This window comes from Capsicum annuum, chromosome 8, assembly GCF_002878395.1.
Source record: "Capsicum annuum cultivar UCD-10X-F1 chromosome 8, UCD10Xv1.1, whole genome shotgun sequence".
Classification (NCBI taxonomy): Eukaryota; Viridiplantae; Streptophyta; class Magnoliopsida; order Solanales; family Solanaceae; genus Capsicum; species Capsicum annuum.
In genome coordinates this window covers 137,054,283-137,126,371 of record NC_061118.1, presented here as the reverse complement: position 1 = coordinate 137,126,371, position 72,089 = coordinate 137,054,283, and positions in this window count along the sequence as shown.

The following is a 72,089-nucleotide window of genomic DNA, read 5'->3' as shown; positions in this document are numbered from 1 at the left end:
ATTGTTAGTTTTGCTTATAGAAATCATGAAAATGAAAATGTTTTAAAGAATGACATGTATCTTTTTGAGTGTGAACTTGTAGGCTTCAATTTCTTACCTTTGAATACTAATCTTCTCTCAAAGAAAGATGTCTTGTGTGAAGTTAATGTGATTAGTCCTTGCATGACCCCTAGTGATGTACAATGTTATATGTTTAAAAGAAAAGGTGATATGATTAAGATTCACTTATTGTCCTATTACTTGAGATCAATCAAATAATATAGGGTTGAGTTAAGATTATGTTAAATTTTCGATTCTTGATGTTGTTCTCCGATTTTTGGTAAAGAATTGTCAATTGGGTGATAAATACCTTGATATGATTGAATGTTCAGGAAACCCAATTAATGATTGTTCTTGTGAAAATGGCCTTGATTGTGATTCCTTTGATACTCATGATGGTTTGTTTTTATGTGAGGATTACTCCCTTGAAAAAAAAGGTAGTGTATATGTGGAAATTCCATCTAGATCTTCTATATATTTTTCTTATATTAAGCATACTCATTGTGAGGATTTTAACATTAGTAGTGAGTACATGAATGAGAACACTATAGTTGAAGTTGACTTGCGGGGCACATTTCTCTACCTACTTTTTGCTCATGATATTTCTAATGGTGATAAAGAGAGTATGCCTAATTTTGGGAATGATACTTTGGGGGACTGTGAGCATAGCTTTGGCCTAGATCCTCGGCTACTTCCTCCATTTGATCCTGGTGCCCCTCATAGTGACTTGATTTTGATTGGGAACCCCTTTCTCAAAGGTGGTTTCATATTTGTGGACCCTAAGGCAAATCTGTCATTACCTCTTTGGGGTATTGCTTATACGTGTTCATCCTTGTTTAACACACTTGTGCTTAAGTTACTTGAATCTTAACTTGTCGATGCCAAGTTTATGTTTCATTTGAAAGAAAGGAGTTGTATGAGTTTAAATGACTTGATTCCATCCTTATATGCTAAACTTTTTAAATCCATTGTCATTCTTATGGATGATAGCACCTTGGATGATTTCTTTACACTTGATGCCTTCCTATACTACCTATTTGCTTATGATGATATCCATGCTAGTGTTGGATTTGTTTTATGTAGGGGTAGGACATTTGTTTATTGGTCCTTTTGGAGTTACAATTCTTCATGCTTTTGTGGACCTTTGTAGTTGCCTTACCTCTTGATGTGTATACTGAACCATGTGCTCCTAAGATTAGCTCACTACTTAAACATGATAATAGTATGATTTAAAACTTTTAAGTTAGCGTTGTTTATTGTAATGATGATCTTGATGTGGAGCATAGTCCTTTGAACATGTGTAATAAGATCCATGATATTAGTCTTTTTCATAGTGGCCTTGTTTATGTCAAAATTGTGAGTAATGTCTTTAATGTTTGTTAGCTTAGTATCCTAGTGAAAGGAGAGGGTCATCTCGGCTTAACCACTTGTCTTCTACTACCATTTTACCCTGAAATACTTTTGAGATGTAAAACTTGTAGTTTCATTTTATGTTCAATTACTCTTGATGTTGATTCTCTTCATGTATTTAGTATCCTTTATGCTAAGTTTTTCATGTCGAATATCAAGGATAAGTGGGTGTATGTCAAGTGTGAGCAACCATGGGTTGATGGTATGAGTGTGGTACTAATACTAACCCTCCTACCAAGAGGATTGTGTACTTGTTTTTCTCTCTCCTTGGTTTTGTAAGATCTAAATTTAAGGGCAAATTCCTTTCAATATGGAGAGGATGATTTAAGAACAAGGAGCACCAAGAGCACAAGATATGGTCCAAGACTCAAGCTTCAGAATTGGCAAGTAATTAAAGCCCTTTTGGAGAATTTTGAGGCCTTGTTCAAGAATAAAGTAGGAGGACTTATACACTCCAAATTAACACTCATGAGGCGCCTCCTTTGAGCTCTTATTAAAGTCATTTTAGTCTTTTGTTTGTACAAAGTATAAATAGGCACTTCGGCTTGTATTTTCATTAGTTTTTTAAGAATGAATTAAGTGAATTTTTCTATTGTAATTGTAGTCTTGTTATCTTGTAGTCTTCTCCTTCTCTTTAAGAGAGAGAAACTGAAACTTGAAGGTTCTATGAAAGTGAGGTAGTTCTTCACTTGTGTTGACCATTTGGCAAGAAATGTGGGTTTTGAGGAGTGTGAATTCCCTTGGTCCACCTAAGAATGAAGTGTTATCTATCCATGGGGAAGTGTGTTTAGTTGTTTGTTACATAATAAGGTGCTAATCACTAAAGGTGGTGTATGTTTCATTATCTATATTTACATTTATGCAATCTTCTTATTCATCTCCTATCTATCTGTTGTTTTCCTTTTTGTGTAGTTGCTGATTTTTGTTCCTTTATTCCTTAGATTTGGTTTTCAACTTTTTTTAGGCTATCTACTAAGCTACTGAAAAACCAGGATGTCAAGCATAAACTAACGGGTGACACCTGGGCGGAGTCAAGCCTAATCTGACGGGTGACCCTTGGGAGGTAGTCAAGCCTACTCTGATGGGTGACTCCTCATCCTATATACAATTTTGGAAGATAAGTACTTCTACTAATGACTCTGCCTAACTAACGGGGAAGCCGCCATCTCTGTATTTGCTTGGTGATAAATCCTACTCCCAACTAAAGGACACTGAATTCCAAACAGATCTAAGTTTAACTTATTATGATGACTGCCAGAAATGATAATGCTCATGGTATATTCTGAAATAATTCTATGGGTACTAAAAAATAAGTAAAACACCTAAATTTTGGCTATTCAAACCCCCAGTACTCGATAGCAATAATAGAAAAATTATACTAAAATATTGAGGACATGACATGTAGTAAATATTCAAAATTCATTCTTTAAGGTATTTCATCAAACACTTGCAATGCATGACTTAAGCACGGGAATAGTGTAAAACATATGATAATCATATGGATATAATACTAAACCATAATTTATGGATTTAACATGAAAACATCATCAATCCAACGTTTAAAGTTTAATTTCAATAACAACTCCTTGTAAACATTATGTATAATCAAAAACCATAAGGATTCATGGAGATAGTTTATTGTACACATGTAAACTCATGAATTAAATCTTAATAATGGATTTTTGGACTTCATGGGTGAGAAGGGCCCATGGATGAATATCTAACATACCTTAGAGCTTTACTCTTGAAAGAGAATTGACTTTTCTTGAACGTTCTTGGATTGGGAACTTTAAATTCTTGATAATATTGTAAAGAGTGTAATGGAGTCTTGAAATTCATGGGAGATTACCTTAAGAATAAACCCTAATTTTTTTCTTGGGAATAAATAGTGTTAAATTCTTTTGAAAGATCAGTCCTGTCTAATGGGTGATCTTGAAGTCTAATTATAATGATAAGGATTGACTGTCTCTAACAATACTGAATCTGTACTACTGAACTGAGATAACTATATCTGACAGTCCTGAATCTGTAACTAAAACTGTGGAATGTGTTCATCTAACCGACATGCCCCAAGCTAAGCTAACTGGGGTCCAATCTCTGACCTGACTGGAAGGGTGTCAGTACAGCGCCACCAGTAAAGATAACTATTATGGAGTCAGTCCCAATCTAGCGGGTGACTCCTGGGATCTGTCCTATACATATAAATGTGCTAATGGGTGACCCCTGAGTATGTCAGTCCTATCTAACGGGTGACATCTCGTACCTACACTGGCTACATAGTTCTAGAACTTAGGGATTGGTTCTAAGGATCTCAGTCCTAATTTAGCAGGTGAGTCCCTATCCGTAGGCTCACTCGGTGCTGAATCCTACTCCCATATGAAAGGCACTGAACTGAATAACTGCGATGAACTAAATAACTAAACTTAACTGATTAGCTGAAGTGTTACTAGTGGTATTGTTTAGCGAAGATAAACTGAGTTTACTGAGTTCCGATGAATAATGAAATGTTCTAAGTTTTGAGGACTTATTGAGAGTACTGAAGTTACTGAGATTGCTAGGAATACTGATGTTACTGAGAACACTATGATTACTGAGTACTGAGGTTACTAAACTTCTGAGACTGCTGAGATTTTTGAGTTTTCCTGAGTCACATGACTGACTAAATTCTATAGATCATGGCTTAACTAAGAGTATCGTGATAACATGACACGGCTGTAGGAACATAATAATATTTTTGGGTATGAATACCCCCAGGACTCGATGGAAGGAAACTGAAACAACATGACTGACTTGATCATAAGATTGGAGTCCACAATTCACATTATCATAAGTAAGGGATATTATACTTCATATAGTTCTTCAATATCTTAATCATGGTAGGGAGTGCATGGATATATTTCATGTACATATTGGATATCTCCATTATCATACATGCTTCATACCACAACAATAGCATGGAATTCATATTGAAGTATATAGGTAACATGGACTTCTCATTTAGATATGATGGACTCATGTAAACATGACTTTCTATCATCCTAAGCATTTTATCAAACACCTTGCATGCACTCTTTAAGGCATAGGTGTGCTTATCAATTTGGAAATCTTAATCCATCCAAAATTCATGGGTTTTAATTAACCTATTAACATGCTTCATGAAAGACACATCAAGATACATCCTTGAATCCAAACAATAATCATGAACATGAATATAGTCATAACACAACAAGGAAATCACAATTTATAATTTAAAACATGATTCGTGAGCTCCACGGATGAAAGGGACCCATGGATGAACACTACGTATACCTTAAATCTTGGTCTTGGAAGAGATCTAATATTTCTTGAAGGTTCTTGAAGAAATCCTTAGGCTTGCTCTTGAGTTTTTTTACTAGGGTTTAACCCCTTTGGGAGAGAATGTTCTTGTTCATGACGAGATGATCTTGAGAGAAAACCCTACTCTTGTGGTTGAAAGTGTATAAGAGAGCTTTTTGAGATGTTTAACTAAAGAGAATAGAAGATAATACGCTCCTTGAGGGTTATCAGTCGTGGGAAGTGAAGGTAAAAGACCAAAATACCCTTACTAAAATGTCCCTTTAAGTTCTGGAAAGAAAAGCTGACGACATTCGTGACAAGGCATCAAAAATGTGACAGGCCGTGAAAAATGTCATCTCACAGAAGCTGGTTTCTTCCTAAGTCTGACGACCGTTTTGACAGGGCGTCACAAATGTGACAGGCCGTCAAAATTGTCATCACACAGTTTCTAGCCCAACATGCTGGAGTAAAATAGGCATAACTCCTTGCTCCAATATCAGATTTAGGAGAAATTAGTATCGTTGGAAATATAATTCAAAGAGTTTTCATTTGATATATAGTAAGCCACCTAGTTCATCATATACAATGAGTTATCATTGATTAAAGTTGACTCAAGTTTTGACGCTTACTAAAACTTGAACGATAGGAAAGCTTTCAACTTGTAATTGAGTTAAAGGACCTGTATGATCTAAATTAATGCTCAAATAGATTCACACACTACAAAATTGATTAATGAATTAAATTTACATAAGATTCGAGGCTTTTAAAATATCTACGAATAGAAATGATGGATTTTTATTCAAGTCCAAAATATGGGGTATTATAGTGGGATATCTAGTCCTTATCCATTTTTATATTTATTACCCCAGGAGGATTCTTGCTAGTGTTGAGGTGAGTTCTACCTTATTTTAGCGGATTCTAAGCTGCCAGTTTGAGTGGTGAGTGATTAGGTGTTGAGTGGTGAGTTCAAAAGGGACATCATAGATTCTGATGGTATTCTATAATTTAATGGCTGCATTTATGTTTTAGGGGTTGGTGAATTGATTTAGTCAATATTGCGTGAGGCTCATAACTCTAAATATTCAATTTACCCTAGTCCAACTAGGATGTATATTAGTGGAGTGGTTAAAGAGAGATATGGCCAACTTTGTAGCTCGTTGCCTATGTTGTAAGTAGGTGAAGGCCGAGCATCAGAGACCTTGTGTCTTGATTCGGAGATTTCCAATTCCCGAGTAGAAATAGGAGTGGATCACTAAGGACTTTACTAGTTTTCACCTTGCACCTCTCATTATTCCAATTATATTTGAGTTATTATAGGTCGATTGACAAAGTTTGCACATTTCATTCCTATCTGGATGTCGTTCAGTACCAACAGGTTAGCTTCTATCTATGTTCATGAGATAGTTCGGTTGCATGGAGTGCCTATATCTATTATTTCAAACTGAGGTTTAGTATTCACTTTAAGATTCTAGAGAGCTTTTCAGGATGAGTTGGGTACTCAGGTTGATCTTAGAACAGCCTTCCACCCTTATACAAACAAGCAATCAAAATGGACAATTCAAATTCTTGCGGATATGCTATGAACATGTGTTATAGATTTTTGAGGCAAGTGGGAGCAACACTTAGCTTTGGTGGAGTTTGCATATAATAATAACTATCTATTGAGTATTGAGATTGTACTATTTGAGGCATTATATGGTAAGACTTCCCATTCTCCAATTGGTTAGTTTGAGACCTATGAGATTAGAACCCATGCTACTAACTTGCTTTAAGAGTCGTTGGATAGAGCCAGTGTGATTCAGGATAGGTTGAGTGCAACTCAAATTAGGTAAGAGGCTTATACAGATCATAGACTTCATGCCTTGAGATTTGGATTTAGTGATCCAATATTCCTCCAAGTATCATCTGTGAAAGATATGAAGAGGTACGGGAGGAAATGCAAGCTCAATCCTAAATATATTGGACCTTTTGAGATTCTTCACGCAATTAGAGAGGTAGCTTATGATTTAGCCTTACCCCCAGATTTTGCTATTGTTCATCAAATTTTCAATGTTTCTATGTTATGGCATTATATTTCTGATGTGTCTCATGTGCTTCAGTTGGACTCAGTTCTGTTTGATGAGAGATTGACTTTCTTGGAGGAGCTTGTGTTCATAATAACTAGGGATGTCAGGTGGTTGAGCTCTAGAGAGATTCTGGTGATTAAGATTCAGTGGAGATATCTCCTAGTAGAGAAGACTACTTGGGAGTTTGAAAGTGAGATATGGGCCTAGTATCCTCACTTGTTTGATGCTTCAGGTACATCCTAGTCCCTTACTTTCATTAACAGAAGTTCTTTTGGTAGTGGATATTGTAATGACCCTCCAGGCTATTTTCTACATTTCCATTCATTTTTGTCATTTAAAGCCTTTATATAGCTGTACCAAGTCATTGTAACTTGCTGGAGCTGATAGTTCAATTACTGGGCAATTTATTTTATTTTTATAGTCAATTCCTTATTTGGAACTCTTTGCTAGTAAGAATTTTCTATCGGAAAAAAATTTCAGTGTAACGACCCCGTATTCTATTTTTGATAGTTCCATGAGCTCTAGAATTTTAAATTTAGGCTAAAGGGACCTTTGGTTTGGATCCCAAGGCTTTTGGACTCATTTAGGCTATTGGAAAAAAAATTGAAATGACCCACGGATGTGGGGCTCAATTTTCATTGAAACGATATTGGATGGAAATTTTGAACGTGTTATTAAGTTCGGAATGTTGAATTTGTTAGGGTAGCATAATTTGTTTACATTCACAGGATTCTTGATTAATCTAGAGGGGACAGTGGAGACTTGGAAATTTCTAAAGTCCACAGCTTGTACACCACTCAGCAGGTGGATCCTCTTAAGTGGTACTTGGGTCGCTTAAGCGGAGGTTAGTGACGTGGTCAACCAGATACTTAAGACCAGGATTGAACATTGATGGCTGCTAAAGTGAAGCCATGTCTGCTTAAGTGACTGTTGGTCCATTTAAGTGTCATTAAATGCCTCATTAGACCAATTTTCTCACCATCCTTATGTTCAAGATCATGGAACCATAGAGAGTGGAAATTGAGGAAATATTCATTAAGAGATTTTGAAGTGTTTTTTCTAGCTTGGATTACTCATTTCTTTCTTGGATTCTTGGTACCTTTCCACTAAATTCATGGTTAACTTCTCAATTTATTTCCAAATTTCCTATATTCTTGTTCAATATATTGAGGCATCATTTGAGCTCAGAATTTACTAATTCTTGAGGGTAGATGTTTCATGAACATAGAGGTACGTGTTGACAATTTTACAAATGTGATTCTGCAAGCTAGCCCCATATGGGATTTTTATGTAATTTTGGATATGAAGCATAAAATGCAATTTGGGTATCATTGTTCTTATAATGAGGAGTAAATTATTATTTTTAGAGTATGGCATCATGCAAAAACTTCCCAAAAGGGGAAATCACTAATCTAGCAGATTTCACCAGGCTTGCTTCAGCTTCCAGATAGGCTAGGTTTACCTTTCTCATAGATTGGTATAAATTGTAGTATAATTATGATAATGTTTTGTATATAGGTTGGAATTTAGGGCATGGAGTTACTTTAGCATGAGTTGGATCTTTTGGCCAATTAAGGAACCTTAATTAGGTATAATTGACTTAGTTGCTCATTCTCTTGATAGAGTTGTTGTCTTAGGAAAAAAATGGGGCTTAATTAATATCTTGAAGTGAATTTAGATACCCTAACCTAATTTAGATAGAATTTTCCTTAGAATGGATTTCAGGGATTTGAAGTCGGCCCTTCGGCCTACCTTATGCCAAGACTACTAGATTTTATAGACATGTTACATCATCTATACAAATAGTTTAGAACTTGATAAGGTTTATAAATATGATGTTGTATTTTAGATTGATTCTTGAGGTGATTTATGATATTGAGTTTTGGTTCAAGACTAGCAAATGATGATATGAGTTTCAGTTCCAAATAAGATGAGTTTTGATTCAAGTCCAGCACTGAAAGGTTCTTTATGAAGGTTATAGAACCGATTTGAATTTGGTGTCTACAGTACAGAAGGGTCTATAGTTATGGTTTTGAGATATGGTTATTTAGTATAATTTTTATTATTACTTATCTTTGATTGCATCCTTCAGGCTTATGGAGGCCTGCGTTGGATTATTTACTTTAATACACTTACGAGCTTATGGGGGATAGTTTTCTAATGATATTTATGTTCTCTTTATTATTATTATTCTGGTCATTTATTTACTGTATTTAGAGCATTATTCTAGGTTTACCCTTTTACTCAACTTAGCTTTATTCATTTCGCATCTTATTATATTCATATTATGATTTACCTCAGTTGGCCGATAATACCTACTCAGTACCCATGGCTTTGGCACTCATACTACTATGTTGAACCTTTATGGTGCCGACTCAAATATTTATGGTATCCGTTGGCGCAGAGATTTAAGATGGTTAGAGTATGAGACATGGTAAGATCTCGGAACTGGAGTTGACCATTTATCTTTCTTATGTTTTTACTTAGTCTTTCTATATTCAAGACTGACGTATATTTGACTATGATAGTACTCGTATTCATTTGGTTTAGGAGCTATTGTACCGACACTACTAGGTTGTGGGGTGTTATTATTTCTCTTATTTATATTCAGTCTTATTATTATTTAACGACTTATTATTTGTAAGCCTATACTTACATATTTCCAGAAGTTATGTCATTCTTCCACAAAATTAGACCATTGCTTATAGCTATGAGCTATGATTTTCTTACCTATTGGTGGAATAATGCAGGTGCCAGCATGATCCAAAAATTAGATCGTGACATTTAGGGTCCCAAAGTGATCAAAAATGCATTCCAAAAATTATGAAACAATTCCTAATAGTCCTGTTAATATTCCTTATCATAATTCAACTCAGAAATTGCATTACAACATGAAATATGTATCATAATAAAAATTATTGAAATTTTGGAGTCAAACAAAAACAAAGTGAAGAATATAACTAAAATACCAAGTAAATGAAATCCATCTGTCCCAAAAAAAATGAAAAAACCTACATAAAGATGATCCAATTCATCCTTAAATCGATGTATAAATCATGAATTAGAGTCGGCATCTTGACTAAAATGCTGAAACAAGTTCTGTACTCAACAAATAAAAGAGTGCAACTAGTACATTAAAACAACCAAGTACTGGTAGGCATCACTGATCGACTCAATCCAACACCATACAAATAAGTAAGTAAAATGCAAGTAACATTAATCAAAATCATAACTCATAATTGGTTGACAAGAAGGTAAAGTCATAACACTTCATCTAATCAGATTATAGGTATATAAGTACATCCATGCCACTTAGGTAGGTTCGTTCAACAATGGTGTAATAACTGATTTGGGAAGTGTTACTTTTTATGTGATTTAACCATTTTGACCTTCTACGTTGTTGCTACATGTTGATTTTGAACTTTGGGGATGGTTGTCATAGTTATCAATACCTTCGGGAGAATTTTTGAATAGTTTAATATTTATAGATCCTTTAATTGTCTTATAGTCAACTTCGATCAACATTAGATGTTCTGAGTGTGGGATAACAATTTGAACAGTTCCATTAGATCTAGAATGTCAAACTTAGAAATACTATCAAGTTTGGTTTGGATTTAAAATCTTTATTTTACAATTTGCCCTCTATTTGGAAGCTTGTTTAAATAAGCTTTTAGGATTCCTGAGGGTTAATTCGATGAAGCAATCCTTTTTTAAAAATCTGACGCTGCTATTAAGCTAAAAATTCAAAAATATCCTAGTAACATATATGATTGATTTTTGTGAGGTCTCAAAATTCTCGTGGATTTATTTGAAAGTTTTGGTAATCATGCAAATCAGCATTTTTGTTGATATCTGGTGCAAGTGGAATATTTAATCTCAAATGCAAGCCTTAGGCACCGAACGTGGAGAAATAATTAATAATTCTTCGAAATTAAAATGATGGTAGCCACAATCGCAAAGTATAGTCGAGTTAGGTTGGGTATTTTCCTTCTTCACAAAATGACACGGGTTGTCATGAACGTGATGTTTCGGTTCATAGACCTTCATAAATGCAAAGGCCAATTAATATTCCAGTCAAAAGTTGGCCCTCACAATCTTGAGGTAGGATTCACAATCTCAAGGCACTATAAACAAAATAGTATAAATACCCCATTCCAAGATTTTTCACCACTTTTGGATCAATATGCTTCAGAAAATGCAATTTTTGAGGGTTTCTTCATAGATTTTTGTGTGGGTAACCTCTAAACTCATATTTCCATTATTTCTCATTGATTTATACTATTTTGAAAAAGGTTATTTATACTATTTTGTAAATAGTTCCTTGAGATTGCGAACCCTACCTCAAGATTGTGAGGGCCAACCTTTGACTGGACTATTAATTAGCCTTCGCATTTGTGAATGTCGATGACCCGAAACATCACATTCATGACAACTCCTATCACATTTGTGAATAAAGAAAATTTCCTACCTAACTCGACTATACTTTGCGATTGTGGCCACCGCCATTATAATTTTGAAGAAGGATTAATTCTTTCTCCACGTTCGAGGCCTAAGGCCCGCATTTGGGATTAAAGATTCCACTTGCACCAGATATCAGCAAAAATGATGATTTGAACGATAACTAAAACTTTCTAATAAATCCAGGAGAGTTTTTGGAGACCTCACAAAAATCAATCATATATGTTACTAGGCTATTTTTGACTTTTTGACTTAATAGAAACGTCATATTTTTTAAAAAGGATTGTTTCATCGAATTAATCCCCGGGAATCCTAAAAGCTTATTTAAAAAAGTTTCCAAATGGAGGTAAAATTGTAAAATAAAGATTTTAACTCCAAACCAAACTTGATACTATTTCTGAATTCGATATTCTTAAACTAATGGATCTATCCAAATCATTATCCTACACTCATAACATCAAATGTTGATCGAAGTCGACTATAGGAAAATTAAAGTCTTTATAAATATCAAACTCTTCCAAAATTCTCCTGAGGGTATTATAAACTATGCCAACCATCCCCAATCTCTAAAATCAACATGTATAAACTATGTGGAAGGGAAAAATGATTAAATCACATAAAATGTAACACTTCACATATCGGTTATTACGCTATTGTTGAACAAACTTGCCTAAGTGGCATTGATGTACTTATATTCGTATAATCTGATAATATGAAGTTTTATGACATCACGTATTTGTCAACTAATTGTAAGTTATAATTTTGATTATTGTTACTTCCATTATGCTTACTTATTTGTATGGTGTTGGATTGAGTCGGTCGATGATGCCTACCAGTACTTCGTTATTTTAATGTACTAGTTGCACTTATATTTGCATTATTTCACATTGATTATTTCTCATTTTTGTTGTCTCATAGGTTTCAGTCGTAGATTCCCATAACTTTGGACAATGTATTTCTAAAATAAAATTTTGGGTATACCCCTTCCATTTTATAACTCATTTTTCAAACCCTTTTTAGATCAATCTTAAACATAGTTTATATAGATATCATTATCTTTTTTTTAACATGTGGATGCTATATTTGAATGTTTTAGTTGATTTTGAGGTTTTTTGAAAGTGGAAAGCTTTATGTTAAAGGAATTTAGGCTCGGGTTTTATTATTTTTAGATAGGTTATGACTTAACTTTCTTCAGATTGGGATGGATAGTTAATGAATAAGTAAATCATGCTATGGGTAGAGGGAAATAAATTTAGGAATTGCATTTCATGAGAATTTTGTCATTGTTACCCCATGTGGACGCTTATATTTTGTAGTGATTGACTTGAGATATCATATATTGTATGTTGCCGACGCGGGAGCTTTATTTGACATGATTGGCTTTGTGCATTTATATATTTCATTCTTAATGCGGTGCCCGTACAGGGGCCATTGTAGGCCTTATTTGAGCACTAATTGCCTCTATTATTGTAACAACCGGAGAACCTATCCTGAGACATCACATGGTTCTTAAGACCACACATGGCCTCAAGCTAACCCTCTAAGCCTGTCGTCACTTTCAGAACTCACTACGAAAAAAATCAAGCTAGAGTAAGAAAGAATAATCATACCAAGAACACACTGGAATATGAAGAGATACTGTCTTGTACAATCAAAATACTGAAGTTATGCACATACTGGTACTCTAGTTTGACAAGGCCTCTACTACATAAGACTGAGGAGCCATTAGGCCAGATCGTCCAACTGACTCGTACTGATCTGAAAGGAAACAACCATCTATTAACAAGACAAAATCAAGGACATAGGTCCTCGAACCATGACGACTCACCAACTGCAGAAATATAGATGAAGTTACTCAAAGATCACTGTCGCTGCTGAGACTGAGCACCTGAACCTACATCAAGAGGAAATATAGAGTATGGGAATCAGTACTTAGGAATGTACTGAGTATGTGGGGGTGTATGCAATATTTTTTAAAATAATATCATAAATATAATATAAAATCATGTATGCTGACAATAATGACTCTTTTCGCTTAAATTTCCTGAGACATAATTTCTATAAATCATCAATAATAACACATGCTTCATAAATATCATAAATAATTGGACTCGACTCAAACTCTTTGACTTATGACTTAGAGTGACTTGGTAACTCAAGAAACTTAGACTGCTATGGACTTGGGAGTTTCTTATAACCAAGATAAATTAAACCATGTAAGTCGCATGGAGTCCAACATTTTACCGTCCAAAGGAGAGAACCCCACATTGGTGGGAGCATCGTACTCTAGCCAGGGAGTACAACCTTAGCTTTGTGATCACAAACTCACACTCGGCCTCTAGCCCACAATTACCAATATCAATAGTACGGTGGCACGTAGTTTCGAGAAAATACCATATTTCCTTCGCGGTGCTAAATACTCCTCCCAGACTCAGCTCATAACGCATTAGGAAATTCACCTTAATCAATATCAACTCAAGGTTCTATCATAAAGACCAAAACATAAATATATCTCATCTACAAATCATATACAACTGTGGATTCCTAACTCGACTCAAAATCAAAACAATCATTCTTAACATCAAGTACGCTTGCTTATCAAATCATTTCAAATATCAAAAACTTCAAGGAAACATCATAGGACTCATCCTTGTCTCTCAAGCACAATATCAATATATATTCAATAATCAACTTCTCAAGGAAAATCTTAAAATCATAACTCTTATCATTATCACTTAGAAATCATCAATTCATAGTAGAAATGTACAATTCATGGCATAAGTTCTCAATTTAAGAAATAAGATGATGAAATAATCATGTATATCAAACTTGAACAACTCAAATCTCATAAAATCATTAATAAAGCAATTTGGGTGTAAACCCACTTTGCAATTTCACGGTAATAAATAATAAAAATTAAATCTTTGGTAACAAGAACGAAAGGATATCTTTGTTCAAGCCCCACATACCTTGGATTAGGAATTTAATATGAAGAGATTTGTTTTTCACTCCTTATTACACTCTTGACTTAGGGTTCTTGAAGCCTTTGACCGGGAGAGCTTGATTCTTGAACCACTTTGAAACTCTATGGAAGATTCTTGAATTTTCTTGGAAGAAGATTGGATTTTGGGATGGAGAGAAACCCTAGCTTCTAGATATTTCTTGGAAGAGAAATGAGAGAAAATTAGGTTTTCTCATCTGCTTGGATATATATATATATATACAAGACCAAAATGGTTAGAAAAGACCAAAATGCCCTTTTAAAAAAAGATGAAAATTGCTGATCGGGGTCTGTGACGATCGATCTGACGGTCCGTCAGAGCAACTAACAATCAACCAGATCGTCCATCACTCGAGTGCCAAAATAGGGACATTATACCTCAATATGATCGTCGAAGTGACTATCCATCAGGAAATTGACGGTCCACCAAATCATCCATCACTCGAGGGTCAGAAATGGGACATTCTGCCTCGACTTGATGATCTTCTTAATGGTCCATCAAATTTTTGGCGGCCCACCATTTTGGCCATCGCACGATGGCAAAAAAAAGAGGTTACTGCCTTGGCTTGATGGGACAACTGACGATCCACCAAAGACTTGGCGGTCCTTCAGGTCTACTATCAGGTCTGGGCGATTCCGACATCGCTTAGTAAAACGGCCATAAATTCCTTGTCCTATGTCAGATTTTGATGAAATTTATATAGATAGAAAGATTATTCAATGCTCTACATGAAAAAAGTAGAAATTCGAGAAATACAACACAATATAAATGCAAATCACTTTGAAAGCCACCCTATACACTAAGAAGATAGATTTAGGCTTAAGGAACGATCGAAGTATTACAATATCTCCCCCTTGGAAACATTCGTCCTCAAATATTGACAGATAAGTCAAGAACAAGATAAAAAAATAAGGACTCACAACTTGAATGAGCCACTCGAAGGTCTTACATTACTTTAAAATTTTGGGTACTGCATAGAATGCACGAATCATAGAGAGAGTAATCATATAGATGAATGCACAACTTAATTGAGGAAGAATAGTAACTTCGGCTAGATTTTAACTTGTGGAGAAGAGATGAGGGTAATTAGATCGCATATCTACTTCTACTTCCCAAGTATCACCCTCAACTAATTGATTTCGCCATAAAACTTTAACCAAGGGAAGTTTCTTGTTCCTTAGTTTTTGGACTTGATAATCTAGGATCTCGACTGGAACTTCATCATAAGAAAGAATATCTCGAACATCGAAGCTCTCTGATGGATCAACAACAACAGAATCACCAATCTGCTTCTTGAGCATTGAAACGTGGAAGAGGGGGTGGAAAGCTGACAACTCCGCAGGCAACTCAATCTCATAAGCTGCTTTCCCAACACAATTCAACGCGCTATAAGGGACAACATAGCGGGAACTAAGCTTTTATTTCTTTCCAAATCTCTTCACCCCTTTTATGTGAGAAATTTTCAAGTACACCAAATCATAAACATCAAACTCAAGAGCTCTTCTCCTCATATCTACATATGACTTTTGACGACTCTGAGTTGTTTTCAACCTCTCCCAAATCAACTTAACTTTCTCCATAGCCTTAAACACAGGATCAGGTCCAATCATGGTAGTCTCACCTACTTCAAACCAACCTATGGTTGATCTACACCTTCGACCATACAAATCCTTTAATGGAGCCATTCCAATGCTAGCATGAAAACTATTGTTATACGCAAATTTAATCAATGGAAAATATTCATCCCAACTCCCTTTGAAATCAAGAACACATGTTCTCAACATATCCTCCAAAGTTTAGGTAGTCCTTTCAGCCTGACCGTCTGTCTGTAGATGAAAAGCGGAGCTAAGATAAAATTGGGTGCCAAGACCCTTTTGGAAGGCTATCCAAACCTGAAAAGTAAATTGACTACCTCTATCGGAGATGATAGACAACGGAAATCCATGTAACCTGACTAATTCTCAAAGGTACATCTTAGCATAGTCCTCAGTGGTGAAAGATGCATGTACTGGAAGAAAATACGCGGACTTAGTCAACCTGTCTACAACAACCCAAATAGAATCATGATGATGATTAGAAAGAGGTAAACCAGTGATGAAATCTATGTTCACCTCTTCCCACTTCCATGTAGGAATGCTAAATTCTTTCATCATTCTACCGAGTCTTTGGTGCTCTATCTTAACTTGTTGGCAAGTTGAACATTTCTCTGCAAACTTTGCTATATCCTTTCTCATGCCATTCCACCAAAATATTTCCTGCAAATCGCGGTACATCTTGGTAGCACCGGGATGAATCGAATACCGCACACCACGCGCTTTAGCCATAATCCTCTGCCTCAAATCGTCATCATCAGGCACACACAATCTATTTTGAAATCTCAATACACCATCTCCCCTTTGGGAGAAAACCTTAACCTTTTGGTCTTTAACTAACTCTTTCAGTTTGATCAATCGAGGATCCATATGTTGCTTATTCTTTACTTCCGAAACTAGAGAAGATTCAGAATGACTCTGGACCCAAACATTACCCTTAGCTAAATCAAGCAATCTAACTCCCAACCTAGCCAGGCGATACACTTCACGAGCTAACTCCTTCCTATCTTCCTCGACATATGCTACACTACCCAAGGACGACCTACTATAGGTATCTGCCACTACATTTGCCTCTCCCGGGTGATACAGTACATTCATATTGTAGTCCTTTAGCAATTCTAACTATTGCCTCTATCGAAGATTCAACTCTCTCTGAGTAAAAACATACTGGAAACTCATGTGATCCGTAAAGACATCAACATGAACACCGTACAAGTAGTGTCTCTGAATTTTTATGGCAAAAACCACAGCAGCTAATTTGAGATCATGGGTCGGGTAATTCTTATCATGCGGTTTTAAATTTCGGGAGGCATAGGCTATAACCTTACCTTTTTGCATCAACACACAACCCAAACCAACTGTCGAGGCATCACAATAAACCATAAAATCATCTATACCATTAGGAAGTGTCCACACAGGGGCTGAAGTGAGTCGAGTCTTTAACTCCTGAAAACTCTTCTCACAGGAATCTAACCACAGGAATTTAACTTTTTTTGGGTTAACTGGGTCAAAGGAGAAGCAACGGAGGAAAAACCTTCTACAAAACGACAGTAGTAACCAGCTAGGCCAAAGAAACTCGTAATATCAGATAGAGAGATAGGTCTAGGCCAATTTTTCATAGCTTCTACCATTTTAGGATCAACTCGAATACCTTCAGAAGAAACAATATGACCTAGGAAGGCAACTGACCTTAGCCAAATTTCACACTTTCTAAAATAGGACTCACAACTGGAATGAGCCACTCGAAGGTCTTACTTTACTTTAAAATTTTGGGTACTGCACAAAATGCACGAATCATAGAGAGAGTAATCATATAGATGAATGCACAACTTAATTAAGGAAGAAAAGTACCTTTGGCTTGATTTGAACTTATGGAGAAGAGATGAAGGTAATTAGATCGGATATCTGCTTCTACTTCCCAAGTATCACCCTCAACTGATTGATTTCGCCACAAAACATTAACCAAGGGAACTTTCTTGTTCCTTAGTTTTTGGACTTGATAATCTAGGATCTCGACTGGAACTTTATCATAAGAAAGTCTATCTCAAACATCGAAGCACTCTGATAGATCAACAACAATAGAATCACCAATCTGCTTCTTGAGCATTGAAACGTGGAAGACAGGGTGGAAAGCTGACAACTCTGCAGGCAACTCAATCTTATACGCTGCTTTCCCAACACGATTCAACACTCTATAAGGGACAACATAGCGGGAAATAAGCTTTTATTTCTTTCCAAATCTCTTCACCCCTTTTATGTGAGAAATTTTCAAGTACACCAAATCACCAACTTCAAACTCAAGAGCTCTTCTCCTCACATCTGCATATGACTTTTGATGACTCTGGGCTGTCTTCAACCTCTGCCGAATCAACTTAACTTTCTCCATAGCCTTAAACACAGGATCAGGTCCAATCACGGTAGCCTTACCTACTTAAAACCAACCTATGGGTGATCTACACCTTCGACCATACAAAGCCTGGAATGGAGCCATTCTAATGCTAGCATGAAAACTGTTGTTATACGCAAATTTAATCAATGGAAAATATTCATCCCAACTCCCTTTGAAATCAACAACACATGCTCTCAACATATCCTCCAAAGTTTGGATAGTTCTATCAGCCTGACCGTCTGTCTGCAGATGAAAAGCGGAGCTAAGATAAACTTGGGTGCCAAGACCCTTCTGGAAGGCTATCCAAACCTGAAAAGTAAATTGACTACCTCTATTGGAGATGATAGACAACGGAAATCCATGCAACCTGACTAACTCTCAAAGGTACAACTTAGCATAGTCCTCAGTGGTGAAAGATGCATGTATTGGAAGGAAATGTGCGAACTTAGTCAACCTATCTACAACAACCCAAATAGAATCATGATGATGATGAGAAAGAGGTAAACCGGTGATGAAATCTATCTTCACTTCTTCCTACTTCCATGTCGGAATGCTAAATTCTTTCATCATTCCACTGAGTCTTTGGTGCTCTATCTTAACTTATTGGCAAGTTGAACACTTCTCTGCGAATTTTGCTATATCCTTTCTCATGCCGTTCCACCAACATATTTCCTGTAAATCACGGTACATCTTGGTAGCACCGGGATGAATTGAATACCGCACACCACGCACTTTAGCCATAATCCTCTGCCTCAAATCATCAACATCAGGCACACACAATCTATTTTGAAATCTCAATACACCATCTCCCCTTTGGGAGAAAACCTTAACCTTTTGGTCTTTAACTAACTCTTTCAGTTCGATCAATCGAGGATCCATATGTTGCTTCTTCTTTACTTCCGAAACTAGAGAAGATTCAGAACTACTCTGTACCCAAACATTACCCTTAGCTGAATCAAGCAATCTAACTCCCAACCTAGCCAGACGATACATTTCACGAGCTAACTCCTTCCTATCTTCCTTGACATATGCTGCACTGCCCAAGGATAACCTACTAAGGGCATCTGCCACTACATTTGCCTTGCTCGGGTGATACAGTACATTCATATTGTAGTCCTTTAGCAATTCTAACCATTGCCTCTGTCGAAGATTCAACTCTCTCAGAGTAAACACATACTGCAAACTCTTGTGATCTATAAAGACATCAACATTAACACCGTACAAGTAGTGTCTCCGAATTTTTAAGGCAAAAACCACAGCAGCTAATTTGAGATCATGGGTCGGGTAATTCTTATCATGCGGTTTCAATTGTCGAGAGGCATAGGCTATAACCTTACCTTTTTGTATCAACACACAACCCAAACCAACTCTCGAGGTATCACAATACACCATAAAATCTATACCATTAGGAAGTGTTCACACAGGGGCTGAAGTGAGTCGAGTCTTTAACTCCTAAAAACTCTTCTCACAGGAATCTGACCATAGGAATTTAACCTTGTTTGGGCTAACTGGGTCAAAGGAGAAGCAATGGAAGAAAAACCTTCTACAAAATGACGGTAGTAACCAGCTAGGCTAAAGAAACTCGTAATATCAGATAGAGAGATAGGTCTAGGCCAATTTTTCACATCTTCTACCATTTGAGGATCAACTCGAATACCTTCAGAAGAAAAAATATGACCTAGGAAGGCAACTGACCTTAGTAAAAATTCACACTTTCTAAATTTAGTGAACAACTGATGATCTCTAAGGGTCTGCAAGACAATTCAAAGATGATCTGCATGGTCGTTTTTATTTCGGGAGTACACAAGAATGTCATCTATGAGTACAATAACAAACATATCCAGGTATTATCTGAACACCCGATTCATAAGGTCCATAAAAGCTGTTGGGGAAATTTTTAGCCCGAAAGACATGACCAGGAATTCAAAATGACCATAAAGGGTGTGGAAAGTTGTCTTTGGAATATCACACTCTCTGACTTTAAGTTGGTGATAGCCAGATCTAAAATCTATTTTCAATAAATAACTAGCGTCTTTCAACTGATTGAACAGGTCATCAATTCTAGGAAGAGGGTACTTGTTTTCGACTATAACCTTGTTGAGTTGACGATAGTCAATACACATACGCAATGAACCATCTTTCTTTTGCACTAATAGAATGGGTGCACCCCAAGGAAATACACTGGGCCTTATAAAACCTTTATCGAGAAGATCTTTGGGTTGCTCTTTCAAATCTTTAAGTTTTGCGGGGGCCATATGATACGGAGAATAAAAATAGGCTGCATATCAAGAAAATAATCAATCCCAAATTCTATATCTATATCGGGAGGTACCTCTAGGTGATCTTCCAGGAAAATATTAAGAAATTCATTAACAACGCTAACACACTAAATAGTCAAAGTCTCGGACTTAGTGTCTTTAAATCAAATCAAATAATAGACACAACCCTTGGATATCAATTTCCTGGCTTTAAGGTAGGATATCAAATAACTGTTAAGAGCTACAGAATTTTTGAACCACTCAAAACCTAGGTAGTTAGGAAACTGAAACTTGACTACACGAGTACGACAGTCTATAGATGCATAGCAAGAGTAAAACTAATCCATACCTAGAATAATGTCAAAATCAACCATATCTAGCTCAATCGAATATGCAAACATGATTTTGTTAAGGACAGTGATAGGACACTTCTTATACACTTGCTTAGCAACAACAGATTCACCCACTGGTGTAGAAACTAGAAAAGGCTCAGGATTTTTTTCAACACTAATTTCAAAATTCACATCCACCAACAGATTCACATAAGAAAGACTTGACCCAGGGTTCATCAATACATACACATCAAAATGAAATACACGAAGCGAACCTGTAACAAAATCTTGTGAATCCTCCTGCTCCTGGTGGGGTGGTATAGCATTAAAGTGATTTTGGTGCGGACCACCTGCGGTACTAGACAAGGCACCCTGAGGAGAAGTAGGACGAACTAAAGAGGATGGAGCACTAATAGCCTGACTCTGGGGATGAACATCACGACTCCCTTGTCTGGCATATGGGAAATCCCTGAACCTGTGGCCCAACTTACCGTAACCAAAACAACCCCTCCGATCGACAAAGCACTCACCAAAATGGTCTCTACCGCACTTTGGACATACGGAAGGACGAGGTCTGTTACTCGCACTGTCCTGGGACCTGGACATAATAGGACTATTACCCTGATCCTGCCAAATTCTAAATGTGGGAGTACTGACTGATGAAGGCGCTGACACAAGTGAATGACTTTAGAACGGAGGACGGATCCCTCTCAAAAATCTAGTCTGACTATGCCCCTGTAGGTCTGATCTAACCCTCTTATTTACCTTTACTCTTTCTCTCTCTTTCACCTTGTTTGCTTCAATCTGATAAGCATGTATCATTAGTCTATAAAGGTCCATGTCCCTATTAAGAATAGCAGACCTATACTCTTTCACAACATAACCAGATACACCAGCAAAAACTTACTCATACTAGTTCTAGAATCGGCCATCATACCGGGAGCATACTTAGATAACTGGTTGAACTTATGAAAATACTCCTTAACTGTCATAGAGCCATGTCTCAAGTTCATAAATTCTTCTAACTTTGCTTCCATCAGCTCTAGGGGAAAGAATCTATCTAAGAACGTGTCCTGAAATAACTGCCAAGTCATGGGAGCGGCATCTTCCCATCTACTTTTCCTCCATATCTCTACCCAATCATAAGCAACACCTTTCAATCAATAGGAAGCTAACTCCACACTTTCTTCCTCCATTACATGCATAATTTGGGTGATCTTTTTTACCTCATCAAGATACATCTATAGTTCCTCACCTGTCTTTGACCTATAAAACTCTGGCGAATTCATCACTATAAAGTCATGAACCTGAGTTGCCATTGAATTACCTTCTTGCGGAGGTAGAAATGCGGCTTGAACATTAGACTGAGCATTGGCGGTAACCTTCTGGGCTAGTGCCTGAAAAGATGCCAGAAACTCAGCGTGGGATACCGTCTTACCTGAAGGATCAATGGGTTTAGGACATTCATTTTTTTTATGAGCTCTACGAGGAGGAATTTTCTGACGTAAAAGAGTTTGAATTAATAGCAGAGAGAAATAGTCATAGGTAGGATATACTTTTGAAAGAAAGAAATAGTTTTTCTTAAAACACCCCATAGCCTCTTGCTCATAGATATGGTGCGCTACATACCGATGATCAAAACTCTACGTAACACAGCTTGTCAGACTCCCTAGGAATCTTTGAACCTTAGGCTCTGATACCAAGCTTGAAACGACCCGAGAACCTATAACGAGATGTCACATAGTGCTTAAGACCACACGTGGCCTCATGCTAACCCTGTAAGCCTGTGATCTCTTTCAGAACTCACTACGACAAAATCAAGCTAGAGTATGGAAGAATAATCATGCCATGAACACACTGGAATATGAAGAGATACTGTTGTACAATCAAAATACTAAAGTTCTGCACATACTGATATTCTAGTCTGACAAGGCCTCTACTACATAAGACTGAGTAGCCATTGGAATAGATCCCCTAACTGACTCGTATAGATCTGAAAGAAAACAATTATTTATTAACAAGATAAAATTAGGGACATAGGTCCTCGAACCATGAGGACTCACCAACTATAGAAATGTAGATAAAGGTACTCGAAGATCACTGTCGCTTCTAAGACTGAGCACCTGAACCTACATCATGAGGAAATATAAAACACAGAAGAGTATGGGAACCAGTACTTGGGAATGTACTGAGTATGTGGGGGTGTATGCAATATTTTTTAAAATAATATCATAAATTTAATAAAAAATCATGCATGCTGACAATAATGACTCTCTTCGCTTGAATTTCCTGAGACATAATTTCCATAAATCATTAATATAACACATGCTTCATAAATCTCATAAATCATTGGACTCGACTCATACTCTTTGACTCATGACTTAGAGTGACTCGATAACACAAGAAACCTAGACTATTATGACCTTGGGAGTTTCTTATAACTGACATAAACTAAACCATGTGAGCCGCATAGACTCTAATATTTTACCCTCCTAAAGAGAGAACCCCACATTGGCGGGAGCATCGTACTCTTGCCAGGGAGTACAACCTCAGCTTCATGATCACAAACTCACACTTGGCCTCTGGCCCACAATTATCAAGATCAATCCTATGGTGGCACGTAGTTCTGTGAAAATACCCTATTTCCTAATTTAGTGCTAAATACTCCTCCCAAACTCAGCTCAAAACGCGTTAGGAAATCCACCTTAATTAATTTCAACTCATCGTTCTATCATAAAGACCAAAACATAAATATATCTCATCTGCAAATCATATACAACTGTTGATTCCTAACTCGACTCAAATTCAAAACAATCTTTCTCAACATCAAGTACGTTTGCTTATCAAATCATTTCAGATATCAAAAGCTTCAAAGAAACATCATAGGGCTCATCCTTGACTCTGAAGCTCAATATAGATATATATATATATTCAATAATCAACTTCTCATGGAAAATCTTAAAATCATGACTTTTATCATTTATCACTTAGAAATCATCAATTCATAGTAGCAATGTACAATTCATGGCGTATGTTCTCAATTTAAGAAATAAGATGATGAAATAATCATGTATATTGCACTTAAACAACTCAAATCTAGTAAAATCATTAATAAAGTAATTTGGGTGTAAACCTACTTTGCAATTTGATGGAAATAAATAATAAATATTAAATCTTTGTGCACAAGAATGAAAGGATATTCTTGTTCAAGCCCCACATACCTTGGATTAGGAATTTAAGATGAAAAGAGTTGTTTTTACTCCTTCATACGCACTTGAATTAGGGTTCTTGAAGTATTTCACTTGGAGAGCTTGATTCTTGAACCACTTTGAAACTCTATAGAAGATTCTTGAATTTTTTTTTAAGAAGATTGAATTTTGGGTTGGAGAGAAACCCCAGCTTCTAGATATTTCTTGGAAGAGAAATAAGAGAAAATGAGGTTTTCTCATCTGCTTTAATATATATATATATATATATATATATATAACAAGACCTAAATAGGCGAAAAAGACAAAAATTCCCTTTCCAAAAAAGATGAAAATTGTTGATCGGATCTGTGACGGTCGAACTGACGGTCCGTCAGAGCAACTAACGGTCTAGCAGATTATTCATCACTCGAGTGCCAAAACTGGGACACTCTGCCTTGATGTAATGGTCGAAGTGATGATCCATCCAGAAAATGACGGTCCACCAGATCATCCGTCACTCTAGGGTTAGAAATGGGACATTTTGCCTCAACTTGATGGTCCTTTTGACTATTTGTCAAATTTTTGACGGCCCACCATTTTGGTCTTCGCACGATGACCAAAAATAGAATACTTTCTTGGATTTATGGGACAACTGATGGTCCACCAAGGACTTGGCGGTCCTTTAGGTCTACCGTCAGGCCTGGACGATTCTGACATCGCTTAGTAAAACAGCCGTAACTTCCTCATGCAATGTCGTATTTTGATGAAATTGGTATCGATGAAAATATTTTTCAATGATATACATAAAAAAGGTATAAATTAGATAAATACAATACAATATAAACATCAATCACTTTTGAAGTCACTCCTATCCACTCAAAAGACAGATTTAAACTTAAGGTATGATCGGGGTCTTATAATTATGATAGTAATACCCGAGTGAGGGGTTTGATATGATATATTAATGTCTTACATAACTATATATCTTGTTGGAGCCGAGCAAGGGCTTAAATCATGAATTATCAAAAATTGAGTTGATTCTAAGCAATATTATACCTATGTTGAATTCATTATCATCTTCATATGTGAGCATTGCATTCTCATTCATATATACCATATTCATGAGTTATTGGTAATACTAAGAAACACTGATTTTGAAAGAAAATGAATCACTTTTTGAAAAATCCTTGGCTGAGGTTATTTGCCGGTAAGATTGGTCATTGTAGATTCTAGAAAGTCTAGGCCATGGTCATTGGACGATAAGGTTGAGTTGTTATTGAGAAAGTATACGAGTTGTGAACCCTCCATGGGTACTATATTGAAAGATCTCAGGCGTGAAAGGCGTATACAAAACATTTTATCATCATCGCATTGTCTTCCATTGCATTATTTGTACTTCCTCTATGTGTTTGTTGCCATGTTCTTAGTTTCGATATGTATATCCATGTGTAGATTCCCTATTTACCTTATATTGAAGCATTTCTAGTGGAGACAACGTGAGCTATCATTTGGAGACTTTTCTGTATGCACGTGATGTACTCTTAGTATCTTTTACTAGATTTATTTTTTACTTTTTCCAGTTAGCCTATAATACCTATCATGCCATACTTTGACTTGGTCAAAATATAATTGTAATGGCCAACTCTTCTACATGATTTGAAAAGAATCAGAGTTTCACCTAACTTTTAGGAAAAATTAGGAAACTTATTTTTTCATAATGTAAAACATTGTTTTGATCTTTGAAAATATTTGAGATTTTGGTTAATGATTCTAGTTACTCGAGAGGAAGGTGTTAAGAATCCCTCAGAGCCTATCCAAATATAGTCCTTATACTTTGTTTTAGAAAAATATTTCAGAAAGATATTTGTTTTATTATTTGCTAAAATGGTGATCAGAAAATGTTTTTTCTTAAAAAAAAACAAAACTCAAGGCATATAAGATGTACCGCTGCCATATACAAGAAAATGATATAATTATTGCAAAATATATATGTATGCTTCAAAACTATGGAAAAGAAAGAGTAGTATTTTTATATGAATTAGAAGGTAAAAAATATTTTAGTTTTATAAGAAAATGTATTGAAAATTATATGGACTTAATTATCTAAATAAATCTATTATAAGGAAACACATTGTGAGAACTTATATACAATAAACATAAATATAAAAGTATATGAAAAAGCTATCAAATATTATTTTTTATTTGTGAAATCTTGATAGATTAGAAACAAGTGGAAAATAAGATGTAATAGCATATGTATATCTAAAAGAACTAAAATAAAGAATAAATAACAATAACAATAGTGAAAATAATAGTTATAGTAATTGTAGAAATAATAATAATAATAATTAAATATACCTAGTATATGATAGCGTGTATATATATATATATTGAATATCTGAGTCTTTAAGCAAACCAAGAGTTGAGAAACAAATGAATGTGAAGTAAAACGTTGGAACTATAATCCATTACATTGGAAAAAAAAACAGTTGAAGACAATTACTTTAGTCTTAATATGGTCAACCTTTAGAGAAAACTTGTTTGAATCCCCATTTCCTAAAATTCTGCCCTTAACTTAGTAAGCTAGTCACCAGAAGCTAGTCCCTATCTTAAATCAATATTATAACAATAATCATGTCAATTAATGTGATATATTTTGAATGTTGAAATTTAAATAAATTTATTTTTTAGATTAATTTTTGCGTATATTCTTAAAATATTTTAATTTATCAATTATTGTAATTTATTATTAAAATGTATAATTTTGTTTCAAAAATTTGATTCACGATCAAAATTAAACTCTATAAATGTATAAATTAGTAAAAAGTCTGAAAATAAAAATTCGATGGGCCTATATTACTATTTTTTAGAAAACACGGGCTCAGTATATGTTATTTCTTATCTCAATTTATGTGACACAAATAAAATTGAGATAATCATACTTTTAATATGTTTTAAGATATTTTAAGTTGTTAACTATTGTAATTTATAATCTTTTTTATGTAATTTTCAAATAATATACATTACTCTCCTGTTCAAACTCTTGTGGCATTGATTGTCAATTATATTTTTAAAATAATTTAATTTTTTAATTATTGTTATTTATAATAATTTTTTTATTCCAATTTAAGTGATATTGATATAATTTAGAGACTTAACCAAACATTTTATATCTTTTAAATTTTTTAAGTTATTAGTTATTTTTATTTATAGTATTTTTTATGTATTGTTTGAAATATATAATAGATTAATTTTTTCATAGATATTTTAAGCTATTAACTATTGTAACTTATAATAATTTTTATGTAATTTTCAAATAATATATATTAGTCTCTGTATCTAAACTTTTGTGGCATTGATAGTTAATTATATTTTTTAAATAATTTATGTTTTAAATTATTGTGATTCTTAAGAAGTCAAGTTAATTTAAAACATAAAGAGTTAATTTATCATTTTATATCTATTTTATCTTTTTGATTAAATATTATTAATTTTGTAATACTTAGATGACTTATAATAATTAATAAGGGTGATATTTGATAAAATTATGATTGAAGCAGCTTAAGCAAACATATCATAAATATCTATTTTATTTTTTTTAATTAAATATTATTAATTTTTTAATACATAAATAATTTATAATAATTAAATAAGGGTGAGATAGTAAAATCATGGAGTAAAAATCTGAAGCAAGCAACTGAAGCAGACATATTGACACCTTGTTGCCTACTTTCCTTTTTATTAGTAAGTAATAAATGACTATATTGCACCATATCGTTACTAGGCAGTTTATAAGGGTTAAAATACAAAATCCAATAAATAATCAGTAATAACTCATAAGAAAAGATGTTAGTAAACAACTTTAAATACTATAAATAGGAGAATAAGAATAGTCTTGAAGAGGAGGAGGCACTCGATACTATCGACGTGACTGAGGCTACTTGACATGATCATATAGATGCAGCTATTAGTGGCTTTCTGATTTGGATAGAGATGGAGTCTCGCTTCACAACTCCGAATGCACTCTTGGGTGTATATATGAATAAGAGAAAAATAAAGATTAATGTAACTAAAATTTGACACTGGAATAATATACACAATTAATAAAAATAATGTAACCAAATTTAAACCTTTCAAAGAAGCGAACTCAAAGTCCACCAAAAGCAAAGACGCGAAGAAAGTAAGCTAAAAAAAATTCAAGTGAAAGGTTAAGCGTGATAACGTACTATCTTGGAAGATTTCATGTTGGTTTTTTAACTAAGGAAACTTAATTGGTTAGCCTAGGGGAAGGGCCAAATTTCAATACTAACAAAAACTTCTAAAACAACAGAAAAATTCAATCACTCCGAATAGCTAAATCATTTAACAACGTTGATACACAGGCAGTACGTCAAAATGTCTATGCTGTTTAGAGGGATATGTAGGCAGAAAAATAATTCTAAAACTTAGGCAAGGCTATGAAGTAACTACAGATAAGTGTTGGGTCATGGGCATTTGTCCCTTCCTATGTGGATAAAATGAAGCCCAATTTGGACCAATCCACTTTTGTCCATAGGACCATTACTATGGGGCATATATATTGATCTTTTTAGGTCTTATTCACCATCATAAAAAGAGAGTTTTCAGCAGCCAAAGAGAGAAAAACAAAGCTGATTTTTGCACCTAAATTTCAGCCACAGCTATCAACTTCAAATTGCGATTCCCGCTTTGTTTCTTGTCCGATTGAGCTGATTTTTGGATTAATTGTTTCTCTCATCTCAATCTTTAATTAGGAATTGAAGGAGCTTGATTTAGTGTTCTGTATCTCCTGTTCTTCATTCCCGAATAGCAGCTGTATTTTTGGTACTTTTACTCCGTTATTTATCTAGTGTTTGGTGGTGTGGATTATGTATTATTTCTTGTTGTTTGACAATTTTTTGATGGCCATTTTGGAGGACAGTATTGTAACTCTTTGGTTATTATAGATAAGGTTTTGGCCCCGTGGTTTTTTACTCTTCACACTAAAGAATTTTCCACGTAAATCTTGTGTCTCGTGTGATTTCCTTTATTCATGTCTTGTTTCATTTGGTTGAGTTATTTTCTATATATTTACCTATTTTTCTTGGGTTTAGTTGTCTCCTCTTGCTTCAAGTTGAAAGGAAAAGTTTAGTCTTAGATATTTTTCACTGCTACCCTATTGGGCTCTTTGATTGTGTGCTCGTCTTTCCTAACAAGTGGTATCAAAGCGTTGGTTGTTGTTGATTGTCGATTTGAATGATGGAGGTAAATATGAGCAAGATGGCGTGTTTGAACGGTAGTAACTATCATACTTGGAAAGGCAAAATGAAAGATTTTCTATTTGTCAAGAAAATGCATCTACCTGTGTTTGCATCTACTAAACCTTAATCCATGATAGATGAGTTGGGAATTTGAGCACTTACAGGTTTGTGGCTATATCAAAAATGGGTTAAAGATAATATTAGAATTTATATTGTGAATGAGACACATGCTAGAAGTTTGTGGGATAAGCTCGAGATACTTTATGCTTCGAAGACTGGAAATAACAAGTTGTTCCTGCTTAAGCAATTGATGAATATCAGGTATAAAAAGGGTAGTCCTATTTTTTATCATATAAATAATTTTTAGGGTGTCCTTGACCAACTGTCCGGAATAGGTGTAAAGTTCGACGAAGAAATTCAGGGACTTTGGCTTCTTAATACTATGCCTGACTCTTGGAAAACTCTTAACTCTTCGAGTTTCTTTGAATAATTCTGCTCCTATTGGTATTGTAACTATGGAATATGCTAAGAGTGGTGTCTTGAATGAAGAGATGAGAAGAAGATCTCAGCCTCATCTTCTTCATCTTCACACTCTGATGTTTTGGTTACTGAAGAATGGGGAAAAAAAGTCCAGAGATTCAAATGATAGTGATAAAAGTAGAAGCAAGTCAAGGTCCAAATTCAAGAATGTTACATGTGGCTATTGCAATAAAAAGGGGCATATTATGAAATATTGTTACAAGCATAAGAGAGATATAAGACAACAAAAGAAAGAAGACGATAATGAAAATTGTGTTGTTGTTGTTGCGAATGATGATTTTCTTGTTGCTTGTGGTGAGAATGTCATTAATATTGTTCGCGATGAGTCTAGCTGGTTTGTGGATTCTGGTGCTACTTCTCATATTATGCCAAAGAAGGAATTATTTTCTTCTTATACTCCAGGTAATTTTGAAATGTTGAAAATTGGCAATAATGATGAAGTTAAAGTACTTGGCATTGGCACGATTTGTTTGGAAAGAAAAAATGGTTCCAAACTAGTTCTCAATAATGTCAAGCATGCTCCAGATATTCGCCTTAATTTGATTTCTCTAGGAAGTTTGGATGATGAGGGTTATGTTAATACCCTTGGTGCTGGACAGTGGAAGCTTAATAGAGGTTCGATGATTGTGGCTCGAGGTCACAAGTTGTTTAACTTGTACGTATTTCAGGGCTCTACTTCTAGAGCCTTGATAAACTTTGTAGAGAATAATACTTCATCAGAGTTGTGGCATAGAAGGTTGAGTCATACGAGTGAGAAGGGAATTGATAATTTGGCTAAGAAAAATTTACTTTCTGGAGTAAAACAAGCAAAGTTAAAGAAGTGTGTTCATTACTTAGCCGATAAACAGAAAAGAGTTTTTTTCAGAGTCATCCGCCTTTAAGAAAGCTCCATTTGCTGGAGTTGGTGCATTCTGATTTGTGCAGTCCTTTTAAAGTAAGGTCTCATGGTGGTGCACTTTACTTTGTGACTTTTATTGATGATCAATCTCGCAAACTCAGGGTATTTCCTTTGAAGTCCAAGGATCAAGTACTTGATGTGTTCAAGAACTTTCAGGCCTTGTTTGAAAGACAGATAGGAAAGAAATTAAAATGCATCCGTTCAGATAATAGTGGTGAGTATATTGGTCCTTTTGATAGATATTGTAGAGAGCTGGGTATTCAACATTAGAAAAATCCTCCAAAGACTCTTCAGTTGAATGGCCTAGCAGAGAGGATGAACAAAATACTAGTTGAGAGGGTTAGATGTATGCTTTCAGATGCTAAGCTGCCAGATTTCTTTTAGGAAGAAGAACTTAATACGAATATTTATGTTATCAATTTATATCCTATTGTTTCTTTGAATGGTGATGTCCCTGATAGAGTTTGGTCTGGTAAGAATGTTTCTTATTCATGTTTGGGTGTAAATCTTCTATTCATGTTTCTAAGGATGAAAGGTCAAAGTTGGATGTTAAAACTTGATAGTGTATCTTCATTGGTTATGAGAAGAAACTTGTTAGAAGTCGCGATGTTGTGTTCTTTGAAGACCAAACAATTAAAGATTTTGACAAAAATGAGAAGGTTGATTCTAAAAATAGTGAGAGCCTAGTTGATGTTGATCTAGTTCTTTGACTACTGCTACTGAACAAAATCATCATGATGATGAAAATCAAGTTGATAATGAAGATGATGATCATGTTCAGAATGACCAGCAAGAAGTTTTTTATGCTCCAGTGCAAGTTGATATGATTGATCAGCAGCCAGTTGTTGATGCTCCATAGAGTTATCTCAAACGATCTACAAAAGAAACAATACCTTCATCCCGTTATTCTCCCAGTGAGTATGTACTCTTGAATGATGGGGGAGAATCTGAGAGTCTTGATAAGGCCATGGAAAGTGAAGAAAAAAAAAGTGGTTTGATGCTATGGAAGATGAAATTAAATCTTTGCAAGATAATCATACCTTTGATTTAGTTAAGCTGCCTAAAGATAGAAAATCTTTAAAAAATAGGTGGATTTTTCAGATGAAGCATGAAGATGGTAATCCAATTCCACAGTTCAAAGCTAGATTGGTTGTGAAGGGATTTAACCAGAAAATAGGAGTTGATTTTGATGAGATATTTTCTCCGGTTGTAAAGATGTCATCCATTCGTGTGGTTCTAGGCTTAGCTACAATTCTAGATTTAGAGGTTGAGCAAATGGATATTAAAACTGCTTTTATCCATGGTGACTTAGATGAAGAAATTTATATGGAGCAACCCGAAGGTTTTGAAGTCAAGAGAAAAGAGAATTATGTTTGCAAATTGAAGAAGAGCTTGTATGGTTTGAAACAAGCTCCTAGGCAGTGGTACAGGAAGTTTGGTTCCTTTATGAGTCAGACCATTGTGTTTTTGTGCAAAAATTCTCTGATGGTGACTTTATTATTATGTTTCTTTATGTTGATGACATGCTTGTTGTTGGTCATAATGCTTGCAGGATTCAAAAGTTGAAGCAAGAGTTAAGTCTTTTTCTATGAAAGACTTTGGACCAGCAAAGCAAATTCTTGGCATGCAGATTGTCCGTGATAGAAAGGCTAAGAAATTGTGGTTATCACAAGAAAATTACATTCAGAAAGTACTTCGAAGGTTTAACATGGACAAGGCTAAGGTTGTCAGTACACCTTTAGCTATGCACTTCAAGTTGAGCACGAATCAGTGTCCTTCCAGTTATGATGAGAAGGAAGATATAGAGAAAGTTCCTTATGCTTCAGCTGTTGGCAGTTGGATGTCTGCAATGGTTTGCACAAGATCGGATATTGCTCATGCTGTTGGTATTGTTAGTCGTTTTCTTTCTAATTCGGGAAGAGAACATTGGAATGCTGTGAAGTGGATTATGAGATAATTTTGTGGCACTTCTATCTGAGTTTGTATTTTGGTACAGGAAAGCCTATTCTTTGTGGTTATACTGATTCAAATATGGCCGATGATGTTGATACTCGCAAGTCTACTTCAGATATTTGGTTACTTTTGCAGGGGGAGTTGTGTCTTGCTAATCTAGGTTGCAAAAATGTGCTGCTCTATCTACTACAGAAGCTGAGCTTATTGCTGCCGTTGAAGCTTGTAAAGAATTGCTTTGGATTAATAGATTCTTGGGGGAACTTGGTTGTGCTCAAGAGAGGTATATGCTTCATTGCGACAGTCAAAGTGCCATACATCTTGGCAAGAATTCTACATTTCATGGTCGGTCTAAACACATTGATGTGAGATACCATTGGATTCAGGATGTGTTGGATTCTAAGTTGCTTGAACTTTAGAAGATTCATACGTATGATAAAGGTTCCGACATGATGACTAAAGCTTTGACAAGAGGGAAGGTTGAAGATTGTTGCATGATTGCCAGGATGGCAGTATCCTCCACATAGTCGGGAGGGGGAGAATTGTTGGGTCATAGGCCTTGTCCCTTCCTATGTGGATAAAATGAAGCCCAATTTAGACCAACCCACTTTTTACCATAGGCCCATTACTATGGGGAATATATATTGATATTTTTGGGTCTTATTCACCATCAAAAAAAGAGAGTTTTCAGCAGCCAAAGAGAGAAAAACAAAGCTGATTTTCGCACCTAAATTTCAGCCACAACTGTCCACTTCAAATTGCGATTCCCGCTTCGTTTCTTGTCCGATTGAGCTGATTTTTGGACTGCTTGTTCCTCTCATCTCAATATTTGATTAGGAACTGAATAAACTTGATTTGGTGTCCTGTATTTCCTAATCTTTATTCCCGAATAGTTGCTGCACTTTTGGTGCTTTCACTCCTTTATTTCTATAGTATTTGGTGCTGTGGATTATGTATTGTTTCTTGTTGTTTGACACTTGTTTGGTAGACATTTTGGAGGACAATATTGTAAATCTTTGGTAATTATAGTGGAGGTTTTGGTCCCGTGGTTTTTTACTCTTCACTCTGAAGGGTTTTCCACGTAAATCTTGTGTCTCGTGTGATTGCCTTCATTCTTGTCTTGTTTCATTTGGTTGAGTTGTTTGCTGTATATTACTCTATTTTTCTTGGGTTTATTTGTCTCCTCTTGGTTCAAGTTGAAAGGGAAATTTTAGTCTTGGATATTTTCCGCTGCTACCCTGTCGGGCTCTTTGATTGTATGCCTTCTTTCCTAACAATAAGCTCATGCTATGTCTAAACTCATTATTTCTTTTCATCTATATTACTTATTGGACAATGAGAAACACACAATTTGTAACTATATTTTTTCTTAGTATAGAATGAACATTCAGGAAATTTAAACAGGAGAAAACTAGAGACCAGACACTAGACACAATAAATTGATTTAACTACGCTTAGTACAAATTACCGAAAGCTTGATAACTATCACATGTGAACCTGGAGATATGTTAATAACAAAGAAACATTACTAGTTCACAACTCACGAGATAAGATATAAAGAAAGAAAGAGAATTAGTAACCAATTATGAATACATCTTCGTAATAGGATTACGTTAAGGCTGATTTTTTTTCTGCAAACTATTCTTTATCGGAGGGCTGACTAAATGCATGAAGTACTTTCCAAAGCTTACACCGTGTATGTCCCTTTTTCGTGACAAGTTAGAGATGAAGAATCGGGTTTACATAGATGGCTAGCCTAAGACTTGCAACTTAATAGTTCAAAATCTCCAAAGTGATCTATGTAGCAATTGAAAATAGCTTCTTTTCGCAAGTCGTAGTTTGTAAAACAAAAACCAAAGTAGGATGCTCTATAAATTTTTTTTAAGAAAGAATAAATTTCAACGAGAGGCGGATCTAGAATTTAAAGGTTGTGGGTTTCTAACTTACAATTTTTACCGCTAGACCAATAACACACTTTGTTTGTGGGTTCCCAACTTATAATTCTTATATATTTACTAGTTTTTTCAATATAAATTCAAGAACCGTACGAAATTTATGATTCCCTGGAACCCGCATGTAAAGTTGTTCATCCGCCCTGATTTCAACACAGTTCCAAATGGTCAGCTTTGAAGCATGATAGCAGGTGATCTTTCTTCACAAGTCTTGGTTAAACATATTCATGATACACGTTTCGCTTAACAACTATAGAGGTTAACATTTGGACTGTTCTAAGACATGGAAATGCATAACCAAAATGCACTTGGTTTTGAAAAAGGAACAATCAAACTCGCCTCATCTTTTCGCCGTCTCTTATTCAGACATAACATTAGCTTTATTTCAGACATATAAACAAAAATAATACATATGAGCTTAAGTGAAAAAGAGGACTGCCTACTAAAAGTACCATCATCTCCATTGGCTACTTCCTTTTATGAACCATTGTCATCTAAACATGAGCCATGATGAATACATTTAAAGTAGCCAAAGAAAAGACATAACTTTAAGTAAGATCACGTCTTTAAAGCGAGCTTGAAGATTCGGTCTCAAACTCCCATCTTTCTAATTTGGACTCTTACTAAATGTCGACTCAAGTTCTAATCTAAGAAGCTAAGAGGTGCACACCCATCTACCATTTTAGAATGAAAATAAATGAATACATCCACTCACATACAGCTATATAAGAAAATGAAATTAGCTTCCCCTTAGTTGATATCCCATACTAAGTGATGGTAGTCTACCATACATTACTGTATAAGGAAACTTTCAAATAGTGTTCGTCTTACAAGTTCCCTGTCATGCTTGCTTAAACATGTTCAATGTTCAAGATTACTACTTCCATCACTATGTTTTTAAACAAAATAACAAAATGATATATATACAACCCATGAATCATATTTCAAAGTCTAAAACTTGTAAAGCCTTTTTAAACGCTAATTTGGAGCTTTTTGTTTTAAGAAAAAGAAATTATGTTAGGGCACGCAATCAATATGAAACGTAACCAAGAAGTTACTGCCATACTTCAGCATTCCTTATAGAAAACCAAACATACTCAAAGTTTTAAGCCTTAGAGTCTTTTCCATGCTAAGCAGGAGTTGCCCACATCTTGTAAAACACATAACTAGGCACAAAACAAGTTAAACAACTACAGTGATGCTATGAAACATGCCAAATCGACTTTACAAGAATCCTATACTAGGCAGCCACTAATTTCTAAGTCATAAGCTTTATAGGATTAATTTTAGAAAATCCCAAGTTGCAAAAACTCAACCAAACAAACAATATAATGTGAATGACATCATCTTTAGTTCAGATTTTCACACCAAAATTAGAGGGCCAGTGTCTATACTGGACACACATTTAAATATTTATGAAATTATACAAAAAAACATAATTAAGAAGAGATAGAATTTACCTTGTGTAGAGCGTTGAATTGTTGAATTTCAAGCTTTGCTACTCCAACTCTGCTATCACCTCCCTCCGAAAAGATTCTGATTTTTCAAAGGACATGTGAAAAAATCTTTAGTAAAAGAGAACTGAGAGTATCATAAGCTCTAAACTTAAAGGCTATGGTGTTATGACCCAACTCTCAAGTCATGATAGCACCTACTACAACCCAATAGTACGTAAAGCCAACCTATAATTTGGAAAAATTAGTAACAGACTATCAAGAGAATGAAAGAAAGCAGCGTAATGAATATGATAAAGAGACTAATATATATAAAAAAACCTCAAGACCTGATGAAATTAGTACAAGAGCTTCTAATACAATCAAAATATAAAGTGAAATACCGAAGAAATGCATATAAACAGATATCTTTGAATTAAAAATAGAGATAAGTCTCATCAATACGAGGAAGAGCAGGAATAATCCAAATGCTAGGAGCTCACCCCAAATCTCCAATCCAGAGCTATTCTGCATGATGCACACATCAACGATAAGGACTCATGCTATGATTCCTAGACTGCAGAAGTGTAGTATGAGTACCAAACATGTGATACTTATAGGCATCAGTCAAGTGAGCTCCAAAGATAATGCAAGAATAAATAACATGTAAAGCGGGAAGTTAAACTATAGGAAACTATCTAAGAAACTAAACATAACAATACTAAGGGATCCATAAGGATAAACTTATCCTATGCTAATAGTATTCAGGGACTAGTGCAATATAATACACCATTAGACAATAAATAAAGAGTGAAAGAAGGATACATGACAATAATACTAGGAAAAGGCATACATATACAATAAGAATCAATAAGAAAAGAGAGGGATATACAATAACTCCACACATATATATACACATATATAGGACTATTTTAAGAAAATAGCCTGAGGAAGCCAACCTAACATCTCGAGGCTCATAACCAAGTAGGAAAGACAATACTAGCATAATCTGGGTCCCCATCCATAATGTATGTCATGACCCAAACTAGGGCCTGGACGTGACGGGTATATTAAGTACACCGAGGATAGGAGACCACTCCTATTACCAGACAACTAAGCACCTTACACCCCGTGCTGGATAAATTTCAAACATATAATAAGATAAGAGAATAAAACTCAAAAGATTCTAATATGAGAATTAAACAACCACCAACATCCACACCCAAGTTCATAGTAATATCAAACAAAACCTCTATCCAAATCCAAGGAATATTCAATCGGGACATGCCCCAGACCATAGGCAAAAACCAAGTCCAAAGAGATAGTCAAACATGATGTAATTCAAAGGATGAAATGCAGCCTTTCAAAGTATGAAAGCTCACCACTTCAGTCTGACTCATGAACTGACCCCAACCCTAGTCAATGTGTAGAAAAAGTAGAAGTATGGACAGTTCCTGCATCACATGGGGATACAACTTTCGAAGATGGTTAGTGGGGTGAACACTAGTACGTAACTCAAGGATAAGCATAAAATAATCCCATCTACTCAAAAACCAAGTCAAATCAAAGAACATGTACACATCCATATATATCTATGTATATATATGATGTTGGGATAGGGAACCAGGATTAACATTAACTTTAAAACCTTAACCTGTGTTTGTGTAGCTTTACCATCACAAATCCACCCATGGGATAGATGGGTCTAGTGTTACCCCCTTGATGGGCTCTAGTGCATTTAGCTGCACGAACTGGAGATACCATAGATGACTTGGTATTTTCTTGTACACTTTGCCCTCTATGATACATATATACTTATATACACTTGGAGGATTCCATTGTACCCCATAAGCACAGGGTTATCAAGACCAACCCTCATTCGACAAACATGAGTTTCCATTGTCAGTCCTTTTAACTCACACCTTCATTACTAGCTAACATAACTCCCATTATTATCCAATTAAAACATTTATCACATAACATAACCCAACCAATAATGTTAGAAGTCAATTATTAAGGCATTATTAAGTGGTATCATCATACCGACTATAGCTTGGAAAAGGGGAAAAGGGGAAATTAACAAGATGCCCTTAATTAAAAGTTGGAAAAAGTACTGCCATTGATTACGGGTCACACAGTGACTCGTAGCCACTCCTTAAGACTCATCACCATGTTTCGTAACCAAGAAAGTCTCTGGGACCCCACCCATTATTGTCCTTATGACTCAATCAACCAACTCATCAGGTGACCCTACGACTTATAGGGTATAAGTCGTAGTTAGAGCAAAACCAAACAACGTAAACACTAGACCCCTTATGATTGGGACATAGATACTCATCATATGTCTTTACGAATCGTGACCTCATTTCATAATAAAGATATTATCTTGGGTAAAACTTACTAGAAACCGTACGACTTGGTCCTTATCACCCATAACAAGTCCTTATGACTCATAGTGAGCCACTCATACTCAGAGTAGAACCATGCGACAAAGTTATTGGTTTGGTTACGACTTGGGTTCGTAGGACCCGTAACGACACCCTATGACTCATAAGGGAAGTCACAGTCTAGGTAGTGAGGTCAAAAGTGTAAATTTTCTAGGGCCAAAATTTTGGGGTGTTTTAATTTCTCTCTTTTAGGATAATTCATCCTCGAATGATGGGTCCAGGCACTCATTAGGACAATTTAACACAAATACACAACCACAGTTCCTTTAACAAAGACAGAAAACAAAGATGTTAAGAACACACATATCTTAAGCATGATTTTCTGGAATTGGGAATAGGAACGGATACCTGGACTTTATGTCCTCCTCGGCTTCCCAAGTAGCTTAATTGAACTTTTGGATCAACCATAGAACCTTTATACAAGATCAATGAGGGTCAAGTGGTCAACCCAAATACTACAAAAATCATTTATACAAGATCGAAGCAGGTCTTTAATTGTCTGAATTATTCATTTTGCTTGCCCAACCGTCTGCGGGTGAAAGGCAGTACTGAGGATCACCTTAGTCCCCAAACTAGTCTGAAATAAACACATAAAATGCGATGAGAACTGAGTACCATAATACAAAATAATAGGAACAGTCACACCATGCAACTTTATGACCTTCTGAAGAAATAAACTCGCATAGTTCTCGGCAGAATAATTAGTCTTCACCGGCAAGAAGTGAGCTGACTTTTTAGTCCAATCCGTAGTGACCTAGATGGACTCAAGATGGTTCTGAGATCATGGAAGACCACTAAAAAATCCATATTTATTACTTCCCATTTCCATACCGACAACTCAATTTCTTGAGACAACCTACTGGGTCTCAGGTGCTCCACCTTCACTTACTGACACACCATACATTAGTTATAAAGCTGGCTACATCCTGCTTCATGTTATTCCACCAATATATTTACTTAAGATCATGATACATTTTTGTAGAACCAGGATAAACTGTATACCATGACTCATGGGCCTCAACTAAGATCTTACTTCACAATCCATCAAAATCGGGAACACATAACCTCCATTGATACCTTAATATACTATCACGCCAATCTCAAAAGCAATCACCTTCTGCCTACACATATCATTCTTGATTTATATCAAGATAGGATCCAACACTTGCTTCACCTTTATTTTCGTACCAAGAATTGACTACGCCGCCTGTTGCACAAATATACCACCATTCCCAGAGCCTAAGAGACAAACTCCAAGGTTTGCAAAATGGTGAATGTTATTCACCAAGTCCCACTTCTTATCGTCTATAAGTGACAAGATACCCATAGACAACCTACTAAGAGCACCTGCAACCATGTTAGTTTTACTTAGGTGGTAGTGAAAACTCACGTCATAGTTCTTCAGTAACTGAAGCCATCTCCTTTGCCTAAGATTAATCTCTTTCTGGGTAAACACATATTGCAGTATCTTATGATAAGAAAAGATATCAACATAAACCCCATATAAGTAGTAACACTAAATCTTTAGTGCGAACACCACAATTAGAAATTCCAAATCACGAGTCAAATAATTTTTATCATGAACCTTTAACTACCTAGATGCATAAGCAACCACCTTTCCATGTTGTATCAACACACAGCCCAACCCCACGCTGTATGCATCACAATAGACCACAAAATTGCTAGTGCTTTCAGGAAAATTCAAGACCGAAGCCAAAGTCAACTTATCCTCAACTTCTCGAAACTACCCTCACAAGCATCAGACCATAAGAACTTCACCTTTTTCTGAGTTAGCTTAGTCAATGGAGCGATAATAGAAGTGAAGCTTTCCACAAACCTTCTATAATAATTGGCTATACCCAAGAAGCTTCGAATATCAATTGGAGTCATGGGTCCAGGCCACCTCTTCACTAACGTAACCTTTTATAGAACCACCATGCTCCTTTCACTAGATACAACATGACCCAGAGAAGTCACAACATTCAACCAAAACTGTCACACTTAGAGAACCTAACATACTACTACTGATCTTTCAAGGTTTACAATATAATACTGAGGGGATCGATTTGATCCTCCTTACTCTTAGAGTACACTAGAATATCATCTAAGAATATAATGACAAACAAATTTAGAAACTGATGGAAAACCCTATTCATTAAGTCTATAAATGCCATTGGGGCATTGGTCAAGCCAAAAGACATCATCAAAACCTCAAAATGACTATATCAAGTTTTGAAGGTAGTTTTATGGATATCTGCCTCCCTACTCTATAACTGATGATATTCGGATCGAAGATTACTCTTGTAGAAAAACTTAGCACCCTATAGCTGGTTGAATAAATCATCTATCCTTAGAAGAGGGTACTTATTCTTTATCGTGACCCTATTTTATTGTAAGTAGTTAATACATATCCAAAGAGAACCATCCTTCTTACGCACGAAAATAATGGTGCTCTATACGGGTACACTCTAGGATGGATGAAACCCTTGTCTAGAAAACCCTTTAACTTCCTTTTAAGATTTTTCAACTGAGCTAGAGCCATTTTATATAGGTGGATGGATATAGGACGAGTGTCCAAAATAAGATGAATCCCAAAATAAATATCCCTACCAGGATGGACACCAGAAAGATCACCAGGGAAGACCTTAGGGAAGTCATTTATTATAGGGATAGAATGTAGGAAAGGAACCTTTAAGTTAGAATCTTTAACTCAGACCAAATGATAGAGAAACCCCTTGGAAATTAATTTCTGGGCTCTAAAATATAATATGAACCTTCCCTTAGGTACCAGTGAACTTCTCTCTCATTAAATAATCAATTAGGGAATTTAAAAATAATTTAATGAACCTGATAGTCTAAAGAGGAATAGCACGAGTGCAACCAATCTATCTTAAATATGACATCAAAATCAATCATGTCTAACTCTATCACATCTACTTAAGTTTCTCTAGTACCAACAGACACCACACAACCCCTATAGACTTTTCTAGAAACCAATGAGTCACCTACTAGGGTAGAAATAGAGAAGGAGTTTGAAATACACTCAGGACCAAAATTAAAATATGAAGCCAAAAATGGGGTAACATAAGAAAGAGTGGATCCCGGAAAAAGTAAATAGTATACATCACAGGAAAATAGTTTCAACATACTAGTAACAACATCAGAGGATGTCTCAAACTCCTAATGGGTAGTGAGAGCATAGAAATAGTTTTGAAAAGTGTCGAATCCAGAAGGGGCACCCTTAGTGCAGGAGCTAATGAGGAGGCAACAAAAACCTTATTATCTCAAGAAGCAACCTTACCTATGAGACAGTTTCTGAGCATAATACTTGGATGACCACATTTGAAACACCTATCCCTCCCCCCATCACAAAACCCATGATAAAACTAACTACAAAATCTTTAGGAAGGATATAATGAAGTTGAATGGGCCTCACTAGCCTGATATTGGGCACCCTAGGCCCTAAACCATTGCCACCCTAAAAATTTCGATCACCAAATGACTTTAGATATGGAGCATTGGCCATCAAATAATACCCATAATTACCCCACTTCTTCTTATACCACATTCAACCTTCTCTACTACTTTGCTGTCGACCTCCACCCTAATCTAAATAAAGAAACTTCTTACTCTTTCTTTAGTTGACCTCAACCTGCTTCTTGTTTTTATCTTTGACTTATTGTGTGTAAACGTTGAGCTGAGAAATATCCATGTCCTTTTTCAACAAGGCATCCTTGTTCTCTAAGATCAACTCATTGGAAAGTGCAAAAGTAAATTCCTTATTCAATCCTTCATGCTAAGGACAAACTCTAGAGCATACTGGGATAACTGATGAAACTTTAAGGCGTATTCCTTACTGACATTCTTCTTCAGGTTTACAAACTCCTTCACTTTCACCTCTTTAGACTTCTAAGGAAAGAACTGGTCAAGGAAAGAACTAGAGAAATATCCCATAAATCTGACTTAGTATCATCTTCATAGGACTGGTCCCACTCCTTATACCATTGATATGCCACATCTTTCAATTAGTAAGCAATGAACTCTACAACCTTCGTGTTAGTGGCATGTATCACACAGAAAATCTTCTCCGTCTCATTAATGAAACTTTAAGGAACTTTCTCAACTTTAAAACCACTGAAAGTAGAAGGACTCAACCTCATAAATTGGCCAACTCTAGTGGCCTCAGAGGATAGAGAAATAGAAGCATCCCACTCAGTTTGAGAGACCACCAACTGAGTATGCAAATGAATTGACTAGCGAAACTTAGCATTAGATACATCAATTCAAGGTTCCTGAGGAGGGACAAAGGGAACCAGTGAAGCTCCATCAAGGAAATCAGAAGTAGTAACCTGAGATTGAGTCTAAATTCCTAGAGTAAGATGAGATCCATCCAAATTATCCTCAGACCAGATAAAAGAGTTTCCACAGATATCAGATTTTCTTGCAGACATGATCTAAAAAGCAAACTAAAGAAATTAGAAATATTTAAGACCTTAGAATCTATAGCTAAAACTTGAACAACAAGAAAGGGCAACATTCCTAAATGCATCATAGCCTCTCCCTTATACTTGTGGCATACTATATGGCCATAAAAGAGACTCTACTAGACATGGATTTATAGACAACTAATTGACCATGAACCTATTCTCCGATACCATCTTTGTCATGACACAAACAAGGTCTTGGCCGTGTTGGGTATCTTTAGTCTACTGAGAACCAACCATGTAATACCCCATATTACCCTTAGTTCAGTTTAGCTCCTAGTGCATGCATAAGAGGTTTAGAACCTAAAAATTTCACCAAGTGTTGGAGACTTAGTCAAATTATTGGCCTCTTAACTTTGAGGGTTATTAAGTTGACCTTCTATACTCCAAGATGATGGTTTTTAAGTTAATTCATGTTCAGGCGTGTAAGTAGCATATCTCAGGAAACGTTTTGGATTTTTTGGATGAGAATTGGGTCATGTTTGGATCATGAATCCATCAGCTCATCGCGATAGGGCTGCGTTGTGGTTATAATAGTGATGGCACACTCATCACATTGTGATGAACCTTTAAAACACAATCCAATTACGAATTTAAATATCTAAGGGGCAGTTAAGTCTTTTCCCTTCAAGCCAAGTCATAAAAACTTGAGTTAAGATATCGGTTTAAGCATTATTTTCCCATTCTCCGTCACCTTTCTCTCCAAGAAATCCAAACCTAATCTGATGAAAAACAAATTTAATTCATCCACTTTAAGCAAAAATAGAATTAAGTTCCCAATTCTAAGAATCTCAAGAAAAGCTTTCAAGATCATCTTTAAGGCTTTGAAGGTCAAGAACTTTTCATCAAATTAAGCCTATTAAGGTATGTGGGGTTATGAACAAGGGTATCCTTCCACCCTTGTGACAAATTCATGATTTTAAGATTTAATTCACTTGTTTTGAAGTAGGGTTAATACCCAAGTATGTATGTTCTTGAAGTATGTGATTTTTATTAGAATTAAAGATTTTATTATATCAAGAAGTGCCTATATTTATGCTTGTAACTTACATGATTTACATTATGAACGATATTATGCTATCTTGCCTTGTTATTTTTGAAGTATTTCAAGAATTATATTGAGCATGAAGTTTTGATATGAATTACCATTAGTTTAAAGCATGAATTTTAAGCCTTAAGTTTGAGTATTGATATTTCAAGAAGATTATGCTTTTAAGCATTCTATTTTCAAGATTTTAAGTAAGAATTGAACATTAGATCCTCATCAAGAGATGGATTCTAAATTTATTCATTTTGATTATAGTTTAAAGCAAAGAGAAACATAACTGGTTTTCATTATAAACCCTTATACTATTTTAAGATGTATTTCCTAAAGAGAATATAAGTAATATAGGAGTAGTATTTAGCACTGAGTTGGGTACGAGACCAAGGTCACATGTCCCAGAAATATGAGCCACCATAGGTTTAATTCTCAATATGGGTTCAGTATAGTGATCACTCTAGTTAGGTTCTATTTCGATGGAAAGGTTAGAAAAGCTTTAGTAATATGGGTGTGAAACGTTGGACTCTGTGTTATATCATATGGTTTATGTCATTTAGAAGAACCTCCCAAAAGAAAGAGTAAAAATACAACTTTTAGAACTAAGTGTTATGGCTTTTAAGATTTATATAGTATGCTTTATTAACTATGATTTATGATTTCAGCTTTCAGTTATTCAAGATCTGGATGAGTCATTTACACTTAGCATGCATCATTTAAAAGTTTATATGAATATTGAGTTATTGTTTTTACTTCTGCATTCATCCCCACATACTCAGTATATTCTAAAAGTAATAATCCACATATATATTTATGTTCTACATTATCTCATAATGTAGGTACAAGTTGTAGTGGGTACATCATAATCAGACAATTTGCAGCTTTCAGTCAGCAGGTGATGAGTCCTTTTTATTCAAGGGCTCGAGTCAATCATAGTTTGAGTAGCATCTTATTTTCTTTATTCATTCGTATTGATTCACGATAGCTGGGATTTATGTCCTAACTACCTATAGTTAATACTAGTAGAGGATTCATAGATAATTAGTAGTGTTGTTGTATTTGATGTTAGTTTTGTTTTGTATAACAAGAGTTGAAATCATTTTAATTATTTTGTTTTGAAGATGTTCAACAAAAGATTTTTGTTTCGCTATTTCTTCATGATTTATGTATCTTATTTAGTTTCTCACGAGTTATGCCAGTACAAAGGTTATCTTGGGATCACTTATGGTCCTAAGTAATGTGTGACATCAAAGAGGAAGTCTCAGGGCATTAAAAACATTGTATTAGAGCATAGAGTTCAAGTGTCCTAGGGTGTCTATAAATCCATGTCTAGTAGAGTCTTGTGGAATGCTACAGAGATGTCTATACTATTTTTTGTGAGGCCACAAAGCATTTAACAAAAGTTTCCCTTCTTCATGCTCTAAGTCATGCTGCAAGGTTGTTCTCTCAGAAACTTCTGTTGATTCATATGTTACTCTATAATCCTTTATCTATGACTTATTCTTGTGATAATATGATTAGAAAGTTCCAATTCCTCTCAAGATGATCCTCTCAGATTTACTATTAGTGACTTCAGAAGTATACAAGGGCTTGAGAGGAGCTCATTTGTATGTTATAATTTCCTCAAGTTTAAAGTTATTTCCTTATCCTTATGAGTTTTTCAGTTAAGATAGAGTAACATATGTATTCAGATTCCTCATTAACCCTTCAATATTGATAGTTCTCATAATAGGAGATAGTATGAACCTAATTTGTTAAATAGAGTTTGCATTTGAGGGATATTATAACCTAGAGTGTTATGATTTATAAGTAGTAGAACCTTCTTATAGTTCAAAGTGTGGGTTTAGAAGTGTAGTGACAAGAAAGGTGAGAATGGCGATTGATTGAAAGTATATTGATAAATTTATTCATACTATTAAGTCTGTGTTATGATAATACATCCTTGTACATCAGCTTAGGGGTAATAAATGTAGTAATATTTTCCCGGTGAAGGGTACAGAAAGAGTTATTAGCAAAGGTGAATTGTGGTCAGATTGAAGTAGGAAAAAAGATCTTGATGGTATGTTATGGTATAAGAAAAGTAGAGTTCATTAATTAAGGTAGTAGGTTATTAAGGATTATTAGTGTAGGGTTCCTCATGTAGTTGTGAAAAAGAAATTGGTTGAGGTTTGTATAGATAGGGGTATAATTTAAATATATAGATGGATAAGTACTAAAAGTGTGTGGAAGAGGATGTACTTATGGAATGTAATTAGATAGAATATAAGATTATGATCAAATATCATTATTATAAGGTTCATGTGGACTAGTATTTCCTAATGTTTTGACATATAAGAATGATGTGTGAAGTTATGGTTAATCATGGCTAGCCCTAGACACTAAGTTTTAATAGTGGATGATCATAAAGGTAGAAATACTGATTTTTTAGTTAGTGATGCGAGTTATATGGAAGTTATATACTAGTCTTGAACAGTATATGCCAGAGTTTAAGTTCATTTATTTGTAATTAAGTATGGTGTTATAGGCATGATATAGAGCAGTTTCCAAGGTGATATGTGGATTGAATTATTTTCTAAGATTATTAACTGTCATGTGTTCTTAGATAATGCCCTTGAGTTTCTAAGTGTGAATAAGGCTATTCATATAGTATATGGTATTTGTGTTGGCTATGTTATGAAGTTAGGGATACAGGATGCTAAGCCTTTTAGTGTGATTTGTGTTAGCGAGATAAATTATGTGTTTGGTGAGGCAGGTATGTTTGTTGAGTTAATAGAGTGTAACTCTAGGATGATGACTGTTGAAGCTAAATGAAGTTAAAGGTGGTATGTACAAAAAGAGTGACCAAGAATGAGTCAGTATTATTTTGATATAGTTTATTCAGGTAAGAGAACATTCATGTGTAGACCGTTAGAGCAAAGAACTTATGGTTTAGTCACAAGGATATGTAATAGACCCATAAGCTTAGAATATCAGCTTTGATATAAGTAGGAGATGGTAGAGTGTAGAACCAAATCAAATTTTGAGAATTTGATTTTGATTCATGTCAATAAGAGTTGTGATGAGATAGTGATCCCTTCTTACTCTAGAGTGTTCCTTGGATTTTAGTCATTATCACACCAAATTCATGTCTTGTATGATAAATCCATGCAAAAGGGCAATTCTTATACACTTCATATATATTCAAGTCCATTCTCAGCTTCTAGTAAGTAAGTAACAGCTTCACTTTATGATTCCAGTCATCCTTCATAAATCTATGAAACTCCAGTCATATGTTGAATAACTTATGATAAGTATGAGTATGATCAATTCTCAAAACTCATGATATTACTGAAATTTGTATTATTTCATTTACGTCCTCAGTTTAGATCTCTTTAATGAATCCATGCCTTTGACATTCTATTCCTCAAGCCTCAGTTAAGTATTAAAGTTATGTATTGTATTCTTTCGTGCTTTAGGTCCTTATGTGTGACTTTAGTGACCTCTTCCTATGTTAAGATAGTGGTGATGACAATTGATAAACAATGGTTTAGATGAGAGGGAGTTGATATCCCTTATTACGAAATATTATTTATGTTTTTCTATCTAAGGCTAAAGGATGAAGGAATATGGATGTAAATCTTTGGTATATGTCACAGTTAGTTGAGAATTTTTGGTATGTCATCTTAAGCATAATGCAAGAAAGTTGTTGTTGATAAAGGTTTAGAGAATATGAGAAGTATGCCTTTATGGGTGTTTGTCTTGAAGTTCATACATGTTTTTAATGATACACTTGAATGTCATATTGGGATGTAAGTGGAGAAATGCAATATGCTTTAGTGAATTCATAGTAAGAGTTTAAAGTTAGTCATTGAAGCCGTAAGATATGTTATGCTTAGGGTGTGAGCACTAGAAGAGACATAGAAGATTGAATCATATGGTTTAGACTAGGATTATGGTGTACCATGTTGTATCTTGTGATTTTGAGTTAGGCTTGATCAAGGTGAGAGAATTTAGTTTAGTTTAGATTTTAGTAGATGGATTTATCAATACCCATGTGAAAATTTTAAGTTGAATCAAATGAGTATGGTATTTAAGGGGAATGGTATAGTTGAGGGAGTATTTTAGAAGTGTTACTAAGATTGAAAGTAATAAGTTGCATTGCCTAAGGCCTAGTAATTCCACCGTAGCTTATGATTTATATGTCTATGTTCTATGTTATAGAGTTCTATCAATGGTGTGATTCCTTAGTCAGATGTGTTGTTTAGATCATGCCCAAAATTCTCTGATCCATAATATTATTAGAATTTCTTAGAAGAGTGTTGGAGAAATACTCCATTTGAGTATGGTTAGTCTGTATAGTCCAATTCATAGTGCCTGCGATCTAATTTAGCAATTAAGCAGATAAGGTCCTATAGATTTTGAACTTTCCATTTAGTCTTACAACCCCATGTTTCATGAGTAAGGCCATTCCATGAGGTAAAATGTTCTCTTCATGAAAATTACAAGTTCATCTTAGTTTATGCATCATGCATTAGATTCAAATTTAAATATTTAGTTAAGATTCAACTTGTGTGTTTCTCGTGCATCATCTCAGTCTTTCCTTAGTATTTTAGCCAAGTCAGTATCATTTGGGGGATGAACTATTCCAAGGGGGAGATTTGTAATACCCCGAGTTTGTATGTCCTGAATGTCTCAATATTTCTTTATGAAACCAGATTTAGAATGAGGCAATGTTGCTCTTAAGTTGGCTCTCTCCATTCTATCTCAGCGTTATAGCCGTTTCATGTCATTGCATGTATTCAAGAAATTAGTTCAATTATCATATTCAGTTCATGTATAATGTTTCAGACTCAGTTAGGCAATCATTTTCCAAGTCATGCATGTTCAGTATATGATCTCAGTTACCTTAGTACAATACTCTTAATCTAACCAATCTTATTTGAGGATGAATGTTTCCAAGGGGGAGATATTGTAGTACCCCATATTATCCTTAGTTCAGTTTATCTCCTAGTGCATGAATAAGAGACTTAAAACCTAAAAATTTTACTAAGTGTTGGAGACTTAGTCATATTATTGGCCACACAACTTTGAGGATTTATAAGTTGACCTTTCTGAATCTGAGATGATAGTTTTAGAGTTAATTCATGTTTAGGGGTGTAAGTAGAATGTTTCAGGGAAAATTTGGATTTTTTTGATAAGGATTGGGTCATGTTTAGATCACGCTTCCAACATCTCATCGCGATAGGACTGAGTCGTGATCATAATAGTGATGACAAACTCATCACGTTGCGATGAACCTTCAAAATACAATCCAGGTAAGAATTTACATGTCTAAGGGGTTGTTAAGTCTTTTCCCCTCAAGCCATGTCGTAAAAACATGATTTAAAATTTTGATTTAAGCATTATTTTCCCATTCTCCTTCACGTTTCTCTCCAAGAAACTCTAACCTAATCCCAAGAATATTAAATTCAATTCATTCTCTTCAAGAAAAAACAAGAATTAAGTTCCCTAACCCAAGAATCTCAAGAAAAACATTAAAGATCATATCCAAGTCTTTCAAGGTCAAGTTTTCTTCATCAAATCAAATCTATTAAGGTATGTGGGGTTATGAACAAGGGTATCCTTCCACCCTTGTGCCCAAATTAAATGATTTTACGATTTAATTCACTTGGTTTGAAGTAGGGTTCATACCAAAGTATGTATATTCTTGAAGTATATTTTTTTCATTAGAATTAAAGATTTTAGTATATCAAGAAGTTCTTATGTTTATTCTTTTAACTTACATGATTTTCATTATGAATGAGATTGCACTATCTTGACTTGTTATTGTTGAATTATTTTAAGAATTATATTGAGCATGAAGTTTTGGTATGAATTACTATGAGTTTAAAGCATGAATATAAGCCCTACGTTTAAGTATTGAGATTTCAAGAAGATTATGCTTTTAAGCATTCTTTTTCTAGATTTAAAGTAATAATTGATCATTTGATCTTCAGCTAAGAGATGAAATCTAAATTTATTAATTTTGATTACAGTTTAAAGCAAAGAGAAACATAACTGGTTTTTATTATAAACCCTTATGCTAATTTAAGGAGGATTTCCTAAAGAGCGAGCATATAAGTAATATAGGAGTAGTATTTATCACCGATTTGGGTATGAGGCCAAGGTCACATATCGTAGAACTACGAGCCACCGTAGGTTTAATTCCCAATATAGGTTCAGTATAGTGATCACCCTAGTTAGGTTCTATTCCCATGTAAAGGGTAGAATAACTATACCAATGTGGGTGTGAGACGTTGGACTACATAATAGCTTACATGATTTACGTCGGTTACCCAAAAAAGAGAGTTAAAATACAACTTTTATAACAAAGTGTTATGGCTTATAAGATTTATATAGTCTGCTTTATTATCCATGATTTATGATTTCATCTTTCAGTTATTCAAGCTAAAGGTCAGTCCTTTACACTTAGCATGCATCATTTAAAAGTTTATATCAATATTGAGTTACTGTTTTTACTTATGAATTCACCCCCGTATACTCAGTATATTCAACAAGTACTGATCCATATGCATGTCTATATTCTACATTTTCTCATAATATAGGTACAAGTTGTAGCGCGTACATCTTGATCAGACAATTTTTATCTTCCAGTAAGCAGGTGATAAGCCTTTTTTATTTTAGGGCTCAAGTCAATCATAGTTCTAGTAGCATCTTACTTTCTTTATTCATTCGTATTGATTTGGGATTGCTGGGGTCATGTCCCGGTTACCTATAGTCAATACTAATAGAGGCTTCATAGACAGTTGGTAGAGTTGCTGTATTTGATTTCAGTTTCGTTTTGTATAACCATAGTTGTAATAATTTTAATAGTTTTGTTTTGAAGATTTTTCAGCTAAAGACTTTTCTTCCACTTATTTGTTCTAGATTTATGTATCTTATTCAGTTGTTCATGAGTTATGCTAGTACAAAGGTTAGCTTGGGATCACATATAGTCCTAAGCATAGAGTGACGTCCAAGGGGTAGTCTCGAGTGTTATAAACTTGGTATCAGAGCATAGAGTTCAAATGTCCTACGGTGTCTGTGAAGTCACGTCTAGTAGAGTCTTGCAGAATGGTACAGAGATATCTGTACTATTCTTCGAGAAGCCACATGACATTTGAGAAAAGTTTCCTTTCTTCATGCTCTAAGTCGTGCTGGAAAGTTGTTCTCTCAGAAACTTCTATCAATTTGTATATTACTCTATAATCCTTCATATATGACTTATTCTTGAGATAGCATGATTAGCAAGTTCCAAATCCTCCCAAGATGATGCTTTCATATTTACTATTAGTATCTTTAGAAGTCACACAAGGGGCTTGAGAGGAGCTCGCTAATGTGCTATAAGTTTTTCAAGTTGAAATTTATTTCTTTATCCTTATGAGTTGTTAGTCAAGACAGATTAAGATATGTATTCAAATTCCTCATTAACCTGTAAATACAGATAGTGCTTATGAGAAGAGATAGAGTGAACTTAAATTGTAAAATAAAGTTTGCATTCGAGGGATATTATAACCTAGAGTGTTATGATTTATAAGTAGTAGAACTTTCTTATAGTTGGAAGTGTGGGTTTAGAAGTGTAGTGATAAGAAAGGTGAAAATGGTGATTTATCAAAATTATATTGATGAATTTATGCATGCTATCAAGTCTATGTTAAGGTAATACATCCTTGTATGTCAGCTTAGGGGTAATGAATATAGTACTATTTTCCTAGTTGAGGGTAGAGAAAGAGTTATTAGTTATGGTGAATTATGGTCTTCTCGAAGTAGAAAAGGAGATCTTAATGGTATGTTATGGTGTAAGAAAAGTATAGGTCATTAATTAAGACATTAGGTTATTAAGGATTGTTAATGTAGGGTTCCTCGTATGGTTGTGAAAAATAAATTGGTTGAGATTTGTAATGGTAGGGGTATAATTTAAATATATGGATAGATAAGTACTAGAGATGTGTGCAAGAGGGATCTGCTTATGGATTGTAATTAGATAGACTATAAGATTATGATCAAATATCACTATTATAAGCTTCTAGTAGATTAGTGTTTCCTGATGTTTTAATATGTAAGAATGGTGTGTGAAGTTGTGGTTAATCATGGCTAACACTATACACTAAGTTTGAATAGTGGATGATCATAAAGATGGAAATACTGATTTGTTGATTAAAGATGCGAGATATATAAAAGTGATATAGTAGGCTTGAACAGTGTATGCAAGAGTTTAAGTTCATTTATTTATAATTAAGTATGGTGTTTTAGGTATGATATAGAGGTGTGCCCAAGCTGATATGGGGATTAAATTATTTTCTAAGATTATTATGTGTCATGTGTGCTTAGATAATTTCCGTGAGTTTCTAAGTGTTAAAAAGGCTAGTCATACAGTATATGGTATTCTTGATGTCTATGTTAAGAAGCTATGGATATAGGATGCTTAGACTTTTGGTGTGGTTTGAGTTAGTGAGATAGATTATGTGTTGAGTGAGGTAGGTATGTTTGTTGCGTTAATAGTATGTAAGTTTAGGATGATGACTATTGTAGCTAAAGGAAGTTAAGGGTGGTATCTACTAAGAGAGTGACCAAAAATGAAGTTAGTATTGTTTAAATATAGTTTATTTAGGTGAGTGAACATTTATGTGTAAACCATTAGAGCAAATATCTTATGGTTTAGTCTCGAGAATATGGAGTAGACCTATAAGCTTAGAATGTCAGATTTGATCTAAGGGGGACATGGTAGAGTGAAGAACCAAATCACGTTTTGAGAATTAGATTATGATTCATGTCAATAAGAGTTGTGATGAGATAGTGATCCCTTATTACTCTAGAGTGTTCTTTGGATTTCAGTCATGATCACACTAAATTCATTTCTTGCGTGTCAAATCCATTCCAAATGCCAATGCTTATACATTTCATGTTTATACAAGTCCATTCTCATCTTCTAGTAAGTTAGTAACAGCTTCACTCTGTGATTTGAGTCACCCCTCATAAATCTATGAAACCCCAATCTTATGTTAAATAACTTATGATAAGTATAAACTCATGTTTTCGAGTATGATCAGCTTTCAGAACTCATGATACTAGTGAAATTTGCATTATTTCATGTACGTCCTCAGTTTAGATTTTTTTAATGAATCCATGCCTTCAACATTCTATTCCTTAGGCCTCAATTAAGTGTCAAAGTTATGTATAGTATTCTTTCGTTCTTTAGGTCCTTATGCGTGAGCCCTTTAGTGACCTCTTCCTGTATTAAGATAGTGGTGATGATAATGGATAAGCAATGGTTTAGATGAGAGGGAGTTGATGACTCTCATTAAGAAATATTATTGATATTTTTCTATCTAAGGCTAAAGAATGAAGAAATATGGAGGTAAATCTTTGGTAAATGTCATAGTTAGTTAAGAATTCTGGGTATGTCATCTTAAGCATAGTGAAAGAAAGTTGTTGTTGATAGGGGTTTAGAGAATATGAGAAGTATGCCTTTATGGGTATTTTCCTTGAAGTTCATATGTTGTGTTAGTGATATGCTTGAATGTCATGTTGAGAGGTAAGTGGAGGAATCCATATGTACTTGTGAATTAATAGTAAGATTTCATAGTTAGTCATTGAAGCAGTAAGGCATGTAATGCTTAGGGTGTGATCTCTAGACAAGACATAGAAGATTGAATCATGTGGTTTAGACTAGTATTATAGTGTAGCGTGTTGTATCTTTTGATTTCGAGTTAGGCTTGATCATGGCGAGATAATTTAGTTTAGTTTAGACTTTAGTAGATGGATTTATCAATGTCCATGTGAAAATTTTAAGTTAAATCAAATGAGTACGGTATTTAAGAGGAATAGTATAGTTGAGTGAGTATTTGAGAAGTGTTTCTAAGGTTGAAAGTAAGAATTTGCATTGCCTAAGGCCTAGTAATTCTATCCGAGCTTATGATTTATATGTCTATATTCCATGATATAGAGTTCTATCAATGTTGTGATTTCTTAATCAGATATCTTGTTCAGATTATGCCAAAAATTCTTTGCTCCATAATACTATTAGAATTTCTTAGAAGACTATTGGCGAAATACTCAGTTTGAGTATGGGTAGTTTATATGGTCCAGTTCATAGAGCCTGTGATCCAGTTTAGCTATTAAGAATATAAGCACTTATAGATTTCCAACTTTTCATGTAGTCTTACCACCCAATTTTTCATGAGCAAGGCCATTCTTTGAGGTAAAATGTTTACATTTATGCAAATTACGAATTCAACTTAGTTCATGCATCAAGCATCAATTTCAGATTTAGATATTAAGTCATGATTCAACTCGTGAGTGTCCCGTGCATCATCTCAATCTTTCCTTAATATTTCAGCCAAGTCGGTATCATTTTGGGGATGAACTATCTCAAGGGGGAGATCTTGTAGTAACCCGAGTCTTCATGTCCTGAACGTCTCGACTTTTCTTCATGAAACTCGATCCATATTGATCCAATGGTTACTCATAAGTTGAATCTCTCATTTTTATCTCATCTTTATAACCATTCTCATGTCATTGTATGCATTCAAAAAATTAGTCCAGTCATGATATTCAGTTCATGTATCATGTTTTAGACTTAGTTAGGCAATCATATTCCGAATCGTTCATGTTTAGTGTATGATCTTAGTTACCTTAGTACAGTACTCTCAGTCTAAATGTTCCCAAGGGGGAGAAATTGTAATACCCGATATTATCCTTAGTTCAGTTCAGCTCCTAGTGCATGCATAAGAGGCTTAGAACATGAAAATTTCACTAAGTGTTGGAGACTTAGTCATATTATTGACCACTTAACTTTGAGCATTTTTAAGTTGACCTTCTAGAGTCGAAGACGTTTGTTCTTGAGTTAAGTCATGTTCAGTGTTTAAAGTAGCATGTCTCGAGGAAGTTTTGGATTTTTTTGACAAGGATTGGGTCATGTTTGGATCACGATTCCAGCAGCTCATCGCAATAGGACCGAGTCACGGTCGTAATAGCAATGGCACACTCATCGTGTTGCAATGAACCTTCAGAACATAATCCGAGTATGAATTTAATTGTCGAAGGGGTATTTAAGACTTTTCCCCTCAAGTCAAGTCATAAAAACATGAGTTAAGATGTCGATTTAAGCATTATTTGCCCAATCTCCTTCACTTTTCTCTCCTACAAATCCTAACCTAATACCAATAACATAAAATTCAATTCATCCTCTTCAAGAAAAACCAAGAAGTAAGTTCCCTAAGCCAAGAATCTAAAGAAAAGCTTTCAAGATCATTTCCAAGGCTTTAAAGGTCAATCTTTCTCTATCAAATCAAGACTATTAAGGTATGTAGGGTTTTGAACAATGGTATCCTTCCATCCTTGTGCCCAAATTGCATGATTTTGAGATTAAATTCACTTGTTTGTAAGTAGGGCTCATACCCAAGTATGTATATTCTTGAAGTATGTGATTTTCATAAGAATGAAAGCTTTTAGCATCTAAAGAAGTCCTTATGTTTATGCATTTAACTTACATGATTTACATTATGAATGAGATTGCACTATCTTGACTTGTTATTGTTAAAATATTTCAAGAATATTGAGCATGGAGTTTTGGTATGAATTACTATGAGTTTAAAGCATGAATTTTTGACCCCTAAGTTTGAGTATTGGGATTTCAAGAAGATTATGCTCTTAAGCATTCTATTTTCAATATTTAAAGCAATAATTGATTATTTGATCCTCAGCTAAGAGATGGAATCCACATTTATTCATTTTTAGTACAGTTTAAAGCAAAGAGAACATAACTGGTTTTCATTATAAACGCTTATGCTATTTTAAGGTGGATTTCCTAAATAGGAAGCATATAAGTAATATGGGAGTACTATTTAGCACCAAGTTGGGTATGAGGCCAAGGTCACATGTTCTAGAACTATGAGCCACCGTAGGTTAAATTCCCAATATGGGTTTAGTATAGTGATCACTTAAGTTAGGTTCTATTCCGATGGCAAGGGTAGAACAACTCTACCAACGTGGGTTAGAGATAGTGGACTCCATGATAGCTCACATAGTTTATGTCGGTTAGAAGAACCTCCCAAAAGAAAGAGTAAAAATACATCTTTTAGAACTAAGTGTATGGCTCACAAGATTTATACAATATGTTTTATTATCAATGATTTATGATTTTCAACTTTGAGTTATTCAATCTCAAGGTGAGTCATTTACACTTTGCATGCATCATTTAAAAGTTTATATGAATATTGAGTTATTGTTTTAACTTACAAATTCACCCCAACATACTCAGTACATTCTATAAGCACTGATCCACATATATGTCTATGTGCTACATTGTCTCATAATGTAGGTATAAGTTGTAGCGCACACATCATAATCAGATAGTTTGCAACTTCCAGTAAGCAGGTGATAAGTCCTTTTGATTCAAGGGCTCAAGTCAATCATAGCTTGAGTAGCATTTTGTTTTCTTTATTTATTTGTATTGATTTGGAATAGATGGGGATCATGTCCCAGCTACCTATTGTCAATACTAGTAGAGGTTCATAGACAGTTAGTAGAGTTGTTGTATTTGATTTTAGTTTTGTTTTGTATTACCAGATTTGTAATTGTTCTAAAAGTTTTGTTTTGAAGATGTTCTGCTAAAGACTTATCTTTCACTCATTTTTTCAAGATTTATGTATCTTATTCAGTTGCTTATGAATTATGCCAGTACAAGGATTAGCTTGGGATCACTTGTTGTCCTAAGCACCGTGTGACATCCAGGGGGTAGTCTCAGGGAATTACAGAATACTACCCCTATTACCCAGACAACCAAGGACCTTACACCCCACATTGGATGAATTCCAATCATTTAACTAGATAAGAGAACGAAACTCAAAAGATTCTAATATAAGAATTTAACAACCACCAACATCTACACCCAAGTCCATAGTGTCCAACAAAGCCTCTAACCAAATCCAAGTAATAATCAGTTAGGACATGCCCCTGATCGTATCCAAAAACCAAATCAAAAGACATAGTCAAAACATGAATTAAACCCAAAGCTTGAAATAGGGCCTTCCGAAGTATGAAAGATCACCACTTTTATCTCACGAGCTGATCCTAAGTCCTAGTCAATGTACAGGGAAGTAGACATATGGCTAGTGCTTGCATCGCAAGGGGATACAATATCTGAAGACGAATAGAGGGGTGAACACTAGCATATAACTCAGGGATAAGGATAAAATAATCCCATCTACTCAAAAACCAAGTCAAACCAATGCACATGTACGTTGTACACATCCATGGATATCCATGTATGTATATGTATTTTTATATATATACATACATACATATATGATGCTGGGATAGGGAACCGAGCTTAGCATGAACTTTAAAACCATAATTTGAGTATGTATACCTTTATAGTCACAAATCCACCCATAGGATAAATGGGTCCAGTGTTACGCCCTAGACGGGCCCTAGTACATGTTAGCCACATGAATCAGAGATACCATAGACGACCAAGGATTCAATTATACCCTTATTATTCCATGATACATATATATATGTATATACACTTGGGGGATTTCCTCGTACCCCACAAGATTAGGATAATCAAGACTAACCCTCATGGCTACAAACATGAGTTTGTAGTAACAATCTTTTGAACTCACACCTTTACAGCTAGCTAACACAACTTCCATTATTTCCTAATTAAGACATTTATCACATAACATAACCCAATCACATATTTTAGGAGTCAATTATTAAGGCATTATTAAGTGGTATTGTCATACTGACTATAGCTCCAAGCAATGTCATTTAGACAACCTTTAGGGAATTCCCATGTACCCTATAGACCCCATTATAAAAATCACTTCGGGGTTTCCTTTGTAACCCACAAGATTTTCATAAACCTTATTATTATTAAATCGACCAATTATACCATGCATTAATTTTGAGAAACAAGCCAAACCAAGTGACTAGTACAAGAATAATTCAATTCCCATATTTCCCATAACTAAACTAATTTCATAATATGGTCACAACCACTTAAGAAGTCATAAGTTTTGAGAAAATCAAAATTCGCTAGTTCATTCACCATACCTATGCACCCACAAGTTCAAAATCACATTTAAAGCATCAATGATCATAAATAAACCATGGGAAAACATTATTCAATAACAAGCATTCAAAATCCTCAGACCTTGATTAGAAACCAACAAAAATATTGCATGAACAATATTTTAAATAACATACTTTTACAAATTTACAATGAGGGAAGAGTAACATGCCTGAAATACCAAGAAATTTAGAAGAGATAGCACCCTTAGAACGCTAGATAATCACTTTCTTTGAAGCCCTAGCCTTGACTTGAATAGATAGTTTGAGAGAGAATTTAGGAGTATTTTATTGGGAATGATGTGATAATAAAATCAAAAGGAAGGTTTTAAATCATGAGGTCCAAGTGGGGAAAAGGGGAAATTACCAAGATGCCCTTAATTATAAGTTAGAAAAAGTCCCAAATTAATTAGGGGTCAACCAGTGAACCGTAGCCAATCGTTACAACTCATCACCATGAGTCGTAAAAGTCTCCGGTACCCCACCCAATATTGTCCTTACAACTCAATCAACTAACTCGTCAAGTTTTTCTATGACTTATAGGGTCTAAGTCATAGTCAGAGCAGAATCAAACTAGGTAAACATTGGACCTCCTAAAATTGGGACATAACGACTCGTCATGAGTGTTTACAATTCGCGACCTCAAGTCATAATAAAGAAAGTGTCTTGGGCCAAACAAACTAGATACTTTACGACTTGGTCTTTATGAGCCATAACAAGTTGTTATAACTCATAGTGAGTCACTCATACTCAGAGTAGAACTATGCCATAAACTTGCTGGTTTGGTTATTACTTGGGATAGTAGAACCCATAGCGGCACCCTATGACTCGTAATAGAAGTCGTAGTCTAGGTAGTGAGGTTAAAATTCCGGGTTATTTCAGTCTATCCATAAGGTAACCTATTAATAATATGAATTAACAATAACAGAGAGAGATAAGGAATTAGAAATGTACTAACAATCTAAGGTACAAGTGTATAACAATCCTGCCACAAACTAACCATAAATAAATAATAAAATAATCGGCTAGTCCACTCAACCCATACCTAACTGCCCCCCATAAGCTCAAAAGGGGAAAGCAAGTACTTAGTAAAAAACAATCATATCTTATACCTATACAACCCCTCATAAGGCTGATAGATCTATGTAGCAAATTATCATATCGATAATAGGCAATGAATACGAATGAAGGAATTCACAAAAACCGATAGAGAACCATATCCTATCTAAATATAAAATATACCAAGTTTATATGCCATCATCAACTTAATAACTTGCAAAGGAAGGACCCATGACAATCATTCTTCTATGATATTATGGCTCATGGATTAAGGGACCCATAGGGGACTTAGGATATCCATATAAATGCTTGGTCCTAAACTAGAACTTCTAATAATCATCATAAATAATCTACTCCATCTAGTATCGGAGATATATATATATATGTATAATAAGTGCACGGAATCAAAGCATGGCTAAAAGAGTGTAAATTTGTAAATCGTTACCCTAGAGCAAAGTCAGGACTAAATTTGCATAATATATAGAAAGAGTCAATATCTCTTTTGACCAAAGTAAATAGTAATGGTAAAAGTATAGAATAGTAATGGACCAAAAACAATCTCTATCTAGTTTTTAAATATAACATTTAGTTCAAAGCTCATAATTCATTAGATAAGGTGGTAGGATTCTCATTATAGAAGAAATCTATTTTTCAAAATAAAAAGTGAGAATAAATCTCTCTTAAGAAGAGAGTAGTAAAATCAAGGATTTGTTTGAAATCTTACCACTAAGTAAATGATAAATATCTTAAAGTGTGTATGCCATTATGAGTATCCAAGCAATACTACCACAAACATCTATAAACCACAACCACATCCTTGTAAGGGATAGAATACTAACCTGGTGCTCAACTGGTCTTGCAATTATGGCCTCGATCCCATAAAATACTATTTAATATAATATTAACTCCATAAACTCAGAGACTAAGATAAAGAATGTCATACAATTACTATAAGGGTCTAGTCAGGAAATATCGCTTCAAATACGAAGTAATTATGCTAAAAGATTCCTTATGCCAGTTTATGGTTAATCAAGCCCATTGTTAACTATAATAGGATTCCACAACCTTAAAAGGTATTCTAAGCTAAGGTTATCACCTTTCTATCCTAAACACCCTAATTAGGTCAAGTCCATATGTACTAGTCATAATCATAACCTATAATTCCTACCTAATATGCGCTCTATACACCACATCATCTCATAGATAAAAGTATATAGAAGCCTACCTAGATGTCGAACCACATTCTTGAACCATTTATGAATCGCTTGCCATTGGTTTGTGATCCTAAAATTTGCACTACACAATCAGAATAATCATTTATGCGTTAATAGGAGTAATATGAAACCCATATCTCTATATAAAACTCTAGGCCCAACATTGGGTCAACAATTGGCCCATGGAGCCCGCTAATGGAATTTCAATATTAGTTCCTTCAATAGGTTCCTTGAAGGACAAGAAATTTGTGCTTAAAAGTTGAGCACAAATAGAGTTTCAATTGGGGCTTAAATAAACCTCAAAAGTTAAATAAAATAAAGAGGAAAGTATGGTGTTTAAGGATAATTTATGGAAAAAAACATACAAAGAAATTAGAGGGGAATGATTAAGTCAACACCCTTAACTCATACTCAACTCCAACTAATAATTTCCCACTCTTCTTAATGATATAGGGTTCAATAATGGAGAAAAATTGCATAAAATTATGAAAGGAGAAAATATATAATGCTAGGGGGTTACTCATCATGAATGCGACACCCCATGGCCACTATCGCAAACCCAAGAAAATAGTTCATTGCAAATGCGAGGCATGATACGTGAATGCAAATAAATAAGGTCAACAATTGGCCCATGGAGCCCGCTAATGGAATTTCAATATTAATTCCTTCAATAGGTTCCTCGAAGGACAAGAAATTTGTCCTTAAAAGTTGAGCACAAATAGAGTTTCAATTGGGTCTTAAATCAACCCCAAAGGTTAGGGAAAATAAAGAGGAAAGGATGGTGTTTAAGGATAATTTATGGAAAAAAACATACAAAGAAATTAGAGGGGAATGATTAAGTCAACACCCTCAACTTATACTCAACTCCAACAAATAATTTCCCACTCTTCTTAATGATATAGGGTTCAATAATGGAGAAAAATTGCATAAAATCACAACAGGAAAAAATATATACTGCTAGGGGGTTACTCATCATGACTGCGATACCCCATGGCCACTATCGTAAACCCAAGAAAATAGTTCACTGCAAACGCGACGCATGGTACGTGAATACAAATAAATAATTAAGGAAAAATATCACAAACTTGATGGATCATTTGTGAAAGAGAAGAAGGATTAGAATTGGGGTGAATTGACCTTTCATCAATATTATGATAGGAGGCCCGCGATTATGAAGGTCTATAAATTGATCCTTCTCAAATACAGTCGACTCCCTACGAATGCAAAGAAGAAAAACGCCCTGCACCAAATGCTGAACACCAACAAAAATACTAAGTCCTAACAAACTATGACTAGATACTTGGAATTCGTTCAGAACCCCCTGTGCATAAATAAATTATGATACTATACCAAATTCAATATTCCAAACTCAATGAAACTACTGAAATTTTCATCGAATATCATTTCAATTAAATATGGGTCCTTCACCTAGTTCTATTTTAACCAAATTTGATCTTCTCGGCTAATATGGGTCCTACACCTAGTACCATTTTAATCAAATTCTACTCAATATCACAAAATAAGTTTGAAAACCTCGAGACCGAGAAACTAAGGGTCCTCCTAGCTTAAAATCAATGTTTCAAAGCTGATGGTGCTGTCAGAAAAGTAACTATTGATTAGGCCTAAATTTAGTAGAAAAATTATCTTATAAAAATCCAATCTTTCCCAATCATTCTTTCATCCTAATTAGTTTCCCTAAAAGTATACATTTATATACCTACTTCTTCATACATGTGAATGTACGTATATATGCACACGCCTATATGCATGACCTTATATACATATTATAGCTTAAATAATTTAATGTGCATAGCTATAGTTTAATACAAAAAATGAAATTATAAATAATATCATATAACATTATCTCAAAATCTATTCACAGTAGAAACATAATTTAGCTTACAAATATTTTGTTGGAAAATAGTGAAAAGAATATATATATATATATATATATATATATATACATACAATACAAATAATGTTTTCAAAATTATTATTGGCGCCAAATTTATAATATTTTTTTAAAAAATAAAATTGGCAAATTTTTTAGACTAATAAGCATAAAAACTAAATTTATGAAAAAAGAAAAGTCAATATTAGGTGTCAACAACTTACCCCTCTATGTCCAAAGTTGATGAAACTATCTTCGGATGGAGATGTTGACATCAACTAATTTTCTCTTGACTGATAAATCAGATTCGTTCTTAAAAGGACCAACTTACAAGGTGGAATGCAAAGCTAGAGTAACATGATTTTTATTATGAATTGAGTAAATGCACTGTTCTCACCCTGAACTATAAATGAAATTACTGAGACACGCCCCAACTTAAAAAGGGTCCTATTTCCCCTTAGACTAATTAAAACTGTATTTTCTGAAAAAAGTGCCTACGTGGTACATATGTGTGCCTATGTGGACATTCAGTATGCTGATACATACAGTGTGCCACGTAGGCCATAAGGTTGACAAAAATACAATTTTAATTAGTCTAGGGGGTAATAGGACCCCTTTTAAGTTGGAATGTGTCTCAGCAATTTAGTTTATAACTCAGGATGGAAATAGAGCATTTTCTCTTATGAATTCAATCAAACTTGGTCTATGAGTTTCCTACATATCTCAAATTTTATAAAAATGAAGTTGATGTAGTCCGAAAGTGGAGTAGTGGTAAAATTTTGAGAGGTCTTTAAATATTTCCCATACTACGAGATTATGGTTGACACTAGTATCAATTACGATAGAGATAAGAATACTTTGGTACGAATGGAGTGTTGCATGACTATGCTCGAAATTAAGCTGGCTACATATCCCAAAGAATTAGGATGGTTGCAGTTTTAGAATGACAGTTTATGGTAACATTTAAGTCAATCCTTAAAATTTTGCCTAGTCTGAGTGTTATAGTTGACACTAGTTTCTTTAGAAAGAATTTCTTGATGTTAAAGAAACATAAAAACACTCATACGATGGAGATACTTTTATGGATGGGGAATACTTTATAGCCTCCTGGTTATAGATGTGGTGCACAATACAACGATAAATGAGACTCTACTTAAGTGTGTCTCACATCTCTAGAAGATCATGCTTGATTATTGGATGGGGAATAGGCTCTTAAACATATACTATTGAATTTTTAAGGATTTTGGAAGGTAGATTAGAGAAGAATAATTATCATCATAAGAATAGATGTGTTATATATGGAAGTATGAATGATTGATTCCAAGAATTTGAGTGAGAGTAATAATCTTGAACTCTACCTTGTGAGTTTGGTTTTCTTCATCTTGCGATGCCTCAATCATTTCTTAGAGCTAGTTCCACATTGTAATGTGTTTTACTAAAAAATAGGTAATAATAGCGAGAGCCTATTTTGGTTTAAAAATAAAAATTGAAATAGTAATGTTAAAAGTAGTGTGTAGATATTCAAACAAGTGTTGTAATATCCGTTTTATAGGGTCCTCTGATTGGAGGGGCAATTTTTAGAATTTAAAAGCCTTTGTTAGCGGTACAATTGCTGTAAAGTAAAATTTTCAAACATGCGGGACAATTATTGAAGAGTAAAAAGCCTATGACTAGCGGGGCAGTTGCTTAAAAGTAAAAACCTTCCACTAGAGAGGCAGATGCTTGAAAGTAAAAGCTCCTTTCTGGCAAGGTAATCTTTAGCGCAAACTTAATAATGATTTGGTGTTTGATGTTTCTATTATAGTGGATTTCATACTGCTATGATAGTGAGTTTTAGTTATTGATTTCCTATGGTGTGAATCTCTAATTGGTAGAGCGTGCCTTGCTTACTAAGATAAAATTCTTGTCATAGTAAAGCTCACTTTGCTTATGTACATTCTCTAATGTGGTAAAGTGTCATTTTGCTAACGTGTTACCTCCGATATGGTAGAGAGTTTCTTTTCTCACTTACATCCTTTGATATCATAAAAAGTCACTTTACTTCTATACATCCTCAAATTAGGTAGATTTCACTTTGCTTGCGTATGTACAATCCTCAAAATACAACATTTGTTTTTGTTAGCATATGTACAATCTTCAGAATACAAGATTTGGTTTTTCTTGCTTATGTATAGTCTTTGCATGCAAAATGTCTTCTTCAATTGGTTATGTACACTCCTCGGCATATGGATCCTTTGATAAAGTTATATAACAATCTCTGACTGGTGGAGTTATTTGATGTAATTAGATAGTGATTGTTTCAATTGGTGAAGTCTATTTGATGTAGTCAAGTTACGATCTCTGATTGATAGAGTTTATTGTAAGAAGTAAAATAAACTAATTGCCCTACAAGGATCCTCTATCTTTATTCTTTCGATTTGGATCTTCGAAATGGTTGTAAAATTTTAAATGAAACATTTAGAGCTTATGAGAATCAGTATAAATATCCTTAAAAATAAAGTAGGGAGAGAATATTTCGGCTCACATTGTTGTGATAATATACATGATGTCTCCAATTATGTCCTAGAACTTGTCATAATGTCGTCTTCCTTGATTCATGTTTTCCTGTGCTCAAAGAAAACCTCTTAGTTGAATGGAGGATTTGAGTCAATTTTGGGATCGTGGTTTTGTCATCTAAATTCTTCAATACTTCCCTCATTGCCCGATCTTCCCAGTAGCAAAGACTGTGTAGGTGGAAAATTAGTAAAATATTTTTAAAGTACGTATATATTTTATCTAATATTATGTATATATTTATGTGTGTGTATATATATATATGTATATAATAATCCATTACTATTTTTAGATTATGACATGTTTTGAAATTTGTTGAGCCTCCCATTTATTATTCATATATCCTTATAGATTTTTTCTTTAATGATGCTCCTCTGCCTTTTGTATATGATAAAGCAATTCTGAGGCTGATATTTCTTATATTTTGTGAAAATGTTGTGAGGAAAAAAAAGTTTTTTCCTAAGGTATGACCAAACCTTTTAGGTTGCCAACGTATCCCCAAATAGGAATTAGGTCTATACATAGTTCACGAATAAAAAAGGTAAAAATATGTGATGAAACTGTCAATCCTGACTTAGGATACCTACATATCCAAGTGGAATCAGGTCAAAACATAGTTCAAGTACAAGGAGAAAAATCAAAATATGCATTACAATAAATGATCCTAACTCAGGATGCCTACATATCCAAGTGGAATTAGGTCAAAACATAGTTCAAGTATAAGGGGAGAAACAAAAATATGCAATTCAATAACCGAGCCGACTTAGGCTGCCTATGTATCCAAACAAAATCAATTCATACGTAGTTGAATACAAAAGGTAAAGTAAAATAATGTAGTGACCAAGCCTGACTCAGCTGCCTACATATCATAAAAGAGTAAAAAATGAAGGAACCAAATCTAATGATTATTGACTATGTATCCAACCATGGAAAGTCAGGTCGACCATAGTTTTTAATACACAAAAGGATAATGATTTGGTTTTTCTGTGAGAGACCAAACCTTATGTGGGTTGCCTATGCTTCCCACCATGGAAAGACAGTCTTATGAATAGTTCTATTATATTATAGAAGAATTTAAAAGTATCAATGAATAGCAACTAATATGATATCTTCAAATAGAGTACTTCTTGAGAGCGCCTAAATTCATCGATTTCATGCTCAATGTGCCATCTATTTTGGTGAGGATCACTGATCCTACTGAAAGTACTCGGTGAACCATGTACAGACCTTCCCAATTTGGCACAAATTTCCCTTTAGCTTTATCCTAATCAATCCTATTGCAAATGCATTCATCATCATCTTGACCAACCTCTTGGTCATTCTCAAGGAGGGTATTTCCACTTCTACAAGTATCACTGCTTTAGAGCCTTAAACAAACATATAAAAGTTTCCCTAGATGATGTTCTAATTAATCCCAATAGCTGAGCAAAGCATATGCTAACTTCTCTAGCTATTCTTTGTGACTACCCACTATTTTTCTCAAGATTCTCTTGATACATTTTTTACGGCCTCAATTGCTCAATTTATTTGTGGTCAATATGTTATGGAATTTTTGTGAGGGATATTAAAAATTTTGTAAGTCTCTCTCATTAGATCATTATATAGATTGGTCCTATTATCTATTATGACTGACTCTAGTATTCCAAACTAATAAACTATATTATTGTGAATGAAATCTACTACCACCTTCGTAGTTACTGCCTTGTGCATTGAATATTTAACCTATTTTAAGAAATAGTAGATAATGTTAGACCCTTAAACATTCAATTAATGTATGTTTGACCTTTCTATGTTTGTAATATCAATTTTTGACTTGAATTATATTTAAGGATGTTAAAAGGGTAATTTTAAAAAGTTTTAGAATTTTTTAAAAGGGTTTGGTGCTATTTTGGAACTTTGAGGCAGTGATCCTTTATGTTATTGCCGTTTCATGGAGGTTACCCTCTATGATATTGGCATGGCTTGAAGGATAGATTCCATGATATTGGCGTGCCATGCAAGATCTAATTTTTGTCCAATCTTTTTTTTCTACTTAAGACTGAGGGGCTTTAGGTCTTTTCATCATTTTCATGACTTTGAAACATAAAATAGTCCCATTCCCATCAGTATTAAAAGCGCAAATTCCCCTATTTCACTCTAAAAGACAAAACCCAAGAACATTCAAGGGGTTTCACTATGCATTAGTCATCTGGGCTCCAAGCTTCAAATTGATTACAAATTCTTGTGTCTTTTTGTCATGTAACTCTTTCCTAAAGTAATTTTATACAAAATAATATGTTAAATTATTGTACATATTGTAAAATTATTGGATTTTGAATATAGGTTGAGGGATTTGGAATGGTTGTTTCATGAATTAAGTTCTCATGGTTTTGAATTGGTTATTTATGCTTTACTCACATGATTTGGAACTAAATAAATGCATGGGTGTGGGAAGTGGTTTGGGTAACATGAGTTTTCCCAAATTTTATGGTCCAATGATTTGGAATTGGCTATAACCTCAACCTAACTTGTTGTTTTGAAACATGGATGTATATATAATCTACTTCACTTTTGAAACCTTGCATTGCATAAAAGGTTGATGGAACATAAATTTTTCTTAAAAGGCCTTGATGGCCACGAATTGGTTTTAAATGGGAAACTTTGGAGTTAATTTGCATAACCACTTTTTATATGGCATAATGAAATTATCTTGAATGCTTAACTTTATTTAGTATGACGATACTCGATAAACACTTAATTAAAATACATGTTGGTTTATGGATGGGAATATGTGTAAATGGTTTTAATTTGGGCTTAAAGTGGGTTCTGTAGCTCGTCATGGCAAGTAGAGGTCCCGGAGGAACCTTTACTGGAAGCCACATTTATTGGTATGAGTGTATTTATAATTGTGTACATATTTTACACATTATATATTATTTATGGAATGTTTGGTGCCTCGGTACTTTGGTCCTTCCTCGGATTTCTCCAGTTCGTATAGCTAACATATACTAGGGCCCTTTCAGATAAGGGATCTGAACCCATATAGCCCATGGGTTCACTTAGGATGGTTTGAGCTACACAGTCCAGGATTATGGTTTTAAATATCTTGATTAAACCTTGTTCCCTACCTCGTCAGCTTATATATATGTATATACAATGTGTGCATATAGTTCATTTTTGTTTTGGACTTAGCATTATTTTATCCCTGTCCTGAGTTATATGTCAGTGCTTATCTCACTGACCATTCTAGGATGCTATATTTTTTGATAATGTAGGGTATGAAGATACTTATTTTACCAATGTCCAGCATTAGATGGACTAGCATATTTGTCGAGTAGCTATGAAATGATAAGCCTCCATCCATCAGAAGGGCTTATCATTTCCATATTCTTTTATTTTGACCTAGTACTTTTGGATTCTTTTGGTCATGGTGGGGGGCATGTCCTAACCTATTTGGTATTCTAGTTTTATATGTTATTGTGGAAAAATATGGGTTGGTTTATTATTGTTTTAACGCTTACTTTCATTGAGTCATTTATTTATCTTTTGATTTCAGTTTTGTTGGCTTTCATATTATTTTTATTATTATTATAATTATTGTGTTCTTGAGGTTTGGTTAGGGGGTAGTCTTTGGTCTATGGTGGACTTCAGATACCCATCATGGACAAGCCATGGTTTGGGTCATGATAATCTTGATATTAAAGCTTAGTTTAGAGTCGTTGGTTTTTCACTAAACCTAGTCAAGTAGAGTCCTTTTTATGGGTATGTAGCACACAAAATTTATAAGGAGGAGGCTACAAGGCATTTAGGAACGTTTTCTTATCTTATATTCTATTTTTGTGCTATAGTGTCTAATGTTATGAATATTCTTCAACTCCTGGCTTCCTCACATATCAGATCATGCCTTCTCAAAGATCTGATGTTCATAAAAACTTTGTTGCAAAGTCTATCCTACCCGAGGACAATGTCGAGGGCACTCGCCCTGTGTATGGAGTGTAGTCCCTACGTAGGATCCCTTCTCTTAATTGTGTTACTCCATGTAGAGTTCCACCAGTCCTGATTTATCCTTATCAATCCTCCCAGGGTGGTGATTCTTATGATTACCCACCTTAGGAGGACATCCCTAATGGGATATACCGCTGATTTATTTATTTCCTTACTCAATTGGCAATATCTTAATCTTTTCAGTTGGATTATGTTGGTTCTATTTCTCCATCATATGAAGTTACTTGGGTTGAAAAGTTTATGAGATTTAATCCCTCAACATTTATAGGCTTTAAGGTTGAGGAGGATCTTCAAGGGTGTATAGATGAGATGGAGAATATTTTTAGAGTGATACATCATACTAATTTGGAAGGTGTAAATTTTATTGCATATCAACTAAAAAATATAGCTTATTAGTAGTATGAGAAGTGCGGGCAGTTTCGGGGTGATGATGAGGAGCCGACATTATGGGATGAGTTTTTGGTTTTCTTTCTTGATCACTTCTTTCCTCAGGAGTTAGGTGAAGATAAGGCAAAGGATTTTGTTAATCTTAAGCAGGGTAAGATGAGTGTGGATGTATATGCATTGAAATTTTAGCAGCTATCTAGTTATGCTTTAGAGTTTGTAACTAACCAGAGATTCAAGAAAAGGAAGTTTCTTCTGGGTTATCCCGTGATATGGTATTTGAGTGTAAGGCTGTAATGTTGAAGAATAATATGGACATCTCTAAACTCGTGGTTTATATGCAGCAGGTTGAGAATTAAAAGAAAAATAAGCAAAGATTAGGGAAAGGTAAAGTAAGAAGTTCTATTATTTATAGTAGGGTAAGGGTCAGCAGAATAGTAGAAGATATGATAGATAGTGGACTAAAAAGAAGAGATAGGCAATTCTCTTTTGTCTACTTGTGTTCTCTATCTTATACCTTTTAGTAATCATCATTCTCAGGATAGCAGTGGTCCTAAGGCATAGGGTGCCCAGTCTTAGGCTAATGAAGCTCAACTAGCCCCACATTATCCCTCGTGTCATTTTTGTGGGCATTTTTATTGTGGTTATTATAAGGAAGAAAGGAATGATGTTATAATTATACACTGAAGTTGTCATTCAGCTAGAGTTACCACTAGGGCTAATAAAGTTCTAGTTGTCACATCTTTAAATTTTGCACCAAAAGTTTGCTACTTCTAGTATTGGCACTGGCCAAAATCACCTTATGCACTTGCTACTCACCAATAACCTGAGTCATCTCTAGATATTATTACTAGTTTTTTACAACTCTTCTCTTATGATCTATATTATTGGACACATCTTTAAATTTTTCACCAAAAGTTTGCAACTTCTAGTACTGGCATTGGCCAAAATCACATTATGCACTTGCTACTCACCAATAATCTAAGGCATCTCTAGATATTATTACTAGTTTTTTACAACTCTTCTCTTGTGATCTATATTATTGGATTGGCCCGGGGTCTACCTTTTTTATGTGACCTCTTATGTGGCTATGCATTTTGATTTTGGTCCCAAAAGTATTTCTGATTCCTCTTCTTTGTCTGCCTAGTAGGTGATTCTATTATGGCAAAAAAAATCTATAAGTGTTGTGTGGTATTTATTTTCTATAGAGAGATATTAGTGGATTTGATAGGGCTATATATGGTGTATTTTGATGTTATCTTGATGATGGATTGGCTTCATTCATACTAGATAATTCTCTAAGATTGATCTTCTTTCGGCCAATCATCAGTTAAAAATTCAGGAGGTTGATATTCCCAAGACTACTTTTCAAACTCGATATGGTCACTATAATTTTATAGTTATCTTATTTGGGTTGAAGAATGCTCTGGCTATGTTCATGGATATTATGAATAGGTTTTCAGACAATTTTTAGAGTTGTTTGTGATAGTATTCATTGATGACATCTTTGTGTGTTCTAACAGTGGGAAAAATCATGTCAATCACCTCTGAATTATATTACAGACCCTTAAGTATCAGAAGTTGTATGCTAAGTTTTCTGAGTGTTACTTTTGGTTGAATTCTATGACTTTTCTTGGTCATGTTGTTTCTAGTGAAGGGATCAAGGTGGATCTACAAAATGTTGAGGTGGTGAAGAAATAGACTAGACCCACAACTCCGATTAAAATTAGGAGCTTCTTAGGCTTAGGAGGGTATTATAGAAGGTTAGTGGAGATTTTTTCTTCTATTGCTGCAACATTATCAAAGTTGACTTAGATAAAGATTAAGCTCTTATGGTCTGATGCTTTTGAGGGTAGTTTTGAGAAGTTGAAGGATAAGCTAACTTTTATGCTAGTTTTGACCTTGCTTGAGGGTACTTATGGTTTTATTATGAAATATGATGTTTTCTTTGTGGGATTGGGCCATGTATTGATTCCGCATGGTAAGGTTGTGGCCTATGCATCTAGGTATCTTAAGTTCATAAAAAAAATGATCAGACTCATGATCTAGAATTTGTGGCTTTGGTTTTTACTTTGAAGATTCGAAACCCTTATCCATATTCGATGAATGTGGATATCTATTTAGGTCATAAGATCTTGTAGTGTGTGTTCACTCAGAAGGAGTTCAATCTTAGGCAAAGGAGGTAGCTTGAATTGCTTAAGAATTACAACATGAGCTTTTACTACCATCCAAGTAGATCTAATGTTGTTACTGATTCTTTTAGAATATTATCTATTAAAATCTTATCTCATGTAGAGGAGGAGAAAAGAAGGTTGGTGAAGGACATTCAAAGGTTGGCTAACTTGGGAGTTTGAATTTTAGACTCTAAGGATAGAAGAGTCATTGTTCAAAAACTGGTCAAATCATCTTTTGGTGCTTAGGAGAAGAAAAAGTATGTCTTAGATCCTATACTTATGTAGATTAGGGATGATGTAGGTTAGCAAAAGGTTATGGCATTTGAGATTAGGGTGGATAGTAGTCAGAGGTACCAAGGTAGATTATGTGTTCCTGATATAGATAGACTTTGAGAAGGGATTCTAACTAACGCTTATGAGTAAAGATATACATTTAATCAGGGTTCGACTAAAATTTACGATGACTTGAAGGACATATATTGATGGAACAATATCAAGAAGGATGTAGCAAATTTTATGGCCACATGTATGGTTTATTTGCAAGTTAAGGTTAAGCACTTGAGGTTGGTGGTATCTCATAAGATATAGAGTTTCCTATGTGAAAGTGGGAGATGATCAATATGGATTTCAATACAGGTCTTTCGCAGTCTCGCAATCAGTATGATTCAATTTGGATTATTTTGGAT